We start from the raw sequence: 72,089 nt of genomic DNA on the forward strand, positions 1-72,089 counted from the left end.
CAAATCAATTACCAGATGCATTTATAAATGCAAAGAAAGTAACTAAGTCACGTATACCAGCTACAAATGTTCCATAAAAAACTGATATCCCAACACAACAAGTTGTCGATAATGAGTCTGGAACACGCCAAAAGCATGGTAAACCAGTGGGTTTCAAAGATAAAAAGTCTCGAAAACAGAAAATAATTAATAGTAAAAAAGACTTGGTTGAGGATGTAAATACCCATGAAGAAATCCTCGACATGATTAGTGAGAAAAGTGAAATACCTAAAGATAATAATGAGATTTCAATAAACTATGTCATGATAGGAAAAAGATGGAATCAAATTAATGTAGTTATTGACAACATTTTTGTATATAATGTTGTTTTGATATTATATCTGAAAATGAGGATCCTGAACCAAATTCTATTGAAGAATGCGACATAGAAAAGATTGATTTCAGTGGAAAGAAACAATCAAGGCAGAATTAAACTAACTTTCAATATGGCAGGTTTTTGGATCAGTAATCCGAACACTAGAAGGTGTCAAACGTGTGGGATACAAATAGGTATTTATGAGAAAAAGAAATAAAAATAATGAGATCACAAGATATAAAGCAATACTAATTGCACAAGGTTTTTCATAAAGACCTGGTATTGATTATGAGGAGACATATTCTCCAGTGGTGGATGTAACTACACTAAGATATTTAATTAGCTTGAGTGTGTATGAATGTTCGGATATGCATCTTATGGATGTAGTCACAACATATTTATATGGATCTCTTGATAATGATATTTATATGAGAATCCCATAATGATTTAAGGAACCTAAAACATATACATCAAATTTTCGGGAATGGTATTTAATAAAGTTACAGAGATCACTATATGGATTGAAACAAACAAGACGGATGTTGTACAATCGCCTGAGTGGATATTTATTGATAGAAAGATATCAAAATAATCCAATATGTCCGTGTGTTTTTATAAAGAAATCACAATCAGGATTTGCTATTATAACTATATATGTTCTTGAATATAATTGAAACTTCTGAAGAACTTTCAAAGGCAATAGAATATCTTAAGAAAGAATTTGAGATGAAAGATCCCGAAAAAACAAAATTTTGCTTTGGTTTGCAAATTGAGCATTTAGCAGATGGAATATTTATTCATCAGTCAAGTTATACAGGAAAATTTTTGAAAAGATTTTATATAGGCATGGTGGGGTCGAGTTTACCGTCGCCTGTAAATCCACGCCTACGCAAATAACATTTATAAATCACCAAACAAACTACTTATACTAACTGGTAGTATAAGCGACAAGTCCGGGGTCGAACCTCAGGGAAGCGATGAAGATTAGTTCATCAAAGCTCGTTTTCAGTTAAAGTGATAAATGGGAGGGGAAGGGGGGTTGATAAATGAAATTGCATAAAATAAAATGCAAGAAAAGTAAAGAGAGAAGCATAATTAATTGAGATGTCTTAGCTTTGAGAAATGGATTCACCCAATGTAATTTAGATTATTGAATCAACTTATCACTTAAACTTCTTGTTTATGCTTAGTCCAATTGATTGGAATCTCAACCAATGATCCTAATTATCTAATTAATCAAAATACATAGAATACAAATCTGCTCCATACAAATTAACAAATCACATTAAGTTCTAGGGATTACGCTAGGATGAGTGTTTAACTTCCAACGTCTAATTAAATGATCAACATGGATTTTCTCTAGGTTGATAGGAGCAGTCCTTTTTGCCTAACGAACCTATTACTTCCATTGGGATTAACTCAGAAATATGTGTCAAATATTACAAGTTAATCACAAAGCATTAGAATCACACAACAAAATTATTGGGCGTCAATCAACAATTAAAATCATGCAATTCATAAATGTAAATTCGGATTAAAACCCATACACAAGTTTGTATACATCATAAAATCGAAATCTCACAAAATAACATTGAGTTCCTCCAAATCCCTAGGCTAAGAAACCAAAATCTTACCTTCCCATGGAGGATAAGAAGCTACAATCCGACATCTACTTGATAAAATACTAAAGAAATGCCCAAAATACAAAGTGGAAGAGAGAAGAAATAGGAAATTTGGCTGGAGGCCAAAAGTGGGCATATAATTCTGACTTAAAGCGAAGAGACATAGTAGCGTTGCAACGCTGCCCTGTTTTTTCCAAAATAGGCAACTATTGCCTTATAGCGTTGCGCAACGCTCGTTTGAGCATTACAACGCTTCGTACGAGGGTGGTTTCGTCCGTTCACGTCCTTTGAAGCTCGGTTGCTCAAATTAGCTCCTAATTGCTCCAAATTAACCCCAAATAGCTCGTAACGACTGATTCTACCTCCAAGATACTCAATACCTAATCATCAAATAAACACATTAAACATAGTAACAACCTAGAATTAAGAAGAGGAAAATAGCACATTTTCAGTGCTATCAAATACCTCAACTTAATTCTTGATTATCCTCGAGCAAGATAGAATCACAAATTCACAAAGAAAATTATGCTTGCTCCATCACAAAGGTTGTTACTTTAGTCTCAATAGTTTATAAGGATGGGATTTGAAATAAAAAACGAATCCGATTACAATCAATCAATGAAGCACATTTCAAAAATGATTCTAAACTTTTCATGCATGAGTGAGTCAAAAGCCCTACTAATTAAGCTCGCAAAACCCAGAATGGTTTTATAGGGCCCTCAATTTGTTTTCCCCCTATACTGGCTCGAAGGTTCAAGAGCCAAGCTTCCTAGACTCAACTTTGTAATAACACACTTAAGGAAACCAAACTTTTATTTTAATTTATTATATATGTGTGTGTGTGTGTGTATTTTTATTTTACACAAAGAGGAAACCTTATTTAAACCATCACCTTCATTTTGGCTTGCCCACACGAGTGTCATGCGAGTCATCCAACTACGAGCAATGTCTCCTAACAAGGTGTCGAAGCTTACTCATTCCTCGAGATACTTTAGCTCAGAGAGAAACTACGGGTGTCATAGCCGCCCCAGGTTAATCATAACCCCCAAAAAAGATGAGTAATCCTCTTCAAATATAACATACACACTTGCCTTTACTTTACAACACACTCTGCCTTTTACAAACTTGCTTTTCACATACTCTACACTTGGCTTTTACAATATAAAACAAGAGTTTGGCAAAAACTTAGGCATGCATTACTAGGTTGAGCTTTCAGTCACTTAACACATATCACCTAGGCCTTTCAGGGTGACAAAAAAAATATAAGCCCAATAATACAACTCTAAGCATGCAAGACCTAACTTCGTTGGACAAGGGACTTAAAGATGCATGACAGATAATAATTTTTTTTTTTTTTTTAAAGCGGGCTAAAAATCATGATCTTAAACATAGTTTCATGCAAACCTAATCACAAAAAGGGTGCATCATCAACTACTCATCATAACAAACCAAGCAAGAAAGTAAGCAAACAACTCAAGCACACAAACTGAAGGATCTCATATCTAAAAGTTCCATGAGCGCGTTCGAATCGCTCCGATCTCACCGTGACCGAAATACATATTATACATTCAATACAAATAGTTATGCAAACAAAACATAATTAACGGCATGCTACGAATAAGATAAACAACAAAGGAAAGAGTGTCATACCAGTTGAAGACGTTCCTCACACTTCGGCACTCCAAGTACTGGAACCCTCCAAGCGATCTACCAACACCCAACAGCAGCGTCGACAACAGAAGCATGAACAATGCACGAACAAGAACGTTGTGGGGACGACACTACCACTAAAGAGCCCTGGGTATACTCAGAGTGAAAACCCAAAGTGTGGGCTTTGGTGAATTTGGTAGAAGAAGAAGGACACACAAATCGTGTAGGCGATAAGTGAATGGGAGGGAAAACGACGCTAACACATAGCAGAAGTGCTTATCGTTTAGGAGAAGCTACACGATAGTGTAGGATTTACTGAACGATCGTTTAGTAAAACCAGCACACTATACAATCATTTAGAGAAGCTATCCAATCGTGTAGGCGACAGTGTGCAATCGTTTATGCGAGGTAGACGATCGTTTAGGTAGAGAAGAGTTATCGTATAGTCTCTCGATTTTCTTAGGCGATCGCTTAGAATTCTCCAACGCGCGCTTCACAAATTCTCTTCAGGCGATCTGACGACGGACGATCAAAATGAAAACTTTTTTCATTTTAATTCATCGGTTACTTTAACCGACGCTCCCCACTAACCCACGTCCAAACGTGAAATTTGGATTAATTATCATATAATTAATAAATAAATATAATCATATTATATTTTTATCCTATAGTTTGATATTACATATCTACTATAGTATTTTCTCCTCTACTTGATATAAATCATATTTATATCTAATTTCCTAAAAAATAATGTATCTCATACATTTAGCTAATTATATCATATATAATTAACCAGTCCAATTATATCATATATAATCGAACTTCCTCTTGTCAATTTGAACATTTCAAATTAACCCAAATACTAGTTCTCGACTTTATCCAAGCTACTCAGGGGACCCAATGGACCTGTGGCTCGAAGCTCGAACGGTCCATGAATAGCTGACTAAACTCTTTAGCCACGAGATCCACCATCCGTTAACTGTCAAGCATTCCACTAAAGACCAACAGCAGAACTCTTCTTACCACATATATATTTATGTGTCCATCGGATATAACCAATCATGAGTACGATGACCTTTCACAGATGCTCGTAAGTATAGCTGGGCCAAATTACCGTTATGCCTCTGTAGTTACATCTCACTCCTTAAGTACCACTGATTCCTCTAATGAACAATACAACATAGTCTAACTATGTGTGAACACCTCTCGGGCTAAGAGAAGGTATGTGGAGCCACATCGTTCAAGCCCTTAAGGGAGCTATCTATCTACTTACCCCTACCTCGGGGAAGGAGTGAATTCCATCTTGTGTAGCTGAGTTCCCAGCTCCCAAAGCAGACGAATCCCTAAAATGGTAGGTTTGAATTGGCGACCTGGCCACTCACACCCATACAAATCAAAGAACCGCCCTCAATGGCAGGAGTTCCCAACTCACTCAGGATTGAGGTCATGTTACCTATGGTCATTCTAGTGAAGTGAAGTCTCTGTCATGAACGGTGTTATATAACGAGACGTTGACACTTCGTGGTCAGGTCTTATACAAACTTTTTGTATAGGATGCCTCCGTTCGCATGTCCCCAACACGAATAATCAGGATCAGACCATCTGTGACAATTCACAATACTTGTGACCATTCCATAAAGCGGGTCGCATCCGTAGCATTACCAGGATAAGGTTTCCCTCCTACATCCATATACTATAGACCATTTTGGTTATCACTCAAGACATGATCCACTTGTATGTCACCACATACATGCTTGAGTCACATATAGATAACCAGGGATTTTATGTTTATTGGTTTGTGATAAAGCAAATAAAACAAGTAACCGAGCAAAAATACAAGATGTGAAGTAAATATCATATATTAACAACATACGCATTCGTACATACTGTTTACAAACTACAGGACACGAGACTTTAGGGCATCAACCCCAACAATCTCCCACTTGTCCTAAAGTGAAGTGAGGTGTACAAAAACTTAGTACAAAACAATAAACTAGGGCATAAAATCCCAGTACAAGAAAATCTCCCACTTTCTCTAGTCCAACCGCGAGCTATCCTGTAGACCCATGCTCCGTAGGTGACCCTCAAACATTGTAGCCGTGAGAGCCTTCGTAAACGGGTCAGCAACATTAATATGGCCTGGGTTAGACTGATCCGTCTCATCTCCTTAACCTCTGGAGGTGTCTTAGGACTCTATGCCTGAACGGCAGTAGGCCCCTCCTGGAGTCCTGCATTGAGTACTTGAACAACATCTTGTCAATGTACGATGCCTGAGAAAGTGCTAGCACTTTGTTCTTACGATCCCGAAAGATCTGTATACCTAGAAAAAACTGAGCCTCTCCCAAATCTTTCATTTGGAATTAGGTTGCTAGCCAGTTCTTAACTGCAGTCAGTAGACCTATATCATTCCCAATGAGTAGGATATCATCTACGTACAACACTAAGAAGACTACTGAAGCGTTGATGATCTTCTTGTAGACACAAGGTTCATCAATGTCGCCATCTCGGTCAACATCCTCTATTGCCTGCTTATATGACAACGGATCCTCAACGTCTCCATCTGCTACCATAGCAAGGATTTTCGTGAAACCCAGATAGCGAACGGATAGGTTCACAACCCTTCCACTATATCGAGGTTCCCTCAACTCTTGAGGTGGAACTGACATACTGGATGAACTCTTTAAAGGATCTCATATCGAGAGTTCCATGAGCGAGTTTGCATCGCTTCGATCTCACAGTGATCGAAACACAAACGACATATATTCAACACATATAGTTATGCATCTAAAACTCATTATCGGCATGCTCAGAATATAATAATTAACAAGGAAAAAGGTTCATACCAGATGAAGACTCTTTTCGTATGTTTGAACCTTAAGTAGCGGAAAACCTCCCACCGATCTACCAGCACCCGACGAGTATGTCGACTGCAACAGCACGATTCGAACGTACATAAATAATGCAGTGGGGATGACACCACCACAAGAGAAACTCGGGTATCCTCGGCGTCAAAAACTCAAATAGTGGGCTCTGGTAAGTTTGGTAGAGAATGGAGGAGAAGGCGTCGTGTAGATGATAAGCAAGTGGGAGATGAAACTCTGCTATTATATAGCGGAAATGCTTATCGTATAGTAGAGTTACACGATCGTGTATCAAAGACTGAACGATCATTTAGTAAAAACGTATACGATCGTTTAGAGAAAACGTGAGGCAGACGATCATTTAGACGGATGAGCTTCTATCGTATAGGCACCCACAATTGCTTTCACAAATTCTTTTGGGCACACGATAATGTGAATGCACGATTGAATTATCAAATGAGAAACGATTTTCATTGCTTTCATCCGCCGGTTACCATAACCTTCGCAGTCCCACTTCCCACGTCCGAAGGTGGATCAATCGGTTAATTATCAAATAATTAATCAATTAATTTAATTAATAAATATAATCATATTATATTTGTATCCTATAGTTTGATATCATATATCTACTATAATATTTTCTCCCCTACTTGATATAAATCATATTTATATCTAATTTCCTCCAAAATAATGTATCTCATACATTTAGCCAATCATATATAATTAAGCAATCCAATTATATCATATATAATTGAATTTCCTCTCGTTAATTTGAACATTTCAAATTAACCCAAACATTGGTTCTCAACTTTATCCAAGCTACCCTGGTGACCTAATGGATCTGTGGCTCGAAGCTCCAACGGTACGTAAATAGCTGACTAAACTCTTTAGATACGAAATCCACCATCCGTTAACTGTCAGTGATTCCACTAAAGACCAATAGCTGAACTCTTCTTACCACAGATATATTTCTGTGCCCATTGGATATAACGAATTATGAGTACGATGACCCTTCACAGATGCTCGTAAGTACAACTGGGCTAATTTACCGTTTTTCCCCTGTAGTTACATCTCACTCCTTAAGTACCAATGATTCCTCTAATGAACAATACAACATAGTCCAACTATGTGTGAACACCTCTCGGGCCAGGAGAAGGTGTGTGGCGCCACATCGTTCAAGCCCCAGAATCAGCCCTTAAAGGAGCTATCTATTTACTTACCCCTACCTCGGGGAAGGAGTGAATTCCATCTTGTGTAGCTGAGTTCCCAACTCCCAAACCAGACGAATCCCCAAAATGGTAGGTTTGAATCGACGAACTGACCACTCGCACCCATACAAATCAAAGAACCGCCCTCAATGGCAGGAGTTCCCAACTCACTCAGGATTGAAGTCATGTTACCTATGGTCATCCTAGTGAAGAGAAGTCTTTGTCATGAACGGTGTTATATAACGAGACGTTAACACTTCGTGGTCAGGTCTTATACAAACTCTTTGTATAGGACATCCCCGCTCACATGTCCCCAACACGAATAATCAGGATCATATCATCTGTGACAAGTCACAACACTTGTGATCATTCCACAAAGCAGCCTGCGTCCGTAGCGTTACCAGGATAAGGTTTCCCTCATTTATCCATATACTACAGACCATTTTAGTTATCACTTAAGACATGATCCACTTATATGTCACCACATACATGCTTAAGTCACATACAGATAACCAGGGATTTTATGTTTATTGGTTTGTGGTAAAGCAAATAAAACAATTAACTGAGCAAAATATAAGATATGAAGTAAATATCATATATTAACAACACAAGTGTTCGTACATACTGTTTACAAACTACAGGACACCAGACTTTAGGGCATCAACCCCAACACTCCCATCAACAAATTTTTCTGATGTACCAGGCTCTTCAACAACTCTTGTTGAAGTTTCAGTAGTTTCATTGGAAAGCTCACGCAACACGACTTTGCTTCGTGGACTGTGCTCCCTTATATGATCCTCTTCCAGGAAAGTAGTGTTTGTTGAAACAAATATCCTATTTTCCGCCGGATCATAAAAATAACCCACTCGTGTACCTTTGAGGTAGCCTACAAAGAGGCATAACCTCGATCGCTGTTCCAATTTCTTGGGATTAGTCTCAAGCACATGTGCAGGGCAACCCTAAATGCGGAAGTGACGTAAACTAGCTTTACGCCCGTTCCACAACTCTAGAGGTGTTCTTGCAACACTCTTGGAGGGAACAAAGTTGAGTATATATATTGTAGTCTCCACTGCGAAACCCCAAAACGAGTCCAGTAAGGAAGCGTATCTCATCATCGAGTGAACCATGTCTAACAAGGTCATATTTCTCCTCTCCGCTACACCATTCTGCTGAGGTGTACCTGGTGCTGAGAGTTGAAAAACAATTCCATGTTCTATCAAATAGTCCTGGAATGTCGAGTCCAAAAAACTCTTCATCTTGATCCGATCGAAGTGTTTTAATCCGTCTATCTAATATGTTGTCAACTCCAGCCTTGAAATCTTTGAACTTTTCAAAGGATTCAGACTTCCGTTGCATAAGATAAACATACCCGTACCTGGAGTAATCATCAGTGAAACTGATAAAATACTCATAGCCACCTCGGGCTCGCACATTCATAGGACCACAAAGGTCAGAATGTACTAACTCAAGAGGCTCCTTGGCTCTATAACCTTTTCCAGTAAAAGGTCGTTTAGTCATCTTACCTTCAAGGCAAGATTCATACATTGGTAATGAATTTTCTTCTAACTCACTTAGAAGTCCATTCTTCAACAATCTCTCAATCCTATTGAGATTGATGTGCCCTAAACGAAGATGCCAAAGTTGGGCATTTTCTTTTGGAGAAATACGTTGATGTTTTGATTGAGTTATGACAGTATTGAACAATTCAGCATTATGGAGGGAATTAATGACTAACGGCCTTAACACATATAAATTCGATTCCAGATTTGCTGTGCAAATAAAAATACCATCTTCATGAATAAACGCTTTATTCATATTAAAAGAGATAGTATGTTTACATTGCAATAAACACTTTACAAAAATGAGGTTCCTTTTTGTTCAGGAACAATATATACATCATTTAAAATAAGAAACCTATTCTGTAAAGCTAACTGGAGTCCTCCCACTGCCACAGTTGAAACGACATGCCCGGTGCCTACTCGCATTGTCATCTCACCAGCCTCCAGCTGTCGCCAAGATCTAATCCCTTGAAAAGAAAAACAAACATGATTAGTGGCGCCTGAATCAATTATCCAGACAGAATCATCATTCTCCACTAAACAAGTTTCAAGCACAAGTAAATCAAATTTACCTTTATCCGCCTTGGCCTTAGCCTTGGCTGCTTTCTTCTCTTTCAGATACCGAGGACAGTTCCTCTTCTAGTGTCTATCTTGGTTGCAGTGGAAATACTTTCCTTTAGCAACCTGTGGACGCCTCCTTGAAATAACAGACGGTGGGTTAGCAGGTGCCTTCCCTTTTCCCTTACCACCCTTCTTCTTCTTCTCTTTTGCAGAGTTAGAAGCAGAAGGTGCAAACTTTGTTCCTGAGGTCGAACCTCTATGGAACATCCTGGAGGATGAAGCAACATTTGCCTCACCCTTCTGTCTCTCTTTATTTTTCAGTAAAGATTGGTATGTCTGCAACTCATTGAGGAGAGTTGTAAGGTTATACTTCACTTTGTTAAGAATCACATTACAAATAAAATGCATGAAGCTCTCCAGCAAAGAATGCAGGATTATGCTAACCTGGCTGCCCTCATCGATGGTAGATCCATTTAACTCTGCCACATTGAAGTGGACCATCATGTTTAGCAGATGTTCACGAACAGAGGTGCCTTCTTCCATTTTGGAGTTGAATATGTATTTAAGAGCCTCATGCATAAGCTGTTCAGATGGTTGTCCAAACATCTTCCGTAGGGACTCCATGATCTCACACGCTGAGACCATAGGCTCATGTTTCTTGGCCAAGACTTCAGAAAGACTTGTCAAGATGTAGGCTCGGGCTTTCTCATTCGCCCTTGTCCATCGCTTGTATGCCTCCCGAACATTTCGAGCGGCATTCGAACCTGGAATAGTAGGACAAGCCTCCATGAGACCGAACATGAGATCCTCGATAATTAGGATCGTCGTGATCATGTGTTTCCATGTTGCGAAATTATCGCCAGTAAGTTTTTCGGCACTTAGCAATGCTAACATGGCTGTTGCCATTTTGAAAATGTTGCTGAAAATATGAACAAAACTTTATTAGAATTTGCTAAACCACTTTTAAACCAATCAGTTTTGCAAAACAGTTTCAAGTACTCTAAGTTATAGACTTCTATTTTGCAATGATGCCCCAGTGAAGTAGGACAAACGCCACTGGTGGGGTGATCAGTTGCCCCTTCGCTAGGATGAGACATTCTCAACCATTAGGCAGTACCAACTCTTAGAACTGAACCTAACAACCACCATTTTTCAGTCCAGAATCGTTAACCTTTAACTATTCTGCGTAAGTGTAACCCCTCGCTTTCGGTGCCAGTGTCCCGCTCTAATGAGCCCACCGTAGGGAAGAAGCATATTAAGACAAGAGACTAAGTTACCTTATCCTCTTACAAAATATCAAATAAAGAAACGCGCAAAACTGTCATCCTTTATGGGGACACTCCAAAGGTGCCACGAGGCGATGCGTAATAACTTTATTCAACCTAACGAGGGAGACCGAGGGATATGCTGTCGCACTTTCTGCTCCCACTTACTATGAACGCTTTTTCCATCCACCTTGATATTGACCTACCCAAACACCATCTGTTGGGGGGACACGCCAAAGGTGCCGTGAGGCCAAGGATAGATTTCACGGTGTGGACTATTTAGGAGAAACGTGAAAGGTTTAAGTGAAGCATCTTATACCCCAAGTACCTCCCACTGAATGTTCTACCTAGGGATTCATTAACCTAGACAATCTGGCTACTGATTTTAGTCTAAGTCATCTTTTTAAACTCTGCTCATAAACAACGTTTGTCTATGAAAGATGAACAAGTTCAAGTAGTCACATTTAAACACTTTAATGGACTGTCCTAAACTTGCATGCATACATCAAATCTATCTAATTTACCTTTCCAGGTAAGTTCCCAAGTAGGGGTGTTACGTTTTCGTCAACTTAAATACCCCAGCCTAGACATAACCCGCCTTAGATAAAAGGTCCCTTATAGATAGATTTGCTACACTTTAACCTTTTATTTGCCAATTTAATCCTATTAAACTTATTAAAAGATTAAAGCCTTAGGGTTGCTAATCGTATTAGAACCGTGATCTTAGGTCTATGTGCTCCAAGTTTTAAACACTTTAAAACCATGAATTAAACCTAAGTGAGCATGCATGTCTTTCTTTTTTCTTTTAGTTCTAATTTCTCTCTAACTTTTAAAAAGAAACAACTAAAACCATTGCGCACAACGAGGCGTTTATAATATTTATAAAGTAATCTATGTGTCATGCTTCATGCAATGTCCTGTCATTACTATATATAACTTTTATATAACGCGTAACAACCAAGCAAACATGCTATCATTCACCCTTATACTATAACAATTATAATATAAAGATGATGCATGTCAATGTTTTTTATGCATGCATAAATATAACTCTTATATTATATGATGCATAAGCATGCTCTTACATAATTAAAATCATGCTTCTCTAAATTATAACAATTACAATAAAGAGATGATGCACGACCATTGCATAACCTAAGGTGGGATTTACTATATGTGCATACCATATGACATATAAAAACATACATCGCATGTAATAAACAAAGGATTAATGGACTGGGATAAGCCTTTACAAAAACCGAAATGAAAAAACCCTATCTATTACATTTTTCATCGAGCAAACCGGTTCACAGATGAATCGGATCTTAAACCGCCAGGAGGTCTTCATCGTGTAGTAAATGCCGCAGGTAGACGATCATTCAACACGAACTAGACGATAGAAGCATAAGTAAATGATCACGTAGACGACGACGAGACTGCGAAGCCTAATCGTTTATGCGATCATGTAGCATGACGACAGGTAAACGATTTACCTCGCATTACTAAACAATCATTTAGTCAGTTACTAAGCGATGAAGCTTGCTGACCTAAACAATCGTCTAGCGTGCGCGCTTTAAACGATATGCGAGCATCTCATCGTCTACACGATGCGTGCAACCAGGTAAACGATTTACCTTGCGATGCTAAGCGATCGTTTAGTCAGTTACTAAGTAATGAAGCTTGCTGACCTAAACGATCGTCTAGCGCGCATGCGTTAAACGATACTCAGTGATCGCGTACCCGATCGTCAACGTGATACGATCAACTCTCGATCGCATACCCCATCGTTTAACCGATGCATTCAACAACGATCGCGTACTTCTTCATCTTTACGATGCGATCAACAGCGATCGCGTAGAACATCTTCTGCACGATACGATCAACCCTAGATCGCCTCCTTCCTCGAAGAACCACAACACTTGCCCAGATCGCGTACCACTCTTATGCAATGCTTGCACAGATCTACTTCTTCGACAAACGACTCAAAACTTCAAACAAACTTTGAATACAGACTCGATAACGATTATTAATGCCCAAAAATGCAAGGGCCTTTACAAACAACTGAAAATGTAAAAGGATTTAAATCAAATCGAGGCAAATTATCCCGAAAACATCTATTAATCTGCACATCTCCATTAATCCGCACATCCACAACAAAATTTAACCATTAAATCAGTGTAGAAATGCACCCACCATGAATGTAAATTTTATTTCGTTGCAATAGATGAAATTGGAGTATCAGAACCTGGCTCTGATACCAATTAAAGGATCTCATATCTAAGAGTTCCATGAGCGTGTTTGGATCGCTTTGATCTCACCGTGACTGAAATACATATTATACATTTAATACAAACAAAACACAATTAACGGCATGCTACGACAAGATAAACAACAAGGGAAAGAGTGCCATACCAGTTGAAGACGTTCTTCACACTTTGGCACTCCAAGCAGCAGAACCCTCCAAGCGATCTACCAACACTCAACAGCAGCGTTGACAACAGCAGCACGAACAACGCACAAATAAGAACGCCGTGGGGACGACACCACCAGTAAAGAGCCCCGGGTATACTCGGAGTGAAAACCCAAAGGGTGGGCTTTAATGAATTTGGTAGAGGAAGGAGGAAACATAAATTGTGTAGGTGATAAGCAAGTGGGAGGGAAAATGACGCTATCGCATAGCAGAAGTGCTTATTGTTTAGGAGGAGCTACACGATCGTGTAGGATTTACTGAACGATCGTTTAATAAAACCGGCACACTATACAATTGTGTAACGACAATGTGCGATCGTTTAGCGCGAGGTGGACGATCGTTTAGGCGGAGAAGAGCTATCGTATAGTCTCTCGATTTTCTTAAGCGATCGCTTAGAATTCTCCAACGCGCACTTCACCAATTCTCTTCAGGCGATCTGACGACGAACAATCAAAATGAAAACTTTTTTCATTTTAATTCATCGGTTACATTAACCGAAGCTCCCCACTAACCCATGTCCGAGCATGAAATTTGGATTAATTATCATATAATTAATCAACTAATTAATTAATAAATGTAATTATATTATATTTTTATCCTATAGTTTGATATCACATATCTACTATAGTATTTTCTCCTCTACTTGATATAAATCATATTTATATCTAATTTTCTAAAAATAATGTATCTCATACATTTAGCTAATTATATCATATAAAATTAACCAGTCCAATTATATTATATATAATCGAACTTCCTTTTGTCAATTTGAACATTTCAAATTAACCCAAATACTGGTTCTCGACTTTATCCAAGCTACTCAAGGGACCTAATGAACTTGTGGCTCGAAGCTTCAACGGTCCATGAATAGCTGACTAAACTCTTTAGCCACGAGATCCACCATCCGTTAACTGTCAAGCATTCCACTAAAGACCAATAGCTGAAATCTTCTTACCACAGATATATTTTTGTGTCCATCGGATATAACCAATCATGAGTACGATGACCTTTCACAGATGCTCGTAAGTATAGATGGGCTAAATTTCCGTTATGCCCCTATAGTTACATCTCACTCCTTAAGTGCCAATGATTCCTCTAATGAACAATACAACATAGTCTAACTATATGTGAACACCTCTCGGGCCAAGAGAAGGTATGTGGAGCCACATCTTTCAAGCCCCAGAATCAGCCCTTAAGGGAGCTACCTATCTACTTACCCCTGCCTCGGGGAAGGAGTGAATTCCATCTTGTGTAGCTGAGTTCCCAGCTCCCAAATAAGACGAATTTCCAAAATGGTAGGTTTGAATCGGCGACCTGGCCACTCGCACCCATACAAATCAAAGAACCACCCTCAATGCCAAGAGTTTCTAACTCACTCAGGTTTGAGGTCATGTTACCTATGGTCATTCTAGTGAAGCGAAGTCTCTATGATGAACGGTGTTATATAACGAGACGTTGACACTTCGTAGTCAGGTCTTATACAAACTCTTTGTATAGGACGCCCCCGCTCGCATGTCCCCAACACGAATGATCAGGATCAGACCATCTATGACATGTCATAATACTTGTGACCATTCCACAAAGCGGGTCGCATCCGTAGCATTACCAGGATAAGGTTTCCCTCCTACATCCATATACTACAGACCATTTTGGTTATCACTCAAGACATGATCCACTTGTATGTCACCACATACATGCTTGAGTTACATACAGATAACCAGGGATTTTATGTTTATTGGTTTGTGGTAAAGCAAATAAAATAAGTAACCAAGCAAAAATACAAGATGTGAAGTAAATATCATATATTAACAACAAAAGTGTTCAAATATACTGTTTACAAACTACAGGACACGAGATTTTAGGGCATCAACCCCAACATAAACATCGTCTGAGCACAACGTTTAAGGACCTCAATAGTTATAACCTATCCCACCCCCAACTTAAAATGATACATTGTCTCCATGTATCTCTAATCTAAGCCCAATAAAATAAAATAGTCAAGGGAACAGAAAACCTCCCTTGATGATGTTTCTGCACATGGGATGGTGGTAAGAGGGCTGCATTAAATTGAGCTTCTCCTTCATTAGTGTAGAGGGAAAGAAAAAAGACAAAACCTATAAAAAGAAAAACAAGAAGTTAAACTAGAAAGTTGTAAAGGATGGCTCTCTCTAGGAAGGGCAAATTTTTAACGTCAATTGCTCAATGTGACCTGTCCTTTGTTAAGGTACAAAGAAATTTTCGTATTTCTCTGGTCCTTTCTTGGATGAGTCAATATAGCCTAGTAAGGCTAAGGCTTCTCATCTTCTGAACAGAACCAGATAGGTCTAATTTGGGTTTTTTAGTATATGGCAAAAAAGGTAAAAAGAAAGAATCAAAAGACTCAAAGAGTAAAAAAAAAAATAAAGACTCAACAGGCTCGTGAGGACTAGGAGAACAAAACTCGAATATATATGAAATACCAAGAGTTAGAACAGGCGAGGTCTTTTGACCTCTAACTCTATCACCTAGATCTCGTTAGATTTAGGCTTTAAATTCTCCTTAACCTCACAAACTGGCAACCATGAAATGACGTCCTCATCATCACTAGAGTAGTAGCACTCCGCAAGGAACTCAACCTTCGAGGTACAGGCGTTGACTGCTTTGATGGGCTCTCTAGTCTCTATGTGACCTCAGTTACCTGGCAACATAGGTGATCAATTCTTACAGTTGAGCTTGAAGATTCTGCTGAGACTGAAAAATACTATTAGCAAGTTCATAAATTGAGAACTTCAATGTCATACCTGGATACGAATTTCCAGGAAGTGGTTCCTACTCCTCCACCGTATCGACATGGACTACCTCATGCCTTTGGGCCTCTGGAAAATCAAAGGAATGGTCTGGAACGGATCGTCCAGCTTCCCAACTGAAGTTGTAAGTCGAGCAATAAGGTCACTCAGGCTTTGCAAGTCAGTTCTAGCCTCTGCCTGGGGGCAAAGACTCTTCTGCTGGATGCGCTTGAACTCATGTTGCCTGAAGGTTGTCTTGCTCAATCTTAAAAGCTCTGTTAGCAAGCTCCATAACCAAAGCCTCTAAAGACTTACATGACCTTGAAGACTGAGCATGAGTCGACTAGTGTAGTGTTGTGAAATCTTGGTCATCAAAGCTATGTTGCCATCCTGAGTATTCATGGTCAAAGGACTCCTCCCACAAAGAATGGTGAGGCTCGTAGTCCCAAAGACCATAATACCCCTCCTCGATGAATCCACATGGTACTGGTATCCATTGCAACCTCGGGCATGCTTGCATGGGATGCCCCTCGAGTAGGCAACTCCGACACACCTCTACTTGCTACGATCTCCTCTTCACCAAATGGCCAACCAAGGAAGCCAACTCAGTAAGCTCGTGGCGAAGGTCACTTACCTCGTCATCAAAATTTGCAACTTGACCTTTGAACATCCAAGATTGATTCGAAAATCCTGTCATGCATAACTGACACAAACAGAAAACAAATCAAAGCAAAAGAAACTTTAACTAAAAACTAACTAAGAAGAAGTGATTGGCTTCCTCGGCAACGGTGCCAATTTGGTGGGGTTAAGTTTACCGTCACCCGTAAACCCCCGCCTAAGCAAATAATATTTGTAAATCACTGAACGAATTGCTTATACTAACTGGTAGTACAAGCGAAAAGTCGGAGTCGAAACTCAGGGAAGTGTTGAAGATTAGTTCATCAAACCTCATTTTCAGTTAAAGTGATAAATTGAGGGGGGAAGGGGGGGTTGGCGTGGATTGATAAATTAAGTAAAGATAGAAGCGTAATTAATTGAGATGTTTTAGCTTAGAGGAATGGATTCACCCAATATAATTTAGATAACTGAATCAATTTATGATTTAAACTTCTTGTTTATGCTTAGCCCAATTGAGTGGAATCCCAACCAATGGTCATAATTATCTAATTAATCAAAATGCACAGAAAACGAATCCGCTCCATACAAATTAACAAATCGAATTAAGTTCTAGGGATGACGTTAAGATGAGTGTTTAACTTCCAACGTTTAATTAAACAATCAATATGATTTTTCTCTAGGTTGATAGGAGCAGTCCTCTCTACCTAATGAACTTATTGTTTCCATTGGGATTAACTTATAAATATGTGTCAAATATTACATGTTAATCACAAACATTAGAATCACACAATAAAATTATTAGGCGTCAATCAACAATTAAAATCATGTAATTCATAAATGTAAATTCGGATTAAAAGCTATAGACAAGTTTGTATACATCATAAAATCGAAATCTCACAAAATAACATTGAGTTCCTCCAAATCCCTAGGCTAAGAAACCAAAATCTTACCTTCCCATGGAAAATGAGAAGCTACAATCCGACATCTACTCGGTAAATTACTAAAGAAACGCCCAAAATACAAAGTGAAAAAGAAAAGAGAGGGGAAATTTGGCTGGAGGTTGAAGGTGGGCGTATAATTCTGACCTAAAGCGAAGCAGCGTCACAACGCTGCCCTGCCTTGCACGCACATTCGTTATGATGTTCGTAGTGTTGCAACACTAAATGTAGCATTGAACGCTGCCCTGTTTTGCCCAAAACAAGCAGCTACTGCCTTGTAGCGTTGTGCGACGCTCCGTCCGGAGGTATTTTCATCCGTTCACGTCCCTTTGAAGCCCGATTTCTCAAATTAGCTCCTAATTGCTCTAAATTAACCTCAAATAGCTCGTAACGACTGATTCTATCTTCAAGATGCTCATTGCCTACAAAATCATCAAATAAACACATTAAACATAGTAACGACCTAGAATTAAGAAGAGGAAAATAACATATTTTCGGTGCTATCAGGACAAAACACATCCACTAAATGTTTCAATGGAAGTCCGTTCATTGGATATAAAGAAGTATATATTTCGACCTCGAGAAGATAATGACGAACTTCTTGGTCTTGAAGTACCACATCTTAGTGCAATTGGTGCACTTATGTATCTTGTTAATAATACAAGACCAGATATTACATTTTCAGTAAATTTATTAGCTAGATATAGTTCTTCTCCTACAAAAAGACATTGTAACGGAATTAAGCATATAGTCCGTTTTCTCCGATGAACAATCGATATGAGTTTTTTTTATTCAAGTAAATAAAATTTCGATCTAGTTGGTTATATAGATTCTGGATATTTATCTGATTCACATAAAGTTAGATCTCTAGCAGATTATTTGTTTATATATGGAGGAACTTATATATCATGGCGATCGGTGAAACAGACTATAACGGCTACTTCCTCAAATCATGCTGAAATTCTTGCATTTCACGAGGCTAGTTGAGAATGTGTATAGCTAAGGTCAATGACTTAACACATTCGTGAAACATGTGGCTTGTCTTCTAATAAAAATCTTCCAACAATATTATACGAAGACAACACAACTTGCATAGTCCAAATCAAAGGAGAATATATTAAAGGAGATAGAACAAAACATATTTCACCGAAGCTTTTCTACACTCATGATCTTGAAGAAAATGGTGACATCATTGTACAACAAATTTGTTCGAAGGATAACCTAGTAGATTTGTTTACAAAGACATTAGCAATCACAACTTTAAAAATTGGTACATAACATTGAAATGTGGCGACTTAGAGATCTTAAGTGATGTTTTCGTGAGGGGGAATAAATATATTGTATTCTTTTAGGAGTATGCATTATATGAAAATGTACTCTTTTTCCTTCACTAGAGTTTTTTTTTTCATCGGGTTTTTCCTAGTAAGGTTTTAACAAGACATATTTTATATATATATGTGGACATCTAAGGAGAAGTATAATAAATATCATAAAAATAGATGTCCAATGCTTAGTGTCCTAAAAACCTTGTGTCATTTTTCATATTGTACATGTGCCTTGTAATAATTCATGCTTGGTGTCATGTAAGTCCACATCCTACTTGTCACTTTACTTATAAATAGTGGCATTTGGTGGATCTCACCCAAGAAAATTTACATTGGTGAGAAATTTACTTCAAAATTCTATTAATTTTCATATTATCCAATTTTAGTTAATTTATTTTATATTATATTATATTTATTTATTTTTTATTATATAGATATACTATTATATTATATTTTCTTTCGTATATGTGTTATGGTCGTCCTCGTCAATTTCACAACAAAGTGTTGTTATTTATTTTTGGCTTCTATGCGATTATTTTGTAAATCTTATTACCAGCTCGAACAATTTGTTGAACTCACAAACTAAAATCTAGCTAGGATTGGATAAATTACCAAGAGCTTTTACTGGGTGTGTTGAATTTCAATGGCCTGATCCTAATCCTAATGGGAAGTCGAAAGAAAGAAACCCAATTTTGGAATTGAATTTGAAAACTCATCGAGAAATGGAGCAATCTCGAGCGGATTCTTCGACGAGCATCGAACCTGGAAGTCAGATTCGGGGGACATCCCCAAATTCGATCACTTGTTCTGTCATTGAAGATTGCACCAAAACCCAATCCGAGATTTTCAAAGCCATTGAAGTCGTTGAGAAGGACTCTCTCGCCATTGCTGAGAGCTTCACCTCTCTCTTTGCTTCTCTGCGTTTGGTTCTCTCCGAGGTCTCATAGTTTTCACATCCTTTTTCTTGTTTTTCCTCTTTGATTTCCCACAAAACCAACTGAATTAATGACGTAGTTCAGAGTGTATGTCTTATCATTGTGATATTTTCCATCTTTAATTGGGGTGCTTTAATGTGTTCAAGATCGAATGAATTCAATATTTTAAAATTTTTGAGTCTGACAACTTTACCAAATTTGATTATTATTGGACAAGCTTGATTTTATCCATCTTGTCAAGCAGTTTATCTGAGTGGAATTAGGATAGTCTTGTAGGTCACCAGCAACTCTATTGATCATATGCATTGCTTCAACGATGCTGCAGGCCGCCTTCAAGAATCTGGTAAGTGGAAAAAAAAAAAAAAAAGGATGATTTTGATTGACAGGAATGGCCGAGTATATGATAGTTTGGATGTGTCCTTGTCTTCTACGGATTCTGCTAAACTTATTAGATTCATCTTGTCATTTCTTTCTGTATTAATCAAAATTCCATATGTTCATCCTTATGTTCACTGTTCTGTTTAAGATTTGGTAGTTGAACTTAGTGATTGCCTTGAGATTCTGTGTTACTGGCCTTTGTGCCAGATTGGAAAGAGGTTGGTTGCAATCAGACTCGTGAAGACATAAAACTTCTTTAATACTAAACATATAAGCAAGGTGCACAAACTCTTAGCATTACATAGCTTTGGTCAGATTATTCCTAGCATAACAAAGGTCATTCTAGATACGTCATAACTTTTGTTAGTCATATTCACAGTTGTCTAAGCTTGCTTCTATAATATTAACAACCCTTTTTTATTTGATGATCTGACACGAGTTCTTCTCATTCCTTCAACCCTGTAGTGCTTGATGCGGCAACAAAGGGCAATCGATACATTAATTCTTCCTTGAGGTATGCTTTAATGTCTTCTAGCATCTCCTTTTGTTCTACGGAAATCGGAAAATATTCAATGTCCTTTGTTTTATATTTCCTGGTCATGACTAATTCACCGTTGAGCTATGTCATGATAGGACAGGCATACTTATATTTTTGGGCCTTGAGATATAAGCTCCAATTGATTTGATGTTTGTGTTGTCAGTGAATAATAAATAGCTAGCATACATTAAAATTTTGACTCCATTTGTCAAAATGCGATAGCCCTGTGGATGTTATAGCTTTTTACAACCTGCTGCATGAAATGATAAATGAAAGTTCTTGAACCAATTGCGAGTAAGAGATTAGATTGATACACACACATAAAGAAAGGTTTCTCTACTGATAAGAAAAAAAAATCTATCAAAAAGGTCCATAATTATAGTTTAATTTAAAGAGGTTATCAGTATCGTGAACCTATAATGCATTTTTACCCAATTGTTACTTTAGAAAATGTAAGTAATCATTAATTATAGGATTTTTCCTCAACGGTTACCTCCAGAAATTATATAGTTCTTTTAATTATGATATGTTAATTTCTGCTATATTCAATTGTAACAAAAATGATGCTCGAATATATGATGCTAGGTAGCTAAGTAATTATAAATATAACTGTTACTTGGTAGTTAACGAATTGAAATCTTTATTCTGAAAAGATTATTAAGAAATGAAAGAATGACATAGTCAGAAAAGTTCCGAGTCTTGAGAAATATTTATTAATGTAGTAATCAAAATTGCAATCTGGATGCCTTGAGAAAGTATTTGGTGTTTCTCTTTGTTATATGGGGAGTTAAGTTCCTTGGTGAGTCCTCTGTTAGTTTGATTGTGTTTTAAGTGTGGAAAATTTTTGCCGTTGCTTCAATAGATGTTGTTTCTAAAAAAGTAAAAAGAAGGATGTTGGATGTCAGTCTCATACTACAAATCTACACAGCTATCATATTGAACTCTATTTATTGTCCTCTGATGGGATTTGGGAACATAAGATTTTGGGATTTTTTTTATTTTCTTAATCACAAGGATTTGACTTGATTTCGGCACTATTTTTGTTATGTGCAACATTTCTTTGGTTTTGATCTATATTTTGGTCATTCTACTTGCCAAGTTCAATATATTGGCATAGTTGTGTTTGTTCTATCGAAGATTAATAGATTACACATCGGTGTGTCTTTTTATTTATATATAAGTTAAATTATGAAAAATACCCTTGAATTATGGTGTGGATTTCAATTATACCCCTGAACTTTGAAAAGTTTCATTTTAATTCTTGAAGTTTGAAGTGTTTTAACAACCATAGAGACTTTTGTTGTTAAATTCATGGATGAAAAAGTTTGTATTTGCTTATTTGTTGTTTATGTGAACAAATCTAAATACTTTCGGGAAGTAAATTTGGGGGTTAGAGTTAGGAAAAAAATTCATAAATGAAAAGACTAAAAAGGTGGGTGCATGGGGTTGAAAGGAGAAGATGAAAACATGTGATTCACAGATGCCATATGTTTTTGTTTTTGTTTTTTTTTTTCCCATATATCATATATGTGTATATATTTTTGTTGACATAAGCAAACACAACCTTTTTTCGTATGAATTTAACGGCAAGAAGTCTACAAGGGTCATTTTAAAACAAACTTCAAATTTCAAAGACTAAAATGAAACTTTTTAAAGTTCAAGGGTATAATTGAAACCAACCCCATAGTTCAGGGTGATTTTTGATAATTTAACCTATGAATTATGGCTTAACTATGTTGTGTCACAAGTCAAGTTAGTCAGCTTTTAAGTTACCAGTGTTCTAAAAGAGGCTTTGAGAACCTTAAGTGAGAACACTAAGTTTTAGCCCAATGGCTTTCACTTCTAACGGTACATATCATGGGTTGTGATAATTTAGTCTATTACTAACTTTACCTTAAGGTTATAGTTACAATGATAACAAAAGTTATACTGATGAATGATAATGTTTTTCTTACCATCTATTAATAAGAATAATGCATCAAATGGAAAGAGAGTAACAAAAGGGGAGGAGAAACATCTCCATTGACCAAAGGAGTTATAATTGCTTGTTGGAGAACGGAGTGATAAAGTATTCAACTACACAGACATTTCTGGAGACTTGCGTCTTGGAAACAAATAGACTTAAAAGTAGAAGCAAAAGAACAAGAGGCAAAAGCTCAAAGACGATCCAATATTCTCTCACATTTGGCAAAGAATACCCCAAGTGGGGAGAAAAGATGGCGAATTCAGATTCTTCTATTCTAATCTATCCATAGTATTGATCTTGCGTTTGGAAACTGTCCAAAAGCAGAAACTAACCTATTAGGCATCTTCCAGACCTGGACAAACTTTGAAATAACTGTTGGAAGACATTGGATTCTGCCATATAGATGTTTGAACAAGGGAGAGCGAAAGCAAGAGAGTAGGCCAGAGTTTGCCCTTCTAAAGTTACTTGATCGAACATCTCGATCAATGGGATTAGCCTAGTTCAACTTTCTGATTCAAAACCATTAAGATCTCTTTTAAATTGCAAATTTGTACTCCCTTAATTTCCATTATACACTTATATTGATGATTAGTAAAACACAACATTTTAAAGATTTTCATCAACGTTTTTTCTGTTTTAATCGAAGTTTACACCTTTAAACCATCTTGAGGATCATGATTAGGATGACCTTGTATTTGATGAAGTCCACAGACGTTGAAGTTCACAAAATTGTAAATACTTGGATATCTGTGTGTGCACGCATACATACATAACTGTAGATAATTACTGTGGTTGAATTATTTCTGTCATGTACCCGTTGTGTGGATGGCTTGGCCGATGCTGTAACTATGGACTGTATTTTCTTGTTTTGTAGATTGAATCAGGAAATGAAAGGCATGGACAATCTAGCTGCTCAGCTGTATCCTTTCTATTTCATTCCTTCTTTTTACTTTTTTGGCATGCTCTTGGACTAGTTACATGCCTAATAGATAATTCTAATGCTTTAGTTCTTTGGAATTGAGAACTTGAACATACTAATGTTTCTTTATCCGGCTGTCCTTTCCTTCTATTTTCAATCCTCTGCATTACCCTCTTCCTTGATTCTTGCTTAGAAAGGTTTTGAGGAAGAATGTGGATGAACTAGACTTGGCTGTGAACAAGCTCCTAAATTTTCCATGAGCTCCGCTCGGTCGTGGTTCTTGCAAGCTCAAGGATTTTTGTTTTCACCAAAGAGAGAGAATACAGTTCATGAAGGAAAAAAAAAACAAATTCATTCCATAGCTTCCTTCACATTTTAATCTAGGAAGCATCTCATTGCATGTTAGGCACTTTGATGTATTTATCTATGAATAGATTTTCTAGATCGCTTTATAATTATACTGGATTCAATAATAATCAGTCTCTTTTCTTTACAGGCTGAGAGTTTTTGCCCTCATAGTGAACCCATAGGCATATATGAGCTAAAATATCATTTTGGTCCTTACTTTTTAAGTTCGTTCAATCTTAGTTCTTATATCGTCTATTTAATAACGTTTTCGTTTCCTGTTTCTTGTTTATGTTTCTCATTTTTTAAGAAATCAACTTGTTTGATAATCGTTCTCGTTTTTTTTTTCTAAATTTAAAAAAATGTTTCCAAAAAATTTGGGGAATCACAAAAAGTAGTTTATCTCTGTTATGCTTTAAAGAAAATTTTACAAAAGGTTAGTTCTGCTCTGTTGGTCCTAAGTCGTGTTTCACTCCAATGAGTCATGGGATCATTTCCCAGATAATGCAACATCTGTTTTTTTTTTTTTTCCCCTATTTCTGTTTCTATTTGTTTTATTTATATATTACTAATTTTTTTAACATTTAGATTTATATATTATTTTAATTTTCAAATTTTTTATTATGTTTACTTAAATATTTTTTGAATTTTGAATTTTAAATTTTGTAATTTGTATGTTAATATTTTTTGCATTTTTATTCTTAATATATTTGAAATCTGATAGAATATATAAATTTTGTTTACTAAAATATTCATTTAACTTCATTTTAATATTTTACAATCACAACATTTACGTAATAAAATAATTAAGTTGGATTTGAGTTGATATCATTTCATACGAAGGACTTGAGTGAGAGTTAGTATTGTAAATCGAATTAAAGCAACATTTGAAAGGTAGAAATAATTTTATTATTGCTTGTAAATTTTCTAGAATTATTATTTTTTATCTTTTAATGCTTGTTATATATATATATATATATTTTATTTTACATAACTAAATTATATTTAAAATATAAAAGAAGTGGAAGGTAAGTAAATAAAATACAAGAAACGGGAAATAATTATCAAACAAATTTATATACAAATTTGTTCGGTTTGTTATATACTAAAAATGTTTTTATTAATATCAAATTATTATTAAAAAATAATTATAAAATACTATGGACTAATAATTTAAAATAATGGTCGCCAAAGTTGGTCGTTTGGGTGATTGCCGTCAGAGTTTGTAGTGGTGGTTGGAGTTGGTTGAAGGTTGTGATAGCAGCCAAAGTTGGCCAGCAATTCAAATTATTATTAGAAAACAATTATAAAATATTATGGATTAATAATTTAAAATAATGGTCGCCAAAGTTGGTCGTTTGGGTGATTGTGTCAGAGTTTGTAGTGGTGGTTGGAGTTGGTTGAAGGTTGTGATAACAGCCAGAGTTGGCCAGCAATGACCACCGGTGGTTATGATTGAAGGTGGCTAGAATTGGGTGCGAGTGAGGGTCGGAGGTGGTGGCCAGTGACATAAAAACACAAAAGAAAAAATGTAAAGAAAAAATATGAGAAACAATAAACAAAAAATGATTATCAAATAAATTATTGTTCTATTTTTTTTTCTAAAAAATATGATACATAAATAGTTATCAAACATATTTTTGTTTTTAATTTTTAAAAATTAAAAAATAGGAAACAGGAAAAAAGATACTGAAAATAAGAAATCGAAAATTATGAAATGAGTGGTCAATTGTCTAATTTTAAGACATGTATTTCCAACCTGAACGTTGTTAGTCAAATCAAGACTTTGAGCAACTAAAGTACTGTTGTGTTATATTTGCAATTAATAAGCAATGTCAAGTGACATTAAAATCAGCATCGATGTGTTGGATCATCAAGTCCACATCAGAGAATTTGGCAAAGGCCAAATCTTGAAGCTACTTTTTACCATAATCTTTAAATTCTAAGAGGTTGTTTGGAGGCTCAATATGAGATAGTATATCCCCATATTCTATATCATCTCAATGTTTGGAGACTCATTATCCTATTTCATCGATTTTAATTGTTTGTGGACCTATTTTCGGAACGTGTTTCATATCTCACCTCACCGTTATTTTCCTTCCATGTAACATATATCATCTCAGTGCTTGAACATACTCGATCATACTCGATCAGAACTCTCCAAATATCAAAACTTCCCACATCCTCTAAAACTTATGTTTTGCATTTTAAAGCAACGATATAATTATTGTTCTCCTAATTATACGTATATGTTTCTTAGAAACAATAATTTAATACTAATACATGTCCCCATGAACATGATTTATGTTTTTTCTCCTAATTATACGTATATGTTTCTTAGAAACAATAATTTAATACTAATACATGTCCACATGAACATGATTTATGTTTTTTTTCTTTCATTTGTTTCGCGAGAGGTGTATTGTTCTTATTTTCAATAGATTCTTTTACGATCGAGGAAAATATTTTAGTATTATAGTATTATGGTAGTATCTACTATTAATAATTTGACACACTATTAAATGATATATTAATTTATTTTGTGGATCTTATATTATTTTTAAATGATGTTGTCATAGCAAATAATGAATAAAAGCAATATAAAGAATTCTCAATGCTATTATCATGGACACGTAGAGAGAGATCTCTTTTATGTATTTAACGAAATTGTCCAAAAACTCTATTTGCTTTTGTCATTCTAGGAGTCTTTCATTTAACATTTAAGCCATGTTTACAAAATCGTAATGAAAATTGGTGTATCAGAATGAGATTTCTTTAGATGGATGAATCATAATAGGACTTAATCGCAAACACAATTAGATTGCTTTTGATCGCATTTACCTTCAATTACGAATTTGTCACATTTTACTATTATCGTTACTGCTTGACTCTAACGGTAGTAGTAACGGTAATAGTGATAATAAATATAACGATAAATGTAACAATAAACGTGACGAATTCATAATTTTCATACTCGGCAATAATATTTGTAACGACAATGATGACAGTAATAGTAATAATAATGGTAACAATAAATGTAATGGACCCTACATAACTTTTAACCGTAATCAGATTGAACTAAAGATATCCACGGTGTAGGACGAGGCTGATGATGTCATTCTGCGTCTCCATCCCTATTCCCTATTTCATTCCTCCCATGAAATTCCCCACAGGATTGGGACGAGGATTCTCCGTTTAGTTTTTTTTAAAAAAAAATCAATTAATTTAAATCATTAATTTGGACAAATTTTAAATAAATAATTAACTCTATCACTAAGTTGTTTATTATGGTTAGTTTTACCTAACAATTTGAATTTAAACTCAAATTTTAGCCTAAAAAACTAATCAACTTTTTTAAGTAGAAGAAAATAAATATAAATCAAATTATTCACATATATAATCCAAATTTAAATATCTAATTTAAATATATTCATTATCTTGACCAATAAACTATCAAACTTGAAATTTAAATGTAATATTTATATAATAATAATAATAGCACAACATTAACTTATTATACTAAATAAATGAATAGAGGCTAACCGGGGAGTCGAAAATTGGCAGGACTGGGGGCGGGACGAGGAATGGTCCCCGTTTATCTCACGAATTTTTTTTTGCCCTACTCCTCTCTCTTTCCCTACTTTAATCAGAAAATTCTCGCTCCGATTGGGGCAGGACTCCGTGGGAAAATTGGACATCTCTAAATTGAATACTTTTTATTCTTCAATCAGATTATACGATTTGATTATAAATTTCAAAATAGACATGCATCTCATTACGAGGAAAGTAGGTAAATAATAATAAAATAATCAATTAGACCTACTTTTTACGCAATTACTTTTCAAATAATGTAAACGTGGCTTTGGTATCGCCACTCTATTAGGCCTAATTTCAAACTAAATTTGAAAGCTAGATTTCAATAGAGACAACTCTACTAGTTAATGCTTTGCTTTGAATAGACATGACTTGAACCGGATGAATTTGAAATCATGATAACAGGGACAGAAATAAACCTAGTGCTGGTCGCTTTCTTCTTTTTATTATTCTCAATTTCTCCACTCTCCCATGGACCTCCAGCAGTTGAATTCTATAAAGAAACTAGATGATCGAGGTCAATTGCATCATCTCTCCATATACAAAAAAGATGATGGAAGTCATTTCTTTCTAAAAGGAAGTATTTTCATTTTATATATGCATTTTCATTTATTGATGGAGTTCTTAAAATAATATTTTCCCTACACGTTCGTAAACATTCGTTTGAATCAAGCCAAAAAAAACCCCAAATGATCTGAAAGATCATCCCTAACCGACCCAATTCACATTACTGAAAGCCAAAGAAATCTCGAATATGTGGATTTTTGGATGGAAAGGACCATCTGGGTTCTCAGCCCGTTCTACAGCAGAAGAAGTCACTGAAGGAATTGATGGCAATGGGCTCACTGCTATTGTTACAGGTTTCATTTCATCTTTTTCCCTTTTTCTGTTCCTTCCCCTCTATTTTGATCCTTTTTTTATATGGGTTTTGTTATTTGTTACATTTTCTTGTCTCGTGACTCTCAATAGTCGATGGTGAAATAGTGAATATAGCAAACTTGATACCTTGTCGTTTGAATGGATTTTGGTTGTTTAGTTGTTGATTCACAACTCGGTTGCTATTTGTTCTTGATCTAATGCGAATTTCTATGCCATGTTTAGTTGTAACATTAGACATCTTCAGATTTTCTTGGCTATGATATTAATACTATGTTTATTGAGGCTGTTCTGTACCTGTTCTTTGATTGTTCAGTCTCAATCGGGTGTCGCGGTTTTTATCCTTTTTTATTTTTTTTTATAATCTAGTCTTCTTTTATATTTACTACGCAGAAATCTATGGAGTAATGGAAATTTCTTTGTGAAGATTTATATATATATTGAGCTTTAACTGTTAGGTTACTATACATAGCACAATAATAGTGAGTTTAGAAACTGAAGCCGAGGGAATTTGAATGATCATTTGCAAGAATGTTGGAAGGTTTGATGTTTTGTGCAAGTATCATTCAAAACATTGCCCAGTTTGGATGGATTTCTAAAATGACATGGAATTTGAAGCTTGTTTTCTTTTACATTTTGCTTCAAAAGAGACCACATGGATGATGTATTTGTTACCATTCATACTGAATTTCTGTACATCACAAAGAAATCTAACAAATGAGAGAGAGAATTAATGTTTTCAGGTAAAACTTCTAAACAAGCCAATGATAGTCAAGTTATTGTAGAATCCCTTCTGAAGTTAGTGCTTCCATTGAAAAAATGAGCTTCATTTGGGAATGGGCTAATAAGGAAGGAGCAGCCATTGACAATCGAGGCTTACTTCGATTTGGTTGGAAAAAAGTTATGCTGCCCAAACTTACGGAGGTTTTGGCATGGGAGATCTGAGAATAAGAAACTCAGATTTGCTTTCAAAATGGCTCTGGAGATTTTCTCAAAACGATTTGACCTTTTGGAAAAAGATTATAAAAAGAAAATTTGGGCAATCAGTAGCAGCTGGCATTCAAAATTTCATAAAGAAGAAATCTAATCTCAGTCCTTGGTATCACATCATTGAAGGAAACATCAATTTCAAATTAGTAAAAGCGGAAAAAAAATCAGATTTTGGGAATACAGTTGGGACACGGTGAGGCTTTCAATCTGTAATTGTGGCCTGTGGGTCTGCCTTAAGATGAGTTTTGAACTTAAATCTCAGAAGAGGTTCTTGACAGAGAAATGGATGAATGGGACAACCTCATCATAATTCTAGAAGGATAAGGCCAAATGGAGAGGAAGATCAAGTGTATTGGCTTCCAGAGACTTCACTTCAGGGGTATTTTCCAGCCAATCAGCCTCTAAATGAATTTGTGGAAATCAAACTCTTTCCAAGCTGATTTGAGAAGGAAACTGTCCAAAGAAAGTGAAATTCTTCATTGGGTCCCAAGCGCATGGCAGTCCAAACGTTATGGTCAAAATCCAAAGAAGACATCCAAATTTGGATCTCTCTCCCAACTATTGCTAACTTTGCAAAAGAAACTCAGAAAGTAGCTACCACCTTTTCCTTCACTGTCAATTTGCATATAAGGATTGGATGTTCCTTATTAACCTTTTTGATATGGCTTGGTACCTTCCTAAAAGAACTGAAGATGGCCTTTTCAAACTGCAGTCTGGCTGGTGGTTTAAAAAGAAAGAAAATATTTTCTGCAGCAACCCTGTAGAGCTTTCCTTTGGTTGATTTGCCCATTTGTCATTCCAGGGTTTCTCTGAATTTGAAAATTATCACTTAGTAAGCAGATTATTCTCAAATAATGATTTGGGTTAATGTATCGTTTACAGTTGACTTGGAGTGTAACGACCCAACTTTCAAATATGTTTCTAGGACGCTACTTTATGCATGCATAGGCTTGGCAATACATTTTTTTTGCAAAGAATAATAAAATAAAATAGATAAAATTTTTATTTAATTTAAATAATGCTCAAATAAGTAAAGGTGAGAAAACATAATAAAAAAAAAATACCGTTCGGGTACCCCTAACCCAACTTTAAAATGAATAACAATTAAATAATCAAATAATAAAATCAATGTATTTCATAAGAGTCTAAAATGCCTAACTCCTAAACCAGACTCCAATACATGATACCTAAGTGCGAAGTAGTAAATCGTCCAAATGGCCAGGTCACAGATCTCTTTTGTCATGCGCCGGTCTATCGTTACCCTTACCTGGAAAACATGAAATGAAAAGGGTGAGTATAAAGATATACTCAGTAAGTGGCCCACTACTAGGCCCACTCAGTGATCTGTTAGTCTTTCCATTGGACCAAAGTGTACAAGGGCATCATAGGCGTAGACGTAGGCATAGGCATAAGGGGCGAACCCGAAGGCACGCTTTCGTAAGTAGTGACCCTAAAAGTCACAAGCACAAACATAAGTGGTGGTCCCAAAAAGGACACCGTACATAAGCATAGGGTGTGGGCCCGAAGGCTCACAACATGCGATGTGCATAGCCCAATGGCAACACTAACAGTCGCTAAAATCTCAAACAGACATAAGCATGCAAACAAGGTCATAAATCACGTCAAGATCATCCAACAGTTCACAATTTATCCATCCATCAAACTTTGCAACGACATACAACATTGACATACGGTGACATAAGCGTAAGCTTTCAAAATTTTCATCTGACCAGCAGGCTTATCAAAATATTTTATTCCAACCTAGGAATCAATATGTAACACATGCTTGGGATTGAGGGCAAACCGGTAGTAAACCACTTTTAAGTCTTTCTTAACCGTACTTTCATGTCCTCAGGATTCTTCTCATTCGGATGTGATATCGGTTCATTCATGTACCCTTCCTAAACTCGGGTCGTTACATACCCACCAGCTTCGGCGTGGTTCGTCCCCGGACTACATCTTACTAGGAGAGGTTCCGCTCTGATACCATCTGCAATGCTCCAGGCCCAGGATTCAGAATCCGAATTTGGCCCTTGATGGCCTCGATGTTCCCCTGCGACCTAGCTACGTCATCCTCACTTGCCTTGAATGCTTCTAAAAGTGAAAGTTGTCCCTACAAACCAACATGGGTCCTTTCAACATGCTTTACCCTCACTCACATACATCCTAGGAAAATTTCCAGGAGTTCACCCAACATAGGATTGCTCCAAGCTAAGCACGCTTAACTTTGGAGTTTTTATGATTGAGCCACCAAAAAGGAAGGTGCACCTTGTTAGTATAGGTAGTAACTTTCACTTCTTTTAAGCCTTTCCTAACCATACTTTCATGTCCTCAGGATCCCTCTCATTCGATGTGATATCGGTTCATTCTTGTACCCCTCCTAAACTCGGGTTGTTACATGGAGTGCTTTACACAATTCCTTTTGCAATACGCAACGTCATTTAGATTGATGGTTTTTCTTGTCAACTCTCTGAATTAGGCTTAGGGACCCTTCAATCCTAAGTCCTATGGGCTGTGTTCTTTTCTTTCGACGAATATATTTTGTCATGTTTTCCATTGAAAAAAAAAAGAAAAAAAAGAAAAAAGAAAAAAGAAAAGAAGCGTCAAGCTATTGTGAAGCCTCTGGTTTATAATCAGGAAGCTTTCATTCACAATTGTAGTTGGTTAGCCAAAGTTCAACGTTGCCAGTGGAAATTTTAGATATATTGGTTCTTCTGATAGTCCTTTACCATGTTTTTTTACTTAAAAGAATGTTCACCTTTCCTGGTCTCATATTGAATTTCTAGATTTAGTTCTCATATGTTTGGGCATGAAGTTTCTGGTATCATTCTGATCTTTAGAAGATCTTGATCCAATGAATTGTTGAAGTTTTTCAATTTCAGGTTATGAGTTCATTTTCCTTTTCTTCCTCATGATTTCAGGAGCTTCAAGTGGTCTTGGCGAAGAGACTACACGTGTTCTTGCATTACGTGGAGTCTATGTCATTATGGCTGTAAGGAATGTTGAAGCAGGAAGAAAAGTAAAAGAAGCAGTACTGAAGGAATCCCCCTCTGCTAAAATTGATATCATGGAGTTAGATCTTTCTTCAATGGAATCTGTAAGGAAATTTGCTGCAGATTATATTGCATCAGGCCGTGCACTGAATATTCTCATGTAAGAACTGATTTGGAGCTGGTAGAGTAGAATTCTTTGTCTAGGATTCTCTCAGTTGAACCTGTCTGATGCTATGCACAAGTTTTATGACTTATTAGAATGAAAGTTCTTGTGCTTCTATTTCATTAGTCGTCTTGACAATGACACTTTATTGGATAACTGGCTGAAAAGTTAACAATTGCCCCAAAAAGAGGGAATTTAGATCCAACTCAGCTAAAATAGCCATTGATGAATTACATATCTGTTGGAGTATATTCAAACAGATTATTTTGTTATTATTTTATTATTTTCGGGGGGTAGGCTTTGTTAAGTTGCCCTTCAGTCTTATTGGACCTGGAACCTTGTTGTTAACCTGTTATGTGGGCTTATTTGAAGGGCTTGTTGTGTGTATATTTCATGACTTTGGATAATAATACTTCTCTTCTTTTGATTGAAGGAACAATGCTGGCGTTATGGCTACTCCTTTTATGCTTTCCCATGATGGCATAGAATTGCAGTTTGCAACAAATCATTTAGGTATGTTTCAATAAAAACTTTGTAACGAGAGTACAATTCTTTTTATTGAGCTTCGCTTGATGCTTAAATATATTCATTTAATGCTTTACAATTCTTATAATGCCTGCCCATGATCAAGTTGTAACACAAATTCATATTCTTTTGTAGGACATTTTCTTCTGACAAACCTTCTAATGGAAACCATGAAAAAAACTGTGCTTGAAAGCAAAAAGGAGGGAAGGATTGTCAACCTGTCATCAGAGGGTCACCGATTGACATACAGTGAAGGAATTCGTTTTGATAAAATCAACGATGAATCAGAGTAACAATCTAAGTTGCTTATTTGTTGATGATGACTTCTTCAAAAGTTTCCTTGAATGTGATTTAGTAATCCTCTGTATCATGTAAAATTTCAGGTACAGAACTATCTTAGCTTATGGACAATCAAAGCTGTCCAACATATTGCATGCAAAAGAGCTTGCCAGGCGGTTAAAGGTGCTTATTGGTTTATTTATGAAATTTACAACTGGAGCTTTAGAACTTGAATCTTAAAACGACGCATGGATTTTTTTTGTACAATAATTGGGCTAGGAGGAGGTTGAATAATCAAGTGAACCTAGAAACTTCCATCCTTTCATAGATTAGGCATTTCATTGCTTTCAGAATACTTAGTAGTGAACTAGGTGAAATTCCCACATCCCTTTACCCAAGACTTTTATCCAAATATGTGTTCAAAATCCATATTTTTTTAGCACAATAACGTTCCTTGTGCGCTTAACAGCCATTTTTGAATGATTCAGCATCTTCTTTTTTTATTTATTTATTTAATTTTTTTAATGAATTTATCAAATGACTTGGTCACGTGAGTAAATTTTTTACTAACAAATGGCATGTTAACTGATAAACTTTTTCCACAGTTTTATAGAAAGATATCATATATTTGGTAGTCTCTGATGGAGTTTCGCTAACTGGTTTTTGTGCAGTTTCTTTTGTTCGTTATTATTGTTCCAAGTTATCTTGTCAAGTCAAATTTGATGAACGATTATCGTTTCTCTACTTGTTTCAATAGGCAGAAGGGGTAGAAATAACAGCCAACGCCCTTCATCCGGGAGCAATTGCTACCAATCTACTACGCTTCCATGGTTTCATTAATGGTAACTTTCTTGCCTATTACATTTATAAGGCAAATGTGCTTTAGTAAATGAAAAATATAAGGCTTGCCTTTTAACTTCAACTGGGCATGAATCTGTCAATCAGATGTTCTTTTTACATCAATCAGATGCTTGTATAGATTGTAGTATGTAGGGCACTTTAATTTGCATTTGGACTGAAGGCGATGGTTTATGCTTGGTCTGAGTATGTTCCTTTCCAAAGAAGGGTGCTAGGCACTGGACCTAGATATCTTTTTCTCAACTCAAAATAGTAAAAGTTGCTGAAAACAATTCAAAAGGTTCCTGTATTTTATTCTGAACTATGGTGTAGGCCTATTTAGGGAGGACTGGAACCTCTGACCTCTTAGTCGAAGGCATATGTTTTGATTTTTTTTCTTTTGCCTTAACCAGTTGAGCTGTGTTTAGGTTGGCTTAGACATATTTAGTTTGACAAAATGCTTTCCGAACAAATATAAACATCTGCCATGTTACTAATTATGCTTTCACACGTTTGTTTACCTTTTTCTTATTTCCTGCTTATTTTTTGTCCTTGAGTTTCTGTCATGTGTTGGTGTCTGTTTATAACTTGTTTCTTTTGTTACAGCTGTTACTAATTCGGTTGCTAAGTTTGTGCTTAAAAATGTCCAGCAGGTATGTTAATGATTTGATTTCACCAGATTTTCTTGAACACTATTTATTTTGTTTCTCTTAGGTGGTGTTTTTATGTGATTAAGTTTTCATTTGATGTAGGGAGCGGCAACTCAGTGTTATGTAGCACTGAATCCCCAAGTTAAAGGGGTTAGTGGAGAGTATTTTGTTGATAGTAATATAGCCAACCCAACCAATCATGCTAAAGATATGGAATTGGCCAAGAAACTGTGGGATTTCAGTGTGGATCTAACCAGCCCAAAATAATTGAATCTTAAGAGAAACCTTTCTTACTCTTAACTTCTTATCTCAGGCTTCATGTAATACATGGACACTTTAAATGGTGAAGTTAGACAAATCAGTATTTGTAGTTTTTAATGCCCCTTTGCCTTGAAACATAAACAGAATGTGGCCTGTGGGAACAAATATGAGTGCACGATTGTAATACTTTTGTTTGAAAACGAGTACAATTGTGTTTCCTATTGATTTCATAATTCGATGTTTTAGGGTTTGTAGTGCTCAACATCGCCTTTTAAGCACTTACAATTAGAAAGGGAAATTTATTTGTTTTATAGACAAGTTTTGGTTACTGGATGCCTATTCTATTTCTTTCTCAGATAAGATATCCAAATGGACCATTTTCTTCTTTTTGGCTTTGAAATGAAAGAGAATGTTCAAATATTAAAAAAGTATAAACAACTATGGACATGAGCTTAGCTGAATTGATATCTGAATGTGGTAAAACTAAAAACATTGAATCTGGAGTGTATCTCTTACTACTAGGAAAAAGTAGTTTAAAATAGAAAAAGAAAGTGGTAAAATTAATAACAAAATTAAAAAAAAGGTAAAATCAAGAACAGAAATTTAAGGAAAAAAGAGAGGTAAAACTAAAAACAGAAATTTTAAAAAAAGGGTGACGAAAGCTAACAGGAAATATAATAATAATAAAAATTGGTGAGAGAAGCACTCTGTAAAGATGAAAAAATTAACATGCCTTTTCTAATTTTTCAAGGAACAACCAATATCTTCCGATTTATTTTTAGAAGTGCATTTTTTATCTCATTAATTCGAGAAACAAGTGACTCAAACCTCTCAAGGTAAGGAGAATAAGAGAAGAAGTTTGCTCTCCCAAACGTCTTAAATATCAAAGAATGAATAAAAAATTATTCAAATGTTAAAAGAAACATCATTCAACTCATGCTTATGAGAGACTTGAATGAAAAAAGACTTCAGAACCATTGCAAATCGTATCTCTTGTTCTATTTGCAACTCATTCATTTCATAGAATGAAACATTTCTAATTACAAAAAGATTCTGCAATTTTTGGGTATACCAAATCAATATGTTCTCAACTTTTTATGTTTTCTACTAATTCAAATCAATAAACGAAATATTATGAAGATAAAAAAAAAACACTTTTTTATTACCATATTTATACACTTCCAATTTCTATCAGACCACTAATATCTATTACAATTCAAGTGACGAGCCACAATCGTTTGTCAATAAGGCCCTATCGAATCTACAAATTTCTCTATCATTCTAATAATATCTGGCTTTGTTTGTCTTAGGTCATATTGTTGAAAAAAACAGGCTTCCAGTTTGGCTCTTTCAAGATTTGACGTCTTGTATTTGTCTTGCCTATCAATTTGCAACTGCAAAAGATGATGGCATGAGGAGATTCTAGAAGATAAGTAAGCACCAGTCAGTTATCTTTGCTGCGTCATTGGAAAGAATGACCAGGCCCCGTTGGTCGTGCCTTCTGTGTCAACATCCTTTGCATTAGTCCACCATTCTGAATTTAGATTTGCCTTATGTGTATCACTTCCATTGCCATTATCAAAATTGAATTCCTTCACAGACCCAAGAGTAATGGAATGATGTTCTTGATGCTGATGTGCTTCTTCAACCTCTGCTTTTGTCTTTCCTTCTGTAACATTTGAAGTATGGTCATCATCAACAGGAGAATTTTCTTTAGCCGTTTCAAATGGTTCATGTATTGGAGACGATGCAACTGCAACTTCATTTGAATCCAGTGGCTTACTTCCTACGCTTTGTAATAAAGCATCTCCATCAGATAACTCGAATGAGAATCTATGGTTAGTAGCACCTGGCACCTCCTCCTCCTTTTGGTTTCCATCAATGAGAATTTGGATATTTTGAGATTCATTCGTTGCGTGGTGATCCGACATAGATTCTGAAGTTTGGGGATTCAAAACAAAGTCATTACTCGATTTTAATTCTATAGAATCTTGAGTGCAAGAATCGGTACTTTGTCGTTGTCGCCAGTTATGAATGGACTGTTTGTCAAGGTTCAACAAGGTAGGTGGAACTTCTAATGGGAAATTCAAAAATTGAGAACCAAAGGAGGCAAAATCATAGTCAGGCAAAGGCGACGAAGCCCCAGAACGAGAAATAACTGATCGTGGTGATATGAGATGACTGACCGGACTACCTGGATAGAATTGGTAAGATTGGAAGTCATCATTAGGAAATGGATATTGATGATCAGATTCAGATTTCTGGAGTGTAGGTTGAAGAAACTGAGCAAAAGGAACTTCAGGGGAAGAAGGTGTAGTCAAGTGGATAGACTCGGGAGGAGTGAAGGGAGCAGTTGATGGTTCAGTAGTGAGAGTAGAGAAATTCAGAGGTGGAGACACTAGTTGGGTTTCATGAGCAAATGGGCCAATGGCAAAAATGGAGGAAGGCCCATCAGGAGAATACATGTTAGCAGTAAGAGAGGTGAAAGAGATTAAAGCAGTAGGTGATTGTGTAGCAGAAGGTGGCTCAGATTGAAGGAAGGACACAGGGGAAGAGGGAGGTGCAGCAAAAGGAAGCACAATATCTGGTGATTGCAATGAATTTTCATGAGACTCGGAAGAAGGACTTGATTCCGGTACCAAAACAGCATGCCCAATTCTTTTCCTCTGTTTGAGAGATCCAAAGCACCAATAAATACTCCAACAACTACCCCATCTTCTTTTCTGTGAGTAACCAAACAAAGAGAAAAAGAGGAAACTGATAATGACATCAGTACAAAACAGTGGGAAGAGTTTGGACAAATGAGAGCCCTATTTGTTGGAATCTTTATATAAAAAGCAATACTTTTCTATATAGAATGCATTTTAAAAGCTAACCTCTCTCTCTCTCTCTCTCTCTCTCTCTCTCTCTTGAAAAAGATAAAGAATGGAGAGATGCCTTTCTGGTTATAAAGGACAGTGTTATTACATAAAGACAAATAACATTGGGCTCAGAACAACAGCACATTGCTTCCTGACACAGTCATCCAACCCAATAAACACCAATCTTGGTACTTTCTAATCCTTAAAAATCTAATAATCATGCGAGAAGAAAAGCCAAAAGCAGAAAAAGCAGAAAAAGCAGAAACGAAGCTCAGCTCGTGATTCCCTTTTTTTCATGTTTCCATGTGACGATTCACAGTTTCTAAGCAAACAAACAGAAGGAGCGAGCAGGAAAAAGAAAAGGGGAAATTAAAAGCCTTATATAGAATTCGACAATCGACAATCCACAATCCAACAACACAGATTCCATTCCGGTATAATATAATCCCATCCTTCGAAAAAAAACTACATCTTAATACCTAACGGAATTAAGAATGAACACAGTAATTTCCATATAAACAAGGTCAGTATTCACGATCCATAAGTAACCAACACTAAAATCTAAAAATTCCAAATGATTGAATTAGAAGGTGAACTGATGTGAAGAATACAATACCTGGACGGCAGTAGCCCGAGGAAAACGATGATCGACGGTGGCGATCGCATCAGCGGCGGCAGTAATGGTTTGGAAAGTATTGTTAACAGGCCTCGAATCATCAGTATCCGTACGTCGTCTCATCGCTATCGCTGTTCGTAATCAGAGAATCGCCGATCAGTTTCATAGAAAGAATCGTAGTTGCTCATACACAAGAAAGGGATCTTGAAATTCTTAGGCAAAATCAAAATAGGAGATTTTGCAGTAAGAAAGTAAAGAGAAGGTTCGTTAGCGAGAGAGAAGGAAGAAGACGGAAATGAAATTAAATAATAATAATACTAATAATACTAATAATACTAACATAATAAATAAAATTATTTAAAATGACAAATCTATTTAAAATATGTATGAATAATAACTTCAATAATCTGTGATAGACTACGATAGATTATTATTTGTGCCTGTTATGATATATATTGATATAGATACTATAATAGACACTAAAATTTTATTATATTTATAAATATTTTGGTTAATCTTTTTTTATTAAAAAATAATCCTAATAAAAAGATTATTATGTAAGTATAAATAAATAAACGGAATTAATAACTAATAAGTGAAAGTGAAAGTAGTTACTACATTTTTTTTTTGAATTATTATAATAATAATTATTATAATTATTGGCTTTTACTTTTTGGTTAAGGTTTATTTTTCAAGTCAAACACGACAATGGATTTGCCATTTTTCTCTTTTAGTTTGTCCACCAACCCAAATATTAGGTCAAGTTTTCCTAACAATGCCTATCTTTAAAATCTCTATTTTCATTTATAGATTTATCAATTTTGCCCTTAGTTCACACTTACTTTACCAAGTTTTGTATTAGATCGAATATAGTTCAACTGACATACAAATGTGTTAGTAATCACGAGATTTGTGGTTTCAATATCCCATCCTTAATTGTACTTAGAAAAATAAAAATAAGAAGAAAAAAAAAACTTACCAAATTCTGTGTGACTATTTAGTCTATTTGAAGAAGTCTATACACGTTTAAAAATTAATGCATGAATGATTTTCAAAAGTAATCATAATGAAAGATCTAAATTGATTGACTTATGAAAATTTAGGAGTCTAATGTCAATTATAAGTTTCACACAATATTAGTCAAATGACATATAGAGGATGTTGTAAATAAGGTTTAAACTGATATAAATTCCAAAATTTAGGGTATAAATTGACATTTGCCCAAAATTTTAAGGCTTGATTGATCTAATTGATAAAAAAAATTTAAATTTTAGGTATAAATACACCTTAAACTTTTAATTTTGTGACTAATATGTCCGTGAATTTAAAAAAACAAATGTTGAATATATTTGTCTTATTTATTACAAAATTAAAAATTAAGGGCATATTTAAAAGTTTAAGGACCCATAAAATAAAAATAAAAAATTAGGAACTTATTAAATACTTGTTAAAATTTGATGATAAAATATAAACAAAGTTAGAAAGTTTAGGGATAAAAATGGTAAGTTAGGTAGTTATGAATTGCAATTATATGTTATTTAATGCATAAAATCAAAGATATAAATAGAAAAGGAAATGGAATAGAAGATTATTGGCGCACGTGTGCACAATTAGTAGTGTGATTGGTATGAGTGGGGTTTCGTAAGAAACAGCAACACTTGCTAAAACGTGTACAAGTTTGTCTGATATTTAAATTTAATAGACTCCTGTGTTGTTGGAATTTTTCAAATTTTTCTTCTCTAATATTCAATAATGTAATCCCCACTTTCAAATCAACGACTTATTCCTTTGATTATTTCTCTCTCTTTCCCACGTGTGACTAATGAAGGAGAGAATAATCTCTCATGTAAATAACGTTTTTTTTTTTGAAAAAAACCTATGACGTAAATTATGGTTTATGTTTATGAATTGTAATTTACCTAATTAATATATTTCTTTTTTTAAATTTTCTTTTGTTGGTTTCTTGGTGTAAGTTTATTCCCCTTTGTGAAAATATACTGAATTATCCTGATTATTCAATAAAATATACGAAATTAACATGATATCAAAGCCATGTTAGGATTTTTAGTGTAGTTATATCCCAGCCGCTGCCTACCATTGTAGATCTTTTGATCTACCAATGCACTTTCCCATCATCGTCACTGTTGTCGTCGCGCACTACGAATGTTGGTGTCGTGCATACTCCTTCTAAAAAATCGTCTACTCTGCCTCAAATCTGCTCACTGTCGATCGACGAACTCCCACATATCAGTGTTTTTTAGATTCGCTACACTTACTCCTGGATTCGGTAATCCATGCCACCGTAGGTATCTCTGTCACTCGTGAACTCAGATCCACCGCAACCATGGACCACCTATAATGCTTCTTTTGCGTCATCCTCCTTGCCTAGATCCTTTCGTGCACCTACTCCCAGATTTGTCCAATTCATGTCGTTCACAATCTGTCTAGTTTCTTTCTGTTCAAATTTCGTCAGTGCCATTTAAATAAGCTAAAGTTCACGCCTTTGCTGAAATCTCACGTCATGGGTTCGTCTCCGCCTAGATCTGTCTCTGTTTCGCCACGCGCTACACCTTTGAGTTTGTCCAGATCAGACCAACCCGTTTGTGCTTCCACATCTGATCTGTTTGTCTTAGATCCGTTCGTGCATCTGGATCTCTATCATGCACCTCCCAGATCCGTGCCGTTTGACAACATCATAAAAGTGCTATTTTACCTAGCTTAATTCAGGATCGTTCATGGATTTTTCATGTTTATTATGATATTTTGTAGATATTGAGCAACTGAGAGGAAAAATGGACCTCTATAGTCGAAATAGCATGAAAACGAACCAAAACAGAGCTCCCTAGCATCACCCGTGAAGAAAGGATGAAAAATGACCAAAATGCCCTTGGGAGCGTCGCAACCTTGCATCTTCCATTTTGCGTTACGCCTGAAGTTTGATGGACACGGGAAAGGCGCATGCCAAGGAGCATAGTGAAGGAAATTTTCAGAAAAAATCTTTTAAGCGGAAGCAAAGATTGTTCCAAATTCTATTTTTATTGAACATAAAGTTTTACAATAAAACAACAAATATATATGCATTCAAAATTAAATTACAGCATGCTTTAAAAACAAATATAAAGGGTTTCAGAAACTCTTATCTTTAAAGAACTCTTTCTTCAAGAAATCCCTTGTACAAGCCAGGAATGGAACTCCTTCCTCGCAGATCTCCTTCTTCATGCACGAACACCACCACTCGAGAACCCTATGTATTCTCCTTAGGATTAAAGGATTCAAGCAGGAGTTGTGGGCTTTACTTGAATCCTTGTAAAAGGGAAGGAGATGGAGAGGATGAAAAGGATGTTTCTACAGAGAACTTTTCTTTTGGAGAGAACACTTATTCTCTGTGTGAGAATTGAGAAAGAAGATCATCTTCCACAACTAATTTGAATCTCACGTAAGTATCATTGAGAGAATAGAGGGAGGGAGTTATAACTCATTTCCTATTATTAATTTCAATTAAATTAATAAAATAGAATATATATAATAACTACTTTATCATATATATACATTATATGTTATATCAAATATAACATATAGCCTATAGTTTTATATTGCATCAAATACAACATAAACTATAGATTTTATTCTCTCTTAACTATACATGGCATTTAATATAAATCACATTTATATTAAATCTATTTATATGAATTTCATCCATATAAATGATATTTGGATCATATCCAAATATTTTATTCCTCTCAATATAAATCATATTTATATTTAATTGCATGAATCTCATTCATATAATTGGCATTTGAATCATATTCAAATTCCTCTCATATATAATGTATCAAATACATTATAATTAATTATACCATATATAATTAATTCCCTCAATTAATTTGAACACTTCAAATTAATCTAAAGATTAAATCTCTGTTGAGCTATAGTGGGGACCTTATGAACCTATAGATTGAAGTTCCAATGGTATTCAGATAATTAATTGAACTCTTTAATTAAATTACCCAACATCCGTTAACTCTCGGTCACTCCACTAAAGAACGACAATTGCACTATTCGCACTACAAATAAATTTTTGTGTCCATTGGATATAACCAATCAACAGCGCGATGATCCTTCACAAATTGCTCGTAAGTACAACTGGGCCAAAATACCGTTTTGCCCCTGTAGTTACATCTAACTCCTTAAGTACCACTGATTCTTCTAATGAACAATAAGTCATAGTCCCACTATGACCAAGTCCCTCTCGGGTCAGGAGAGGGTGTGACCACTATGTTCAAGACTCGAAATCAGCCCTTAAAGGAGCAATTTATCTACTTGCCCCTACATGGAGGAAACAGTGAATTTCGTCTTGTGTAACCATGTTCCCAGCTCCCTAGTCAGATGAATCCTCAAAATGGTAGGCTTGTTGAGTTGAAAATCTGGCCACTCTCACCCGTACATATCAAAGGACCACCTTCATGAGTAGGAGTTTACAACTCACTCAGGATTCAGGTCATGTCACCTATGATCATCCTAGTAAAATGTAAGTCTCTATTATTAATGACGTTATATAAAGAGACTAATCATTTCGTGGTTTGGTCTTATACAAACTTTTTGTATAGGATACTCGCGCTCGCATGTCTCCACATGAATGATCAGGATCAGATCATTTGTAGCACTTCACAACAATTGTAACACCTACAAAACGGGCCGTAGCCGTAGTGTCACCAGGATAAGGTATCTAACCTTATCCATCTACTACAGACCATTTAGGTTATTATTTAAACAAGATCCACTTGTATGTCTCTACATACTTGTTTAAATTACATGAAATAACCTCGAATCTTAATTTATTGGATTGAGTATATACTAATAAAATAACACTTATTTTATTAACAATAATATGTTTATATAAAGTTTAGAAACTACGAGATTACAAGGAGATTTAGGACACTATTCCCAACACATAGGACATGGGCGTTGCAATGTTGAGGCTTTATGTTGCGACAAGTAAAAGCTAGTATTGTTACATTGCCCTTAGCATTGCAATGCTTTGCACTTTATATAAGTTAAATTTTGCCCAATTTAGTCATTCTATGCTTGGTCATCCAAAATCTAGCTTCCATTCTCTCTGCACTTTCTTTCTAACATTAAATTCTTTGTATTTTTCATTTAATTTGGAGATTGTAACTCATTTTGCCACATTATGAATGACAAAGGTATGTTATTTCTAGCTTAGGATATGATTGAAACTCATTGATTCTTGGTTGCGAGATTTAATTTAAATTCTAATTGTTGCTAAATTTTGTTTGTTCTTGATTAATTCTAACTTATATGCTTAGGAAACATTGATGGTTTGATCACCCATTGTGATTTTCTTCGATTGCTAGAAAGGAACGCATTGTTGTATATGAATCTCATTAGGGCATATGGTGTTGCATGTTTGAGGCTAATTTTCATGTTGTTTAGGGGAATTCTTATTTGTTAATTGCATAACTCATTGAATCATGAATTAAATCAGTATGTTCAATTGTCTTGGCTAGATACTTAAGCTTAGTTGAATTAATATGGATGCTTGAACCCAGTTAGTTGAACATATAGGATAATTGAGAAATCAATTAATGCATTAAGGCGTTTAGCTTTGGACTTCCAAGTAAACGAGCCAAGAACAAAGTTAAGTAAGCAATGAATTTTTAGTATTCAATGAACAACCAAGTAGATGAGTGGATTTCGAGTTTCCTAAGTTAGATTTCATTGATTGAACTAAACTCTCTTTTAAATTATGCTTTTACATTCATGCAATTTATTTTTCCTTGCAATCAAGAGTTCTAAAATCCCTTATGTGATCGATCAAATTCAATGATTAGCTAAAATTTAAAGATTCCCTGAGGAGACGACCTAACCTTGCTACATATATTATGAAGTAGTGTAGGTAGCTTAGATTAAAGTTACTTAGGTAAATGAGCATAAATAATATATTATGAACGATTGAGCGTAACTCATTATAGTCCGAACCATGTCCAACAAGGCTCGATTTCTCCTTTCTGATACACCATTCTACTAAGGTGTACTAGGTGCTGAGAGTTGGGGTACTATTCTATGTTCTATCAAATAGTCCTATAAGATCCATATACACTCCACCTCGATCAGTTCGAAGTGTCTTAATTATTTTATCTAATGCATTTTCAACTTTAACCTTGTACTCCTTGAACATTTCAAGGGCTTCAGACTTATGATGCATTCGGTAAATATACCCATAACTTAAATAATCATCTATAAAAGAGATGAAATATTCAAACCCTCCTCTTGCCTTAACATTCATAGGACCATAAAGGTCTGAATGTATAAGTTCTAAGGGCTTTTTGGCTCTATGACCCTTTCTAGTAAAAGGCCTTTTAGTCATTTTTCCTTCAAGACATGTGTCACATACTGGTAAAGAATTTTCTTCTAACTCGCTTAGAAGTCCATTCTGAAGGAACTCGTTTTAAAGAGATCCTTGAGCGGAAGTGGATCGTTCAAATTCCATTTAGATTGAAAAACTAAATTTACAACAAATATACAAGATATGCATTCTAAATAAATTACAACATGCATTTTGTAAAGAAATAAAGTTCCCTTTGAAGAACTATTCTTCGTGTAAATCCCTCGAACTATCACAAACCTCGAACTCAGTAAACCTTGAAGACTTTCTTCAAGAATTTCATGAACCAAGAAGAGACACAACCACTAGGAGAAGCCTTTGGTATTCTCAGGGTGAGAGTCCAGGAGTGGTAGGCTCTGACTATTTTGGTTTGGAGGGAGTGTTTGAGTTTGGAGGAAGAAGATTGAGGAAGAACACAGAACGATTCTGTGATACTCTATCGTATAGTAAATGGCCTTCAATCGTATATCCACCGTCTGGAAGAAGAGAAAACAATTTTCTTTTATTCTTTCAAAACCCAATAACCACCCACTAAGGTGGTTGGAGAGAAAATAGGATTTATTATCCAAAATAATAAAAATAAATATGATAACTAACTTATCAATCTTATTTATATTAAACTATAACATATAGTTTTAATATTGTATTATATACAATATAAACTATAGTTCATTTTCTCTATTTTATGACATTTAATATAAATCATATTTATATTAAATTTAAAAACTATGAATCACATTCATAGAAATATATTTGAATCTCATTCAAATATTTATTTCCTCCAATTAAACAATAATATATCAAATACATTATGACAATTATATCATATATAATTGAATCAATTTAATTATAATTCCCTCTTATTAATTTGAATAATTCAAATTAACCCAAAAACTAATTCTCAACTAAATTCTTTTGAGCTACCAAGGGGACCTTAGGACCTGTAGCTTGAAACTCCAACGGTACGTGAATATTTAATTAAACTCTTTAATTACATTATCCACCATTCATTAATTGTCGGGCACTCCAATAAAGATCGATAGTTGCACTCTTCTCACTACAAATATATTTTTGTGTCCATTGGATATAACCAATTAACAGTACGATGACCCTTCATAAATTGCTCGTAAGTACAACTGGACCAAATTACCATTTTGCCCCTATAGTTACATCTAACTCCTTAAGTACCACTGATCCCTTTAATGAATAATAGATCATAGTCCCACTATGACTAAACCCCTCTCAGACCAGGAGAGGGTGAAGCGCCACATTGTTCAAGATTTGGAATCGGCCCTTAAGGGAGCAATTTATCTACTTATCCCTGCTTCGGAAAAATAGTGAATTCCATCTTGTGTAGCTGTGTTCTTAGCTCCCTAATAAGACGAATCCCCAAAATGGTAGGCTTGTTGAGTTGGCGATCTGGCTACTCTCACCCATACAAATCAAAGGACCGCCCTTATAGCCAGGAGTTCACAACTTACTTAGGATTAAGGTGATGTTACCTATGGTCATCCTGGTGAAATGAAAGTCTCTATTATGAATGGTATTATATAATGAGAACAATAATTTCGTGGTCCGGTCTTATACAAACTCCTTTGTATAGAATATTCCCACTTACATGTCTAATACATGAATGATCAGGATTAGATCATTTGTAGCACTTTACAACATTTGTAACACCTACAAAGTGGGCCATACTCGTAGTGTCACCAAGATAAGGTACCCAGTCTTATCCATATACTACAGACCATTTAGGTTATCACTTAAACATGATCCACCTATATGTCTCCACATACATGTTTAAGTTACAACAGTAACATTGGATGTTAGTTTTTTGGTTGGTTAATGCAACTAAAATATCACATATTTTATAGATAAAGTGAATAAAAATATCAAATATTATTAATCACATAAAAGTTTGTTCATACAATATTTACAAACTATAGGACCCTACAAGATTTAAGGCATCAATCCCAACATATTCTTAATTAATCTCTCAATCCTATTGAGATTTATGTGACCTAATCTTAAATGCCAAAGTTGGGCATTTTCTTTAGGAGAAACTTTTTGTTTTTTATTTTGAGGTACTACAGCTCTGAACATTTCAGTATTTAGAAGGGCCTTTGATGCTAGCGACCTTAGCATATAAAGGTTACTTTAGAGATTTGCATAACAAACTTGAACACCATGCCTTTCTTTATTCACAATAAAATTTAAGGTATAATTTTGTTATAACAAACATTTTACAGAAATCAAGTTCCTCTTCAAATCAAGAACTATATACACATTATCTAATAATAAGTAAGATTTCTGTAAAATCAACCGAAGCCCTTCCACTGCCATAGCCTAGACGACATACCCAGTTCCAACACGCATCGCCATCTCCTCAGCCGCTAGTTACCGCCAGGAACTAATTCCCTGAAAGGAAGAACAAACATGAATAGTGGTACCTGAATTTATTATCTAGATAGAATCATCATTCTCCACTAAACAAGTTTCCAGAACGAGTAAATCATACTTAGCTTGTTTGGCTTTCTTCTTTTCTACCAAATATTTGGGCAGTTTCGTTTTCAGTGTTCACGTTAGTTGTAGTGGAAATAAATTTTCTTAGCAACATTAGCTTTCTTGCCCTTTTGGGCAGCAACGAGGTTAGCTTTCCTCTAACCTCTCTTATTCTTCTTCTCTTATTCTTTTTCCACTTTTTGTGCTGGAAGAAAAATATGCAGATTTCGTTCTAAAGGTTGAACCTCTGTAGAACTTTTTTGGAGGACGAGGTAACATTTGCCTCACCTTTCTACTCCTTGACTTTTATCAAGTATTGGTATGTTTGCAGCTCGTTAAAAAGGGTGATCAAGTTGTAGTAAAGCTTGTTCATAATAGCGCATTGCTACGGAACTGGAGGAAACTCTTAGGTAGAGTTTCCAAGATGAAGCTAACCTGACTGGCTTCGTCGATGACAGACCCGTTCATCTCCGCCACGTTAAAGTGGATCATCATGTTCAAAACGTGTTCACGAAGAGAGACACCTTCTTTCATACGGGCATTAAAGATATACTTAAGAGCATCATGGCGAAGTTGTATGAACGGTTGTCCAAACATCTCCCTCAATGAATCCATGATCCCACGAGCTGTTACCATGGGTTTGTGCTTTTTGGCCAAGATTTTAGATAAACTGGCTAAGATGTACGCTCGGGCCTTCTCATTTGCCTTGACCGATCTTTCATATGCCTCCCAAAAGCTGCATTTGCAGTAGGGACTTGAGTCGAATCTCAAGTCATCTATAATTAGCACAGTGTTAATAGTATTCTTCCAACTTGTGTAATTATCACCGTTCAGTTTATCCGTAGAAACCAAGTTTAAAGTAGTGCTCGTCATAATGGTAGTTGCTGAAACCATACAGTTTATTTAGATTAGTTATTCCTGTAATGATTAGTCATCATTTTTTGTTCTAGAAATCGTTAATTTAACAATTTCTTGTAAGTTTAACCTTTCATTTTAGATTCTAGAGTTCCCCTCAATGAGCCAACCATAAGGAAAAACTGATTGGGGCAAAAACTAAAACAATTATATCCATTTATGGAGTTTGAGTAAAAATTCATACAAACACCATCTGTAGAGGGACACAAGCAAAGGCGCCTCGAGGTCGAGCATGAAAGTTTACTACAAAGTAATGAAGGAGACCATGAGATGTGTTGATACACGTCCCTCTCCCACTTACTACAAACACTCTCTCTATCCACCTTGTTATTGACCTATGTAAACATCGTCTATAGGGAGACACAAATAAAGGTGCCTCAAGCCTGAGCATAGATTTTACGGTATGAACTTTTAGGGAGAAACGTGAAAGGAAATGGAAGTATCATATACATAATTTTCCTTTCACTGAGTATTTTACGTAGGGTTGATTAACTTAGAAAAAATTGGCTAATAATTTTTACTAAGTGATTATTAACTTTGCCCAATGTAACAATTATGTTGGATAGTTTAACAATGTTGATTAATGTTTATTAAATGCTTTAACAAACTTTAATCACTCATTGCATGCTTATAATGAATTTATCTAATTCATTTTCCAAGTCGGTTCCTAGGTAGAGGTGTTTCATTTCTGTCAACTTAAAAACCCCAACTTAGATAGAACTTTCCTTAGACAAAGGTCCCATATAGATAAATTTGTTATACATTTAATTTTTTATTCGAATCCAATTTAATCCTATTAAACAAAAATAAAAGATTAAACCTATTTATAATCATATTAGAAACATTGTGAACATAGGCCTAAAGTGAAATCAATTTTAAACTATTTAAAACCAATTCAATCTACGTTTGTATGCAACTTTTTATTATAGATTTTAATTTTAATTTCATTATTATAACTATTATAAAGTTTAACGAGACAAATAAAACCTACACATGTACCTAATAACATACTTTAAAAATTATAACAATTATAATTTTACTAAAGTGGTATTCTACTTCATGCATTCCATTTTCATTACAACATACATAACATTTATATAAAGAAGTAATGAAAATTAATAATAACATCCATTCATACCATATATTATAACACATATAATATAAAAATGATGCATGGACATATATTATTAATGATGCAATCATATAATATTACAATTATATTTAATATGCTTAATTAAATCATGGATTGAGAGAGATTAAAGGGGGAGAGAGGGGGAATTATAAAAAATAACTCCCTCTCACTAATTTTGAAATTCAAAATTTCAAAATAAAAAACTAACCAACTTTAATATATATAATACTATTAAACCAACTTTAATACAATTAAAATATACTATGTTATATCTCATATAACATATAAACTATGATTTATTATATCATATAGTCTTTAATTTATTAATCTCTCAAATAACCTATAGAATTAATATAAATCACATTCTATAATTTTAATATGAATCATATTCATATATTAAGACTTGAATTATATTCAAATATTTATTTCTCTCATTAAAACTTTATATTATAATGTATCATATACATTATATTAATTATATCTTATATAATTAATTTCCTTTATTAATTTAAACAATTTAAATTAATCCAAAATTATAATTTTGCCCTTGTAGATTGAAGTTCCATTGAGCTAACAAGGAGACCTTATAGACCTATAGATTGAAGTTCCAATGGTAATTGATTAATTAATTAAACTCTTTAATTAAATTAATCAACTTCCATTAACTGCTGGTAACTCGACTAATGACTAACAGCTGCACTCTTCGAACTATAGATATATTTCTGTGTCCATTAGATATAACCAATCAACACTCGTCCATGATGATTAGGTAGGATATGGTTGAGCAACCGACCTTAAAAATTTGTGCTTCCTAGAGGCAACCAGACTTTAAATTTATTGCTTTCCTTTATTTTTAGTTTTTAATGTACGTTATTGGTTTTTCTCTTTCTAGCTTATTTGAAAAGATTTTATTTGTAGAGCATCTATTTGAGGCTGCATCTTAAAGCAAGCTTATCCTTCCTTTCAACATGCTCCAAATTTAGGGGAGTTTCTCTATACCACTTTTAATTTGTCCCCTGTTTATTGCTTTTATCTTGATACATTGAGGACAATGTATGTTCTGAATATTGGGGATGGTTTGGGTATTGCTTGTTTTGTGTTGATACATATTTGGCAGTCCTTGAGCATTTGAACTCTAACTTATGTGATTTGCTTTCTTGTTTGCTTTGTTGCTTGTGCTGTTATTATGACCGTTGATGATACACTCATTGGGATCTTGTATGTCTGAGATAATGTAGGAAGAAAACAAGCATAATTTTTTAGCCTTTAAAAAAATTTTCTTCCATTTTTTCATGCAAACTTGAGTTCTTTGACTACCTATTCTATGTCTTGCATCTTAAAGTAGCTTTATGAGGCCTATATTTTTGTTGTCACCCCGAAAGACTTAGGAATAGGAGTAGGCTCGCTTAAACTTCAACTTAGTAATACTTACACAAGAAAATAAACTAACCAATTTTTCCACTTATTCAAAGAAAAGAGAGAAGAAAAAACAAGAGAAAAAAAAAAAAGAGGAAACAATAAAAAAAACTTAAAAAGAAGATGAGAGTTAATAAAGAGAGGTTTAATTTTCTTTCTTAGGAGCATGATTAACCTGAGGTGGCTATGACACCCGTAGTTTCTCTCTGAGTTACAATGTTCTCGAGAAATGAGTAGTTTATGCATATCTAAAGGAACTCGACCCGTAGTTGGATTTCTTTTCGTAACTCGTATAGAGAAGTCAAAATGAAAATAGTTTATTTGGAAAAAAGTTTCCCCTCCATTAGCTTAGAAAAGAATAAAATGGATAACAAGAAATGAGGTCGTTTTCCCGTTTTTCATGTCATTGCCACTTTGGAGTCTAAGAAGTTTAATTTTTGACATTGCTAGCCAGAGTACAGGGAAAAAGAATTGAGGCCCTTAAAAATCTATTACGAGTTTTGCTTAGACTTAGGTAGAAGGACTTTGAACTCACTTATGCATGAATAGATTTTAAGAAGCTTTCTTTAAATTGCCTCATTTGATTATTTGTTTATGGATTATATTGTTAATTGTATGTGTGATCTTATTAGACTATTAAAATGAGAGTAATGAGCCTAGTAATTAAGCAAACATATTTTTGTGCATGATTGTATGTTTTTGCCTTGCTGGGGACGAGCAAAAATTAAGTTGGAGGTGTTTGATAGCACCATAAAGTACTATTTTCTCTAGCTTAATTCATGCTCGTTCGTAGATTTTACATCTTTATTATGCTATTTTTTAGATATTGAGCAAAACTAAGAGGTAGAACAGACATCCAAAGTCAAAACGGAACAAAAATGAACCAAAATGAAGCTTCGTAGTATCAATAGTGAAGAAATGATGAAAAATGACCAAAATGACCAAAATGCCCTTGGAGCATCGCAACTCTGCATCTTACACTCTACCTTACGCTTGAAGGCAATAGCTGATTATTCATACAGCATTGCAACAGTCCAAAGTTTGACAGACACGGGCGAGGCACGTGGGTGAAGGAGCATAGGACATGGACATTGTAATGCTAGGGCTTTACGTTGCGGTACGTAAAAGCCAGCGTTGCTACGCTGTCCTTCACATTGCAATACTCTGCACATTATATATATTTAATTTTTCCTGATTTAGGGCATTCTATGCTCGATCTCCCAGACTCCAGCCTCTATTCTCTCTGCATTTTCTTCCCAGTATTAAGTTCTTTGTATTTTTCATTTAGTTGAAAGATTATAACTCATATTGCCACATTATGAGTGTGTAAGGTACATTATTTCTAGCTTAGAATAGGATTGAAACTTATCGATTATTGGTTGTGAGACTTCAAATTCTAGTTGTTGCTAAATTTTATTTGTTCTTGATTAATTCTAACTTCTATGCTTAAGAAACATTGATGATTTGGTCACCCATTGAAATTTTCTTTGATTACTAGAGAGGAATGCATCGTTATGTATGAATCTCATTAGGTAGGGTGTTGCATGTTTGAGGTTTATTTTCAAGTTGTTTAGGGCAACTCTTATTTGTTAATTGCATGATTCACTGAAATCAAGAATTAAACCAATTGGTAATATGGCTTTCTAATTGCCAATTATCTTGACTAAATACCTAGGCTTAATGTGTATGTTGAATTACTATGGATGCTTGAACCCAGTTAGTTGAGCATATAAGATAATTGAGAAATAAATTAATGTATTAGAGCATTTAGCTTTGGACTTCAAAGTAGACTACCTAAGAATAAAGTTAAGAAAGTAATGATTTTTTAGTGTTCAATGAACAACCAAGTAGATAAGTGGATTCTGAGTATCCTAAGTTAGGTTTCATTTAAATTCTCTTTTAAATTACGTTTTTACATTCATGCAATTTATTTTTCCTTGCAATCAAACTCTCAAAACCCCTGTGACCGATCAAATTCATTGATTAGCTAAAATTTAAAAATTTTCTGAGGAGATGGCCTGGTCTTGGCACTTATATTATGTACTAGTGTAGGTATCTTAGATTAGAGTTGAAAATTTATTTGATAAGTAAGGATTTAAGGCATTGACAAATTTCTGACTATCATCGCTTGAAACTACATGTGCGTACAAACGCCCAGATCCGTTTTGTTCAAATCCCCGTCTATCGTCGTCTAGACCTACTCGCGCACACAGACCCTTACACCTCCCTTGTTTTCTTCTCACATCAGCCCGTTTCAAGACCAGTTCAGTTTCAGTCAGACCGATTCAATCAGGCCAGTTTGGCGAGTTAGGTCGATTTGGTAAATTTAGAGAGACCGGTTTGGTTCGGTTTAATTCACCTACTTAATTGATTCTACTATTTAGTCAATGTTTTTCATTCATGAGTTTCAATCTCTATTTTTGCATTTGTGGGTCTTTATTCCATTTTAAAATCCTCTAAGATTTCTGTTCCATCTTTAGATTCATCGCTTGTGGGTCTTTATTTCTAGCCCATAAGTTCCTTGTGTTTCCATTCTTTGTGGGTCTTTGTTTTCTGTCCAAAAGTTCCTTTATTTACGTTCTTCATGGGTTTTTGTTTTCAGCCCAAACTTGTCGTGATTTGATTCGAAAATTTTCTTCAGTTTTCGTCATCTACCACATTGAATTTCACCCAGCCACTTCACTCTATTGCTCACAAATTCAAGTTGGTCATCACTTTACCACCTTGAGTTTGAGGGAAGATGTTAATGTAAATTACAGTTTATGTTTATGAGATGTAATTTACCTAATTAATATTTTCCTTTTCTAAACTTTCTTTTCCTGTATTTTCCTTTGTTGTTTTTTTGGTGTCTTTTTATTCATCTTTGTAAAGATATGCTGATTATCATGATTATTAATAAAATATACAAAACAACAGCTAGAATCTTTAAATGTCAAAAATTATAAATGTTCGATATTTTTAGATAATCATGTTTGTTTTATAGGAATATTTTTGCAGATATCTCGGATAATTGTGTATGTTTGTAGATTTTTACTTGAAAAAATATTTTAAATTTATATAATGTTTAAAGAATGCCCTTATAGTTATCCATTAATTTATAATAAATTTCTATAATTTAATAATTTAATAAAACATCACTATTTAAATGTTTTAGAATTTAAAATTGTAACTCTCACCTTCTACTACTATAAATAAGAGATTTCTCCATCACTCTTTTTCACCAACCCCTAGAACTTTATTATTTCTTCATTTTTTTCTCTCAACATATTCTTCTAAGAGACTCCAATCTTTAAAGCATCTAAAGATGATGGTATGCATTCATTTATAAAGGATGATGCATGTGTATGCATTCATTTTGTAACAGATGATGTATGTGTCAGCTATATCTTGAATTTCTAATCATGTGATGTTTTTTTTAATTACAATATGGGATGAGAGATTCGGACCACAAACTTTTTAATTACTAATATATACTATTTTTCAGTTAAGCTAAATCACTTTGCCTTAGACATGTGATGTTACGACTTAACTTTCATGAAGTTTAATAAGAGTTTTTGTATACCAATTATTCTCAGAGCAAATTTATTTATAGAAATATGAGTGTATTAGGTTATTTTTTTTTTTTTTTTTTTTTCCTTTTATAATCAATATATTATTTTTTTTATAATACTTTTTGACAAAAAAAAAATTAGTGGTATATCAGAAACTTATGTTCTTCAATGAGAAAATAATTCCATAATTAACCTAATGTCTCACAAATTTTTCATATTTAATTATCAACAACAAATTAAAAATTAATCATCAACGATAATTTGCATGGACTATGAACTAGAACAAAATACTACAAGTTTTTGTCATTTCATTCTTGGATCAGTTAAATATTTTTTCTTTAATTATAGCGGTAAATTAAAAATCAAATTAAGTAAACAAATCTATAGTTATATCTAAAATTTATAGTCTATAATTATATTATAATCTATATCTATATCTATACCTATATTTATACTAAAAGAGGAGGATCTCTAAAACAAAGTATACTTTTTGGTATGTTTTACCTTAATTTTTAATGCATTTCAAATATTTCCTTACCATCTTACGTTTGAAATAGGAGAATTTCATTTAACACTACTAATATATATCATATATATTTTATATAAGTAGTGTTTGAATTTTTTCTTTTTAAATATTTTTAAGAATACACGAAACACATGTGTATTGCAGATAGTAATACCTGGTACATAAAGAAGAGTAAAATGTAAAAAGACGATTGCCTTCAAAATGGGAATCAAGAAACTTTAATATTTCAGAGGACATCCAAAAATTCTAGAGATGCTATCCGTATGGATATTTTAAGATGTTCGAGAATTTTCAGATGTCAGTTATTTTACATTACCACCAAACAAATACGATAATCTAGATGTCCATCCCATGAGAATCTTAGATGCGTGCAAACAACTCCTAACATGTACTTTATATCTTATCGATAGGAGAAAAATGATATTTTTAACATTTAGTGTTCACTTTTAACTTGGGATGCCTAGCAGGTTTATTTTCTATCCATTCTATCATCAAATACACCATATCAATAGGATTAAAAGGGTCATTATCAATGATATTTGACCATTTTTCTTTCTTTCCGGGGTTGTTTTACATGCTCCTTTGGTGTATCCTCAAATATCAAAATATTTTATATTGTAAATTAGTGATAATTACTTAATATTGATAACAAAAAAATTGATAGAAAAAAATAGTATAATAGTGATACATACACATTATTGATACAATTCATATCATGCATACTATTAGCAACCATTTGTCATTGATTTACTTCATATTGGATATATCACTTATGTATCTATATAATTGATATATCTTGCATGAAATATATCAATAAAGCATATATATGAAGAAAAACTATCGAGAATAAAAAAAAGAAAAAAAGAAAAAAGAGAATAAAATAAACAATTAAGCTTTTCACATGTTAGAGAGCGAAGAAGATTAAAAAATCTTAAGTAGAATTCAAAGATCAAATGATAACTAACCCTATACGGATTGAAGATGAACGAAAATTAAAATGCACTACTTTGTAATGTTGAGGATGAATGAAAAGAAGAGGAATCTTGAGAAGGAGATTCAAGAAGAAAAACTACTGCTATGACAAAATCTATACATGCTTGCAAATGGAGAAAAAGAAATATAGGTAGAGATCACATTTTATGTTTGTTAAAATTATAAAACTGGAATACGAAAAAAAATAAAAATAAAGATCTAAATATTTTGCTATATTTGCCAAATAACCTCAAAAAAATGTTTATAAAATACCCAACCTATTTTGCTACCCATTACAATTTTTCTTATAACGATGTGCGACATAATTGTAAAAGAAAACAAATAAATGTTTTCAAGGAAAAAAAAATCTACGAAAAAGATGAAAAAAAAAAAAAGACGAAAGCAAAAAACATGCCCTCCCGTAGAAACGAATTACGGAACCTTCAGTTTACAAGACTAACGCTCTACTACTGAGCTATAAGGGCTTCTTGACCAATAGCTGTTAGATTACGTATTAGACTTTACTTTAGAATTAATAAATTAGGAATATTTATTAGACATAAAAAATAAATTAAGGTACTTTTAGAGTTTAATATATGTTTTAGATAATTGATCTTACAATAAAATAAATAAATAAATAAAAAGAAATAAGAAGTTTTGTCATTTAGGGGTAAGGATTGATATGGCGTGGGCAGTGATTGAGATGAATTAATGCTCATGCGGTCCATTGCTTAATATTTATCTTTTATATTATGGTCCACACACGTACCTGCTGCCCAGGCTTTAGTGCACACTACTTTTTATTTTTATTTTTCCTTGGGGATTGCTAATTTATGGTCGCGGTTGCCCAAAACAATTTCTAAGTAAATTTGGATAGATAAAGTGACCTAACTTCTTTGTGGCAATAACCCTAAACTTGTATTTGAGGGAACAAAGTAACTTACCAATTAGGATGGAAATTGTGGTGTTGACCGTACATAGTTTGATGCTTAAGTCAAGAAGTTCAAAGATAAAATTTGTTATGAAATTTTTAGTGGAGAGTCAACTTACCTTATTTTTTTTCACCTTTCTTGCTTTTTTATAGGGTCGAATATGACCTATTCTTTCTTCGATTAGGTTTTCTTATTGCTCTCCACCTCCTATTTTTTCTAACTAGGCTATATTGTGTGAGAATGCATGATTTGGGGGGTTTCCCAAGATCGACGGGCTAATTGGCTTTGGGCCAAGTCACCCCTCCTCTTTGAATCCATGTTGGGGAGATTCATATGTGAGTTGTATGATATGGTGGCTCGACCTTGGCCTTGCTCGAGGTCAATCGGGCTGATTTGGCTTTGGGTCGAGTCAGCCTTTATCCCTAGGCCCATCCATCCTTTTCTATGTCGATTTCATAGTCCAAAATTATCAATCACATACTATTCATATTCATAATTTAACATATCAATAAAATGATATAATTTATTTCATAAACCTTATATTATTATTAACTTTTACTATCATGACAAGTAATAGATGGAGGTAGTATGAAAAATTCGCCCTATATTACAGTGGTACTTTTTTTTTTTTAGTTCCTCTCTATGACTAGTCTAACTCTGCGTTAAATTTTGTTAGTACACAATAATTACGAGATGAGAAATTGAACCTTTGATCTCAATAAACAAAGTTAATGACAATTAACTACTAGTTAAGTTCACTTTAATTACTTTTCACCAAATTTGAATATGACTCAAGATGTCTATACATATACTCACAGCTAAGAGGTTATAAATTTTTATCACCTCACTCTTAAGTATCTAGGAAATGTAGGGCTTGGAACAAGATGATGTTTGGAACATTTTTAGGTACCTATCTTCGTTTTAGAGTAAATCTTATACAAAATCTTTGAAAAATATTTAGCTCTATTTAATAACAATTTGGTATTTTTGTTTTTAGTTTTTTTTTAAAAAATCATATATGTTTAATTATTGTTTTTGGTTTTCTACTTTTTATAAATAAAAAAGTGATGGTTGGTAACTATTTTTTGTTTTCAATTTTTTAAAAATTGAAGCAAAAAATATATTTGACAATTTCTTTTTCCTTAAAAAAATAAAAATAAGTCTAGGTGAATTTTTTAATTATATATATATTTTTTATAATAATGAAATCAGACTATTTTTTTTATAATAAATTTATCTTTTTATTTTAATTTTTTAAAAAATCCATATTGATAAATGTATGATCAATATTTTATATGCACAAATTAATTATAAATCAAATAAAAGAATTATAAAAAATAAACATATCGATAAAATAAAAAAAATAGTTTTATTATAGAGTATAATGAAACAGTAAAAAAAAATTAATTTGAACCCAACAAATTCACATTGTTTCCTTAAGACAAGATAAATTTGTTCCTTTTATGACGATCAAAATATTATAAACAATTGTCTCCCGCAAGTTCGGACATATTAGTAACATGTGAATGCGACACTTGCACCATAGAAATCAATGAATATTACAGTGTGTGAGTAATAGTATGTAAATGAGATTGAGAATTTGGGAACAATTCACTATATTTTATTAATAAAAATAGAACACTCAATTGGATATCAAACAAATATGTATTTAAAGAATGAAAAACAAAAAACCAATTAGTTATCAGATGTGAGGTATATATATATATATTGATAATAGCAAACATACACAACAATTACAAAGAGGAAAAAATAAGATCTAAACATTCTTCTACAATTACACTAGACAAAAAAGAAGGTCCTTCTTCAATTCAAATTTGATTAGTCCGATGCATGAGAGCATCCTTAGCCAGCAAATGAGAATCACGATTACTTGAGACGAGGAGTAAAGCGAGAAGACCATCAAATTAAAGGAAGTAGGTCACGCTTGAAAGTAGGATTGACAAAATTTCTCGTGGGGCCGGGTCCCCGTAGGGCCTTGTCTCGATCAGGGTGGGGATGGGGAGGGTATCCCCACCTCGTTTCCGACCCCAACCCCAACCCCGCACCGTTTAGATTTTTAATATATTCTTATATATATATTAGATATTTTAACTTTTTACATTTAGCTTAGTTTTTCATTTGGCCCAATTTAAGCCCAACAAAAGTATCCAAGCCCAAACCAAAGATAATTTAGGAAAAAAAAAAGTCTCCATGTTGAAACAAAAGGGAAAACGGGGAATAGGCCCCGTGGGGACCCATTTCCGCGACGGGGATTCCCCGCCCCCGTCTTCACCTTCAAATGGGGGGATGGGGGCAGGGATGGGGGTAAATTTCCCTATCGGGGATGGGGACGAGGAACTCCTCCCTGCCCTGACCTGACCTCATTGCCAACCTTACTTGATGAAATAAATCAGACCACCCATTTCAGATAACACCTAAGCCACCTGTGATCAATCTGACTCAATCACCAAAGGTCGTATGCCAACATCAATAGGCAGGGATATCCCAACTTTCATCGCCATACCCTCAGCCAACTCAACAAAAGAAATTGGGCCGAAATTGGGCTAATGTAATATGATGCCAATAACATAACTCGACCATCAAAATTGCGGATAATGGCGCCAACCAATGTTAAAAAGGATTATGGCAGAAAACTAGCATCCACTTTGAGTTTAAACCACAAGTCAGACGATAGGTTCCAACTAATCGACCTTTGATGGGGCAATTATTCAATGCTTCGCTGCCTTTTGGCATTGGCCAGAGGATAAACACACAAAAGTTTCCTTGCCCAATCACTAACAGAAACAAACGTCTAATCGGTCTTGAATAATCGAGTATTTTGATGATTCTAACACCCCCAAAGGAAAGCAACCATTTCTCAAAAGCTAACCATCCAAGCTGGACTTGCATATCCATAAGTAAGGTGCACATTGATAAACTCGACATAAAATTCCATAGATGAGCAAAATGTGACAAATTCCATTCAACACGAGAGAATGTTTACACGTCCAAAAAATATGTATAACATCCTCTCCTGATTGACCACAAGCCATACAGATTGACAAGATGTCAATCCCGCAACGAGATAAAATAATGTCAAAGGAAGTAAATCAAGATATAAAGAGGAAGATGATGAATTTGACGAGATGTTTTAGCAAACAACTGCAAAGGCCACTCAGTAACCACTTTTCACAGAGAAAGTTTTTCTTATTTCAGCATGCCAAATGTGTCAGTTAGGAGAAAGAGAACCCTCAGTTGGAAAAGATTGAATTAGATGGCCTTTATTAGGGTGAAAATAAAGGGAAAGCAATGAGGTATCCCAAGTACCTGCATAAAAAAAATCAAAGACACCATAGTAGAAGTAGAGGGGAAGGGAAATAGATGATAGAACCTAAAAATCAAAATCTCGTGGAAGCCAATTAATGCTATAAATTCTAATGACCCAATTAGTCTTAACCCGACACCTCAGACCCTTCTTTTGTAGATCATGGCCCCAAAGAAGACTTCACCATATAAACGAAGGGCGCCAACCTAGAGAAGCTGATAAGAAGACCTCATCATGAAAATCTAGCTTTCATAACAAAACTTAATAAGGAAAATGGATGATTAAGTAAACGACAACCTTGTTTAGCTAAGAGGGATTGATTAAAGCGAAGAAATGGATTTCCCCGTGGAAGCGTGTGAACGGTGTATAATTTGAATTTAGTTCGTGTATAGAAAAATTGAGAAGAAAACGTGCATAAAAAATAGGATAAATATTCAACACCTAAGCATGCTTTCTACAGATAATTAAGAGAGAAAGAAACTCACCCTTGACGAACCACAAAACTTCATGAGAATCCCCTTCGAGATCACAAACAATGTTACTTTGGAATCACAGAAACACTTCCTCCAAGTTGGACACCACCAAGCAGAGATCTTGTTATTATCAAGGAACAAGGAAGATAAAAGTGTGGGCTCCAAAAGAGTTCTTGGTAGAGGGAATTTTCAAAGAGATCGAGAGAGTGAGAAAATTATGAGAGCTTTTCTTAATTCATTTGTTATGTATTTTTCTCAATAACACAGACAAGGAAAGAGGGAGGGAGAGGGAGTTATGTTAATATTATATTAAAACAAAAATGATTAATATAATATTTATATTATGGTTAACTAACCATTAATAAACCATATTATATGCTTTTATATTCATATTATAATGCAACTTTCTCTTATAACCTATAGTTTTAATATGAATCAAATAAGTAGCATATTTATGATTAACATATTATATATATAAATCCTATTTATATATATAATATTTGAATCTCAGTCAAATATTTTTCTCTCACATATTATATAGCTTTAATTATAAATCATATTTATAATTAACTATATATTATAATATATAAATATACATTATATTAATCATATTAATATAATTAATTACTCAAATTCCCATAAATAATTTGAACAATTCAAATTATTCCAAAAATAATTATTCCTTATTTTTATCCTTAACGAGCTAACAAATTTCCATAAATAATTTGAACAATTCAAACTATTCCAAAAACAATTATTCTTTGTTTTTATCCTTAGCGAGCTAACAAGAGGACCTATATATTAGAAGGTTCAATGATACGAGATTAATCAACTAAACTCTTTAATTAGTTAATCAACACTCATTAATTGTCGGTTACTCCACTAAAGACCGACAACTGCACTCTTTGTACTGTAGATATATTTCTGTGTCCATTGGATATAACCAATCAACAATGAGTTGACCCTTCACAAACTGCTCGTAACTACAGGTGGACCAAAATTACTATTTTACCCCTATAGTTATATCTAATTCCTTAAATGCTACTGATTCCTCTAATGAACAAATAGCTTATAATCTAACTATAAACTAACCCCTCCCAGGCCGACGAGAGGACGAGGCTTCATTACTTAAGTTTCAGAATTAGTTATTAAAGGAGCAATTTATCTACTTTCCTTAATAACGGGAATGAGTGAATTCCAAGGACTATTAGGAGTGAATTCCCTAAGTCCCTGAAAACAGTCCTTATTAACTGTCTACTAATGCCATATTCTTTACATAAATCAACAAATTTCTGGTTCAAGTATTCAAGACCAATATCAGTTCTCAGAGTTTTTAATTATTTGAATTGATTTTATTGAAAATTTAAAAATTAAGAAAATTCATTTGATTTTTTTTTTTAAATCCAAATTTTCTAACTAACCCTAACACCTCAAATCCCACTTGAATAGTGCTCAATTTGGTATCACTTTGAGACTTATTTTAATTTTCATGAATTCTTCTACAAGTAAAAGAATTATTTGCTGAAAAAACTTCATGCATTTTTGAAATTTAAGAGACAATAGTTCTCTCTAACTCCTTGATACCAATACTCTCTCGAACCTCAAATTTCCGTTCAATTACATCACAAATTGGATCCTACAATCCATTTTAAGACTGGATAATGGTAGAGAAGACTCTAGCTGTGGTCCATAAATTGTTCGTGATCCGAGACGAGCTAGAAATTACATCAATTTGAAGTTCTACAAAGGTTGTATTCTAAAACCCTATTTTCTTCCTTCGAACATGCATGCTTTAATCCTAAAATTACTGTAGTTAGAGTACTTAGAGCCCCGATTGCTTTCACATGTGTGTTGTATACTCTTACAATTGGTATCAGAGCATGTATTAAGCACTCAGTTTGCATTAATTTTAGTTTGGTGGGTGTTAATTCATGTGATGAATGCAATGGTTGATGAAGTGGATATATTATAGCTTTGACATAAAAATTTACCTTAAATTCAGTTGTAATTGTTGTAGTTGGCCCCTTGTTTATGGGCTTTTATAATGTGAAGAAGGGTCTGTAAATTTTCTAGAGTTATTAGAGTTGAAATTATGTTGTAATTGGAAGAATTCAGAGTGAGGCGCAATAAGAAAAGTAGCAGGTTGCTACTTTTGTCAAGTTGCACCACGACGCTCCTTCAACATCATCGCAACGCTATTCTTCAGCAAGCCCAAAAACGCACGCGCATGAGGCAAGCGGTCCAGTTGGACCAGTTTGACTCGATTTGGCCTGGTTTGGTGCATTGGAGGTCTGGTTCAATGGTTTTTCAGTTGGTTCGGGCTGGTTCGAAGTGTTCGAGAGTGGTTCAGAGCAGTTGTTAATTTATTATTGTAATAATTTAGCTATTTTCTTGCTTAGGATGCCAAAACTGGTCCACTTTAGTGTGTGTTTAATTAATTATGCATTATGAATGTATGTTTTAATTAAATTAAATCTTGTTTGTGCATAAAGTATGCCATGTAGATTTAAAATCCCACCATAGGAAAGCATGTTGCATGCATTGAAAGTATATTATAAGTGTTATGGTATATAGTATGCATGTGTAGGTTTTCATGAGATTTAAAATAAGTTGTTATATCAAATTGTGAAATGTATGATGTTTGTTATGGAGAATGGCTAAGTTATAAGTGTTATAAAATGAATTAGACATTTAAAATCTATAACAAAGATAAATGCATGCTCACCTAGGATTAACAAATGAAAACATGTTTTAATAGTTAAAATAGGTCGTCATCTTGTAAAACTTCGGTTACAAACTCACCCGACAATATCCTGTCTAAGGCTGGAGATACTTAAGTTAAAGGTTTACAGAACACTTGTTACCTGGGGATCGAGCCGGTTCTTGAGTTTTGTTAACCTGGTTTTATGAGCATGCACGAACGATGTGAAGTAATAAATGGTTTTTCACTTAGACATTGTAGGTTAAATCCATTATAAAAGTTATACTAGGATAAACACCTAGACTTAAGTTGTATTTAATTAGTCGGAATATACCTAAGTAAAATTTTACCCAAACCATCTAGAACACTTCAGTGGGAGATTAATGATGTATATGATATATTATTTTTAACTCTCACGTCTATAAGAGTTCACACTGTGAGATTCATGCTCGACTTCGTGTCATTTTTAGTTGACCACTCCATTTGGGAAGTGTTTGCATGGTTCAATAGCAAGATGAATAGAAAAAGTTGTTCATAGTAAGTGGGAGAAGGAAGTGTGTAAATACATTCTACGTTCTTCTCCATTAGGTTGCACCGTGAGATTCCTATGTTTTGCCTACGTGTCATTTTTAGGCGACCACCCATTTGAATGGTTGATTCATAGGGATTGGAACAATGCAAACTTCATAAATAGATAGAGTCTCTTAGGTATGTCTTCAACATGGTCTACCCCTCGGTAGCTTGTTGATACTAATCTCTAGGATCTAAAAATGGCGGGTTACACTTACAAGAATTACTAAATGTTAGTAAGTTCTTGACCAAAAAGCAATAACTTCATGCTATAGGAATAAGAGCTATTTTGGTATTAGTATTTAGTCAAGAATGTCTTCATTCAGTGAAGAAATAATTGACTGTCCCTTGGTAGCGGTTGTTTGACTCATTGAAGTATCGTTGCAAATTAATTATGAGTTATGACTATATTATTACTTTTGCTAAAACTTGATTGGATTTAATAAGCTTTTGACTAATAGTTTTTGTTTATATTTTCAACGTGTCAAACTCAATAATTCAACTACTCGCTTTAGATAAGTTTAATAGAGATAATTACTCAACATGGAAATAAAATATAAACACAATACTAGTAATTGATGATTTGAGGTTTGTTTTAACGGAGGAATGTCCTCCAGTTCTTAGCTCGTCAACAAACCGATTTTTTGTAAAGATAGATTCATTTTACTTGAAAGTGTATTTTATGTCCATGATATGAGAAGGAATTTAATATCTATCTCTTGTTTTTTGGAACAATTGTATAAAGCATCTTTTGATATTAATAAAGTGTTCACTAGCTCAAGAGGTGTTCAAATATATTTTGCAAAACTTGAAAACAACTTATATGTGTTAAAACCAACTAAGGAAAAAGTTATTTTGAATGCTAAGATGTTTAAAATAGCCGAGACTCAAAATAAAAGGCAAAAAGTTTCTCTTAATGCCTATCTTTGGCACTTAAGACTTGGACACATTAATCTCAATAGGATTAGAAGATTGGTCAAGAGTGGACTCGTAAGTTAGTTAAAAGATAACTCTTTACCTCCGTGTGAATCTTGTCTTGAGGGTAAAATGATAAAAAAGTCTTTTACAGGAAAAGGTCTTAGAGCCAAAGAACCCTTATAACTTGTGCATTCAGAACTCTGTGGTCCATTGAATGTCAAAGCAAGGGGAGGGTTCGAAACTCTTGAAAAGTTCAAAGAATATAAGGTTGAGGTTGAAAACCTGTTAGGTAAAACAATTAAAACACTTCGATAAGATCTAGGTGGTGAGTATATGGACTTGAATTTTAAAGGCCATTTGATAGAACATGAAATCCAATCCTAGCTCACAACACCCGGTACACCTCAGCAGAATGGTGTATCGAAAAGGAGAAATAGAACCCTGTTAGACATGGTTCATTCAATGATGAGCTATACTCAGTTACCTAATTCATTTTGGGGATATGCAGTATAGACTGCGGTATACATATTGAACATGGTTCCTTCAAAAATTGTTTCTAAAACACCTTATGAATTATGGAGAGGGCATAAAGGTAGTTTACGTCACTTCAAAATTTGGGGATGCCTGACACACATGTTGGTGAAAAACTCGAAGAAGTTAGAACTGTTCAAAACTATGCCTATTTGTAGGATACCTCAAGGAAATGAAAGGTGGTATGTTTTATGGTTCTCGAGATGACAAAGCGTTTGTATTGACAAACGCCACATTCTTAAAGGAAGACCACATGAGAGATCATCAACCTTAAAGTAAACTAGTATTGAATGAAATTTCTAAAGAAGCTACAGATAAACCAACAAGAGTTGTTGATCAGATCGATCCTTCAACAAGAGTTGTTGATGAAGATAGTACTTCTGGTTAATCACATCCTTCTCAAGAGTTAAGAATGCCTCGAAATAGTGGGAAGGTTGTTTAACAGCCTGACCATTACATGGGTTTAACATAAACTCAAGTTGTCATACTTGATGATGACATTGAAGATTCATTGACCTTTAACCAGGCAATGAATGATGTAGACTGAGACTAGTGGATCAAAGCCATAGACCTTGAAATGGACTCTATGTACTTCAATTTGGTCTGAAAACTTGTAGATCAGCTGGTTGGGATAAAATCTATTGGTTGTAAATGGATCTACAGAAGGAGAGACCAAGCCAGTAAGGTACAAGCCTTTAAGGCTTGATTGGTGGCAAAAGGTAATACCCAAACAAAGAGGGTAGATTATGAAGAAATCTTCTTTTTTGTTGGCATCCTAAAGTCGATTAGAATACTCTTGTTTGTAGCTGCCTTTTATGGTTATGAGATTTGACAAATAGATGTCAAGAAAGCCTTTTTGAATGACAATCTTGAAGAGAGTATCTATATGGCTCAATTAGAGGGGTTCATTGAACATGGTTAGGAGTAAAAGGTTTATAAGCTAAAACGATCCATTTATAGGTTCAAACAAGCTTATAGATCCTGGAATATAAGATTTGACACTGTGATCAAATCTTATGGTTTTGAACAGAATGTTGACGAACCTTGTGTTTACAAGAAGACTGTCAACAAAACTGTAGCTTTCCTAGTATTATATGTTGATGACATCCTACTCATTGGGATTGATGTAGGATACCTGACTAATGTTAAGTAGTGGCTAGTAACAAAATTCTAAGTGAAAGATTTAGGAGAAGTTCAGTTTGTTCTTAGAATGGATACTGTTTGGAATCGGGAGAATAAAATGTTAGCCATGTCCCAAGCATCTTATATCTATACAAGATGTTGTCTAGATATAAGATGCAGAATTTCAAGAGGCGTATGTTACCTTTTAGGCATGGAATTCCTCTATCGAAGGAGCAGTATCCTAAGACACTTTAAGAAGTTGAGGACATGAAACGTATTTCCTATGCATCAACAGTTGGTAGTCTGATGTATGCCATGTTGTGTACACGACCGGAGATATGCTATGCAGTAGGAATCGTCAGTAGTTTTCAGCCCAATCCTGGATATGATCATTGGACTACCGTTAAAAATATCTTAAGTATCCTTGGAGAACAAACGACTATATGCTTGTGTATGGTGTTAAGGATCTGATCCTTACAGAATACACTAACTTTTATTTTTAAACCAATATAGATTCGGAGAAATAAATTTCGAGATTAGTGTACACTCTAAATGGAGAAGCTATAGTCTGGAGGAGTATAAAGCAAAGTTGTATTTCTGACTCCACTATGGAAACAGAGTACGTAGCTGTATGCGAAGCAGCAAAGGAGGCAGTATGGCTTAGAAAGTTCTTAATCGATTTGGAAAAGGTTCCAAATATGCATCTGCCTATCACCCTCTATTATGATAACAGTGTAGTAATTGAAAATTCCAAAAACTGAGAAGCCATAAGCATAAAAAGCACATTGAGCACAAATACCATCTCATCATGGGGATAGTGCATCGAGGAGACGTGATTGTCAAGCAGATAGCCTCAGAAGACAACATTACTGATCCGTAATTAAGACCCTTATGGCTAAAGTGTTTGAGGGTCACTTAATAAGTCTAGGACTACCGGTTATATAAATCTAGGGAAAGTGGAAGAAGTCATGGGTATGTGATGCCCTAGTTTATTGTATTTATGTTTTTCTCTCACATTCAACATTGTATGTATGAAACCCCCACTAGTGTTTTAGTCCAAGTTGGAGTTTATTGGGTTGTATGTCCTAAAATTCGTGGTTTGTAAACATTAAACATATTATGTTTTACAATAAAATTGTTATTGAGGTTATTTTGTAAAAATATTATTGAATATGTGAATTGTACCTTTTTACTCTAAATCCAATAAATTATAGAACCCTTGGTTATAGTATGAATACTTGAACTTTACGTGGAGACATAAAAGTGGATTAAGTTTGAGTATATAGCCAAAACGATCTATAGTACATGGATAAGGCTGAATCGTTTATAGTATATGATACAGACGATGTGATCCTGAATCGTTCATGTGGAGATATGCGAGTGGGGGCATCGTATGCAATGAGTTTGCATAAGACCAGATCACGAAATAATCACTTTTACTTTATAATATCGTTTACTGATAAGACTGATTATTTCAATTCGATGACCTAGGTAACTTGATCTTAATCTTGAGCTAACTATGAACTTCTATTTATTTGGGATTATCCTTTAATTTGTATGAGTGAGAGTGGCTCAATATCACCGACTCAATAAGCCTTCCATTTTAAGGGTAAGACCGGGTAGATAGTTGGGGACGTAGTTTTGAAAGATGGAATTCTCTCCTACCTAATCCTAGGGATAGTAGATAGTTTTTTTCTCTCAAGTGATGACTCTGGGACTTGAAACAAAAGCCCTACCCTCTCAATGGCCCGAGAGGGACTCAGTTTAATGGTTGGACCACAAACCAATTGTTCATAAGAGGATTAGTGGGACTTTAGGAGCAAGATGTAATTACAAGGGTAAAATAGTAATTTTGACCCAACAATATTATGAACGACCTGTGAATGACCAAATTACTAAATATGGTTAAATCAAGTGGACATAAATATATCTACGTGAGGAGAGTGCAACTACTGGGCTTTAGTGGAGTGTCCCGATAGTTAACGAATGTTGATTAATTAGGTTAAAGAGTAGCCGGTTAATCTTGGATCGTTGGAGCTCATGATCTGTAGGTCTATTAGGTCCCCTTACTAGCTCATATCGAACTAAACCTTAGGATAGTGTAATGAGAGAATTTAAAATGTTCAAATTCGACTTAAGGAATTATAGTTGATTATATGCGATATAATTAACGCAAATTACATAGTTCAATTGTTGAATTAAACGAAATTGGAGAGTTGTAAATATCATGAATAATGATTCATGTTCGGGATTGGTGTTTTAATTAATTTAATATTTGATAGTAAATTAATTTGATTAATTAAATTGTTTAATTAATCATTTAAAATTAATTTTATTTAAAATTAATTATTAGAATTAATTTTTGTTAAGAATTGGTTTTAAAGAAATTAGTTTTATTTAAAATTAATTATTTGAATTAATTTTATTTAAAATTAAGTTCCGAATTTTGAAAATTCAAAAATTAAGAAGATTCATTTGAAAAAGAATTTTTTGAAAATTCAATTTTTAAATAAAATAAAAGGGTTAGTGAAAAAATTCAAAATTTCTCACTAAACCTAACATCTCAAATCTCAATTGAATAGTGCTCAATTTGGTATCATCTTGAGGTTTATTTTGTTTTGCATGAATTCTTCTATAAATAGAAGAAATATTTGCTGAAAAAACTTCATGCATCTTTTAAATTTAAGAGAGAATAGTTCTATCTAACTCTTTGACACCAATATTCTCTCATACCTCAAGATTCCCTTCAATTACATCACAAATTGGATCCCACAATCTGTTCTTAGGCTAAAAAATAGTGGGGAACTCTAGTATTAGTCCAAAAACCGTTCGTGATTAGAAACGAGCTAGGAATTTCATCAATTTGAAGTTCTACAAAGGTTGTATTCTGAAACCCTATTTTCTTCCTTTGAACATGCATGATTTAATCCTAAAATTAATGTAGTTAGAGTGCTTAAAGTCCTGATTTCTTTCGCATGTGCGTTGTATACTCTTACACCTGGGTCTTTCTTCTTAATAAGTAAGTTACCTGTGATAACCACCTCTTGCTTGACCATCTCTTATTTCTTTTCCTCTTTCTCAGGAACTTCAACTTTGCTTTCCTTGGGAATCTCAACGCAAACCTTCTTGCCCTTTGCATTAAGGTATTTTCCATCAGAAGATTGTACAGATTCGACCACCTCCTTAAGTGATCCTCTCTAAGCAATAGTCATATATTCCGGACATATATTGTAGGGACGCTTCCTCTTTCCTGCTTTACTTTTTTTTTTTTTTTCTTTATGTATACCATGCGTTTGTTTCTAATTCCTGCTTGGATTCTTGTTTAGTATTGAAATTTTAAGTTTGTGTCATGTTTGTTTCCTTTGCATGCTTTTGAATGACTATTTGAAAACCAACCTAGTGGATTAAAAAGATTTGGGGTACTGAATTAAGGCATTAGAATTAGGTCAATGCATATCTATCCGTTGGAAGAGGAAAAGGTGTTATGGGGAGTTGAACCACTTGAGTGTTTGGGTGACCCAAGGCGCCTCTATTGAGATTCACATTTAATGCATAGCCTACACATCACCCATATACGAAACTGTCAACTCTATCCCACACTTTCTCTCTCCCTTGCGTTTCCTTATAAAAGGTATTTATAACCTACTTCACTTTCTTTTTTCTTCTTTCTTCTTTCGACTCTCAAACCCTAGCCTTTCAGAATTCCCAGGTTCTCTCGCTGCTCGACCGCCCTCACCAAGCATCCTTCTAAGCTTTTGAGCCCTTTTCAATGGAGCACAATTTCAGGCGCTTCAGACAGTCAAAATGCGTCCCTGAACGTCACTAGAGACTTACCGGTAAGCTCTTTTTCCTCCTCCTTTATTTGTCCTTCACTCTCATCCTCGCTGTCCCCTTCATCGAAGCCCACTGCTTTATCCAAACATTCAACTGCTTCGTCTTCTTCTCGAAAAACCACCATCTGGTCCAAATCCACCACCCAACCTAGGCCATCCATCCAACCAACTCTCGTGAAGCTAGCCCAACGACCGTCCATCTCCTCTATTAACCTCCAAACCCCCAACCTTCCGTCTCTTCATCTGCCAGAATTCCTAAGTCCACAGCTTCTTCTAAACAAACGTGGCAACCTACATCCGAAGGCCCTGCCAAATTCTTTGCCACCAAGCCTTATAAGAAACCAACCCCTCCACCAACCATCCAAATTATCACACCAAACATTCTGATGCATCTTCGAACCACTCCATCACTTGTCGTGCATCCGAAAATTCCCCTAGCCATTGAACCACTGGCCACTATCTTCCCCATCGAAATGGCATAGCCTTACCTTGTCTCCTCACCAGACTCCCCACATACACCCACCAACACCCGACCTGTTACACTACCTCAACCATCTGGTGATCCTCCAAGTTCCAGCTGTCCTACATTAGAACTTACCCCACAATCCACTGACCCTAATGAGCTGACTTGTAGAGATGAGAAAGAGGTCTTTGGACCAATTCTAGCTAGCCTTGATCAAAGGCAAGTTTCTCAGATAGATCAGATGATGCATTGAGACAACATTGACACATTGGTTGAAGAAGAACCTAAACATCAGAGGGTCATAAGTGCCTCAAATCCAGTGGACGAGGAGATGGACGATGCTGACAGATATGTTATAATGCTGGAAGAAGAAAATGAAGAAAGAATGTGAGGAGTTGGCCCCAACGCATTAGAAGGGCCATTAGAACAAATGTCACGAAGAAAGAGGCATCTTATAATTGAAGAAGATGATGAAGAAGAAGAAAATCAAGTTGGAATTGGACCTGTGGTTGCAGCGCAGGAAAGCAGCTCTTCGAATTCGAGTGAGCTGGAATTCACGTAGGAAGAACACAAACCTGCGCGTCAAGGACAAAGGAATAGTGCTCTTAAAAGAGAGCTTGAGGAAGAAGTAAGGACGTTGGCCCATGAGGCAAGGAGATATAAGGAAGGTGACAAAGGAAAGAAGGTGGCAGCTGCATCAACAAAACAAATCAGATGAAGAAAACGATAATTCTATGACATTTTCGTCAAGAAGGGCTTCTTTATGGATGCAACACATTGCCAGAGTACATCATTGACACGGTCGATGTAATGGGTTGGCGTCAATTATGCGTAAGACCAACAAATATTTGGCCCCATCTAGTCTACACCTTCTACGA

At 34.7% G+C, this 72,089-nt stretch overlaps 3 protein-coding genes across 4 annotated transcripts; 2 read left to right on the top strand and 1 right to left on the bottom strand.

The window, feature by feature from the left end:
* The first annotated feature begins 19,658 nt into the window (after positions 1-19,658).
* Positions 19,659-24,426, top strand: LOC120070236 (uncharacterized). The gene is made up of 5 exons (XM_039022122.2): positions 19,659-20,135; positions 20,409-20,475; positions 20,976-21,024; positions 23,889-23,933; positions 24,127-24,426. The coding sequence occupies exons 1-5, from the start codon at positions 19,920-19,922 to the stop codon at positions 24,191-24,193; spliced, it is 444 nt and encodes a 147-aa protein (XP_038878050.1). The 5' UTR covers positions 19,659-19,919; the 3' UTR covers positions 24,194-24,426.
* A 3,800-nt stretch (positions 24,427-28,226) lies between these two features.
* LOC120075022 (short-chain dehydrogenase TIC 32, chloroplastic-like) lies at positions 28,227-35,679 on the top strand. Its single transcript, XM_039028163.2, has 8 exons — positions 28,227-28,732; positions 32,660-32,891; positions 33,328-33,407; positions 33,555-33,708; positions 33,803-33,881; positions 34,456-34,540; positions 35,142-35,188; positions 35,288-35,679. The coding sequence occupies exons 1-8, from the start codon at positions 28,627-28,629 to the stop codon at positions 35,450-35,452; spliced, it is 948 nt and encodes a 315-aa protein (XP_038884091.1). The 5' UTR covers positions 28,227-28,626; the 3' UTR covers positions 35,453-35,679.
* An 899-nt stretch (positions 35,680-36,578) lies between these two features.
* LOC120075005 (uncharacterized) lies at positions 36,579-39,254 on the bottom strand. Of its 2 annotated transcripts, none has more exons than XM_039028151.2 (2): positions 38,924-39,254; positions 36,579-38,169 (listed from the first exon to the last, which is right to left on the bottom strand). In XM_039028151.2, the coding sequence occupies exons 1-2, from the start codon at positions 39,044-39,046 to the stop codon at positions 36,895-36,897; spliced, it is 1,398 nt and encodes a 465-aa protein (XP_038884079.1). In that variant the 5' UTR covers positions 39,047-39,254; the 3' UTR covers positions 36,579-36,894. The 2 variants fall into 2 exon arrangements, with proteins under 2 accessions (XP_038884079.1, XP_038884072.1); XM_039028144.2 differs by having other exon boundaries at positions 36,579-38,203; positions 38,924-39,220.
* Between the last annotated feature and the right edge of the window lie 32,835 nt (positions 39,255-72,089).

The sequence above is a fragment of the Benincasa hispida genome, chromosome 1, assembly GCF_027475165.1.
Source record: "Benincasa hispida cultivar pf3 chromosome 1, pf3_genome.v1.1, whole genome shotgun sequence".
Classification (NCBI taxonomy): Eukaryota; Viridiplantae; Streptophyta; class Magnoliopsida; order Cucurbitales; family Cucurbitaceae; genus Benincasa; species Benincasa hispida.

What these genes read in the sequence shown, in the direction of transcription:
- LOC120070236 (XM_039022122.2), top strand. Translation starts at nt 19,920, where the DNA reads ATGGAGCAATCTCGAGCGGATTCTTCGACGAGCATCGAACCTGGAAGT. An exon ending in TGCGTTTGGTTCTCTCCGAG is followed by an intron (nt 20,136 to 20,408) that starts GTCTCATAGTTT and finishes ATAGTCTTGTAG; the next exon opens with GTCACCAGCAACTCTATTGA. An exon ending in GACAATCTAGCTGCTCAGCT is followed by an intron (nt 23,934 to 24,126) that starts GTATCCTTTCTA and finishes ATTCTTGCTTAG; the next exon opens with AAAGGTTTTGAGGAAGAATG.
- LOC120075022 (XM_039028163.2), top strand. Translation starts at nt 28,627, where the DNA reads ATGTGGATTTTTGGATGGAAAGGACCATCTGGGTTCTCAGCCCGTTCT. An exon ending in GCTCACTGCTATTGTTACAG is followed by an intron (nt 28,733 to 32,659) that starts GTTTCATTTCAT and finishes TCATGATTTCAG; the next exon opens with GAGCTTCAAGTGGTCTTGGC. An exon ending in CGTGCACTGAATATTCTCAT is followed by an intron (nt 32,892 to 33,327) that starts GTAAGAACTGAT and finishes TTTTGATTGAAG; the next exon opens with GAACAATGCTGGCGTTATGG.
- LOC120075005 (XM_039028144.2), bottom strand. Translation starts at nt 39,024, where the DNA reads ATGATTCGAGGCCTGTTAACAATACTTTCCAAACCATTACTGCCGCCG. An exon ending in CTCGGGCTACTGCCGTCCAG is followed by an intron (nt 38,204 to 38,923) that starts GTATTGTATTCT and finishes TGTCATTATCAG; the next exon opens with TTTCCTCTTTTTCTCTTTGT.